We start from the raw sequence: 72,089 nt of genomic DNA, 5'->3' as shown, positions 1-72,089 counted from the left end.
AAATCCCTGAACTTCACTGGGACTCCATTTCACCATTTGTTAAATGAAGATTTCATTTAGATGATCTCTTCTGGTCTTAAGATTCTGGACGAAATGTTTAAGGTGAAAATAACTATGAAGCAGCTTAATGTATTTAATCTAAATCTAATCTTTTAAAGGTCAAGAATAAGTTTGAGGAAATTTTATTTACAAAGAGACTATTTGCAATGGTGCAGTGTTAATATCATAAAAAGAGTGAGGCAGTTACCGTCTCTAGGCCTGAAGTGGGGGGCGGGGAATACAGAGTCTTGTAGAGATCTCTTTGAGAAGAATATGACCTTGGGTCAAGGACACAGCACCTGAGACTTCCAGTTGCTATTCTAAATCCAAATGGAAGCTTTAGGACAGAAGATTTTAACAATGTAGCTCCTCCCAGTTAGGTCTTGGGGCAGGGAGCAGGCTGGTAGGGTAGAGAGTTGATATGGCGGGGAAATGGAAGCCATCTGGCACAGGTCCAGATTTGGATTGGCGTCTTAAGTGAGCCTTTGTTTGAAACAGCAGAAGAACCCCAAGACACTGCTGCTATAATGAGCCTGCTCATTGTACAATGTACAATGTACAGTGGATCCCGGCTTAGCACTGGCAAGATCCCTGAAATGTTCAGAGTATCAGAGAGGTCTGAAACACATAATCATGAGTTTGATCCATGAGCTGATAATATATAAAATACATCTAGCTGTTACATGAGGGATATGGAGCCTGCCATGGCACTGAGAGTTCCACTCAAATTGTGCTAGAAACTAAAGAGGGCAGATATTTTGCCTTCAGCAAAGTAAGTTTTATTCTGACGCTTTGTATCCTCAGGGCCATTTTGGTTACCTTCAGGGAAAATAAATAATTACCAACAATTGAGGGCTGTCTCTGTACCAAACATCGTTTATACTTCACATGTGAGGTGAGATTAAAAATGATGCCAGGTTCTTCTAAATCATGGGAGTGGGACTGGTAAAACTCCTGGGGCAGATTTTTCTTATTAAGTGACAGATTTGGAAATATAAGAAGACGTGTTTGCAGTCCCTTGCTCTGGGAAAGTGGGTGAAAGAAAAATTTACATCGAGAGCCCAGTGAGCTTTCTAAAAGGAAGGGGTATGAGAATTATTCTTTCAGATATTTGAAATTAAGGAAATGAGTCTTCAAGTTTTGTTATCAAGAAAAGGTGGGTTAAGTAGTGTCCCCCCAAATCCTTATTCTCTGGAACCTCAAAATGTAGATCTTTTGTGGAAACAGTCTTTGTGCAGGTGTAATTAGTTGAGATGAGGTCATGCTCATCTCAAGGGTAGGACCTAAGACCAATGACTAGTATGCTTTGTAAGATTTTATTTATTTATTTATTTAGAGAGCAGGGGGGAGGGGCAGAGGGAGAGAGACAATCTCAAGCAGACTCCCCGCTGAGCACAGAGCCTGACGCAGAGCTTGATCTCATGACCACGAGATCATGACCTGAGCCGAAATCATGAGTTGGACTCTTAACCGACTGAGCCCCCCAGGCCCCCCAAGTGACTGGTGTCCTTATAAGAAGAGAATTCTGCAGGGATACACAGAATGAAGGAAATATGTGAAGATACAGATAGAGATGGAGTTATGTAGCTACAAGCCAAGGAACGCTCAAGTTTGCTGGACCACCAAAAGATAGGAAGCACCAGAGTGTTTCACCCTCACAGATTTCAGAAGGAACCAACCCTGCTAACACATTGATTTTATACTTCTGGCCTCCTGAACTCTGAGAGAATAAATTTCTATTGTTTTAAGCTAGGTTGTTTTTAGTAATTTGTTATGGCAACCCTAGGAAACTAATATGTTTGAAGATCTTAAAAAGGAGCTTGGGGATGGATGTGTATGTGGTAGAAGGGTTAGTGCCCAGGACCCAACGTGAGAGTCTGAGGAAGGATTAGCTACAATTAGTAACCTGGGAGCCCAAGATTGAGACAGCGTTTGTCCTGCACAGAAAATGGAGTCAGCAAAGCCATTACTGAGACTGTGGCCAAGGATCCAACAGGGAGCCCAGGAATAGTCTTTGTTGACACACTGTTCAACCAAATCTGGGCCCCTGGATTGACTGGAAGCTCCAGCTCTCTCTGACTAACCTAGATTTGACCTTTTCGAACTGAGTAAGTCCTTAGAATTCTTGAACTATTTGGCGTTGGGGGTGGGTTAATGGTCAAGAGGGAGATATTGAACGTCTTGTTAATAAGAGCCCCTGGACACTGGAGTTATTGCCTTGAAATGAAAAAAACACCTCGTCATGTGTTTATTCTGAATTGGTGCACCTGGCTATGCTGCTTATACCTTTATTACTAGTGGGGTAGGTTCGATGTATTTATTATCTTTAAATAGGTTTAGAAACTGAAAGTTGGAGAAATTAAGTAACTTGCTTACTGTCACACAGTCTAGATTTAAATTCGAGTCTGAATTAAAAGCCTGTACTTTTAGTGGTTATTGATCTCTTTTCTTAGATCTGCTGGGAAGCTACTGGATCTCCATCATCTCACATGGGAAATGTATCCAGTAGACCAATGTTGGAACGGAGGGGCGGTCTGTACCCCATGCCCAGAAGCAGGGGTCTGAATATGGGCATGAGTAGCATGGAAACTAGGAAGGCTTGCATGGAGCTGGAAACCAGGTGTGGGGTGCACCAGACTGAAACGGGGCCTCAGCCATTGTGACAAGTTGAAACCATAGGTGGGGTTGCCCGGGTGAATCCAGATGTAGCAGCCAGCTAGCAAGCAAGGCTTACACAGGACCAGGTTGTCATGGAAACGGAGACAGATCCAAAGGCCAGAATCTGGAATCCAAACCAGGTCAGAAGCAGACAGTGACTGAAGCCACTGCTGGACCAACAGGGGTGCACAGGGCTGGGCTGCCTGGCTTGGGTTCCTGCTCACTGCCCTGCGGGAGCTCCCTGGTCTGGAGTGCCTTAAAGGCCCTCTTGTTCTTCTGACAAGTAAAAGCCCTTCTATCACCTCTCTGGAACTGGCTTATTAGCCCCTGTTTGAATACATTCAGTTACAAGTTTCCAGGGTAATGGTTCTATCTTTAAATAGTTTAACTATGACAAAGTGTTTTCTTATCTACTATTAAAACCAGGTCCTGAATCAACAGAGTGTTTTCTCTTTCTCCTGGGTCAGCTCCTAAATGTTTAGTCACAGGGACCGCAAAGTTCAAACGGCAGAAAATTCTGATTCACTGTCTTAGCCAGAGCCAGAGAATCTGCATTTGGTAAAACTTCCAAGGTGTCTCCGATGTGCAGCTAGAGTTGGAAACCATTCATTTAGCTTCCTTCATTAGTTCCTGTTGACCCATCCCTCCTTCCTTCCTTCCTTCCTTCCTTCCTTCCTTCCTTCTTCTTTCTTCTCTTCCTTCCTCCTGCCCTCTTTCCCTCTTTCCCTTCATTCTTCCATTCCTTTCTCCCTTCCTTCTATTGTTTCAGCCCTCTGAATATTTCTGCAAACAACTGGGAAGAGCTGCCCCTCCTCACCTTGCTTGCTGTCTTGGTGTAAGCTTTCAGCATTGTCTACCTGTATTAGCCTGAAGACTTCCCACTGGTCGTCTCATCTCCAGTCTTTCATCCTTTTAATCTATGCTCCTCAAGGTTACCAAAGTGATCTTTTAAAACCATACATATGAGCATGGCCCACATTGTGTCAAATCCTTGTTCATTCTCCATTGCAGTAATAAATGAGATGTGATTAAATAGACAACCAATGGTGTATCGTTGCCTTTGGCAGTTAGGTCTCTGTCTGCCTTCCTTCACTCCTATGCCTCAGCCATGCCACATCACTTAAGATTCTCTGATGCTTCCTACTTTCTCAGCATTGTGTCTTTGCATGTGCTTTTCCTTCCACCAAGAATGCTCCTTTCCTTGCCCGATGAATTTCCTATTTGTCCTTCTAACACTCAGCTCCTGCATGGCCCTCCAGATAAGCTATCCAAGACTCTCCTGCACCACACAGTTTGTTGTATGATATTTTAACTTGGCTATTTTGGCAATTTTACCCTGGGATCATTTGATTTCAGGAACATTTTTATACACCATCATTTATTTGACTTGAGTTCACTTTGATGGAGCCTAAAAAGAAATTTAAAAATTAAATTGTTGACTTTTAAAAGTCCCAAAGAATTTCTAGAGCATTTATTCTTACTGCATTGCTGACATTTATGGCATTCCTGACCCTCCCCTCTGGGGGTGAGGAAGAGATGTGGTTCAGGGATGCCGTGAAGATGAGGGTGAGGAGGAGTGGAGTCATAAATGGAGGACGGGTCTGTGGTGAAGTGAGGATTAGGGTCAGCATGGAGGATTGGAGCCTCCTGCTAATACAAGAGTATAACTTTTGTCACAACTGTTGCTTGGATATTTATAAAAAGAAAAGAAGATATTCTGACATACTTATTTCACGTTAGCCCTGTGTTATGGGTCAAACTGTCCTCACCCCCCAAAAGGCATTGCAGCCCCAACCAGAGTACCTGTGAGTACAACTGTATTTGGAAATACAATCTTGGCAGATGATCAAGTTGAGATGAAGCCATTAGGGCACGCTCTAATCCAAAAAGGGGAATTTGGCTATAGAGACAGACAGACACAGAGAAAAGGGAGAACACCATGTGAAGATGAAAGCAGAGATCTATGAGTCACAGAACACCACAGATTGTCAAAAAACCACCAGAAAGTAGGATGGAGTCACAGAAAGATTTTCCCTCTCAGCCCTCAGAGGAAACCTACATTCAGACACCTTGATCTTGAAATTCTATCCTCCAGAAACTGGGAGACTCTGTGTCGTTTGAGCTGCCCGGCTTGTGGTCCTTCATTATAGCAGCCCTGGTAAACTAATACATCATGCAAAACAAGTATCTCAAGAGGGCCTGGTCCAAATGTCTTGTTTCAAGGTGAGCTGCCTGTCCTCTGAACTCCCAGAACATCATTACTCTGTATGTTAATGGACTGAAACGCACTTGTTTTGGGCACAGGACTATTAGCTCTCTTAGGTCTTGCTTTTTATTCTATACTTTTAGTACCTACTGTATTGAGTCCCGATAATTTAGGAATAAGCCAACCACAGGGCCTGAGGATGCTGAGTTTGACAGGCGTTGGTTGAGTGGCTGCCATGATCGGCACCGTGCTCCCTCTGCTCTGGTCTACAGGCCATGTGCTTTCTGTTACACAGTGAAGAGGTCTAGCAAATTCATTTGTAGAGTTTCCTCTTCAGGCTCAATTTCCTCTGTTCCTCTAGCTGTTCCTTATGTGCCCAGGTCTTCAAAGCTCTCATTATACTGCTCACTCTCCTCTAGATAGACTTGATCTTGAATGGTGGTGTCTAAACTCTTTCATCACCATCACCTTCCTTGATACAGACTCTAGGCTCGTATTAATGTCGTTTAAGTCTGTTGGCACATCTGGGCTTATTAGGGACTGCAGCCTACCTCCTGTGCAATGCTTTTTCACATGGAAAGTTCATCCAAGTCTTCCTCACTCTGTTCGATTTCTGCAAGTTTTGCACCCACCTATACTACTACACATACTACGTACGTATACTCCACACACATGCTATTTTATAAACTACTCCTGTTACATTTTACTTGGTTTTCCTTAGTATTCTGGTTTATCAAGATAATTTTATTACTCAATGTATCATCTTAATTTTATTAGCTCTCTTACTCAGTTTTGGGGCATCTGAAAATATGTTAAGAGTTTTGTTTGTTTTCAAATCACTGCTAAAAATGTTGAACAGTTGGACATTTACCCGGCACACCATAGCTGGGTAATCATCAACTCTCTGTTTTATTTTTATTTTTTTTCTATGTAGCCTTGGCCCAAATGAGCACAGAGCTGGAAAGCAGAGCAAAGCCTTTCAATATGATGCCAGGCAAGCAGCTCTTTGCTCCTACTTGGGTACCTGAGAGGGAGATTTGTGTGAGTCACAGATTTCTTCTTGCCACAAATGATTGTCCAGTCTCTCAGCTGGGTGTGTCTGGCTCTCGCAGTCTGGTGCGAGCCGCCTCCTTTCCCAGCTGTTCGAATGGGACCTGGCAGAGTGATGGCTATCCAAAAATTGGCTTAACCTGCCCGCTTGTGTTTTCACCTTCATTTAAAATCCTGTGGATAAAGATTTTAAATGTCAAATTGGCCAACGCCAACTTTTCCCAAACTCTGCTATCATCTCAGGTGCCAACTAACTGGTAGGTCATTTAGTGAACCTGAGATGTTATACAGGAAAGAGTGGGACCCGTGGAATTTGTCTTGGATCCAATTTCAGCTCTGTTAGTCGAAGGTGTGGCCCTTGCTCAGTTATTTAACCTCTCTGCGTTTCCGTGTTTTCATCTGTGAAGAGAGGATATTAATACCTGTCATTATTCGTGAGTATTAAGTTGAATTAATTTATGGTAAGTGCCTATCACAGAGACTGGCACAAGTAGGCGTTTAATAGACATTATCATCATCATTATCATTTGAGCATAAAGCATTTACATCTTTTAAAAACACTAAGACAGAGGGGATTATGTGTGAAATACCTCAATGTACTTACAACGCTAACGTAAGAGCTTCATGCACGAACACAGGCTTTTATTGAATTATTTCACACATCTAAGGAGTGCCTCCAAATAAATGGAATGGTTCGCCTAATTACCCAGCTCCTTTCACGCTAAGCAGGATTGGTTTACTTCTCTAGTGTGCCTCGGAGATCTGTGAACTCCCCAAAAGGGGGCCGTCTCAACAGAAAGCAGCCTGAACCTCCTAAAACTGAGGCTTAAAAAATCCCCCTACAAAGTCCGCAAAAGAATAAAGACTAATGCTGATGAGGTCTATCATGCACTATTAACTAAGTAGGAATGTTTCCTTGACATCTGTACATTCGACCAACACACCCATTTGAGGATAGTGAAGAGATTGCTCTTCCACGGAATTGACTTTTATGGTCTGGTTTTTTATTGTTTCCCTCTGCCCACTCCTTTAACTCCTTTTATTTTGTTCTCTTGAAAAGTGGGTTTTTCCTTTTTGTTTGTTTTGTTTTTGTCAGGTTAAGAAAAAGTAGCAGTAGAGGTTGGTAAATACTTGTTTGTCCTGGGATGTGAGAGTCACTAGAATAATGACTGAAATCAGTAATCAAACTTTGGTTTAATTGAGGAAGCTTTTATTGTACTTCTTTTTATATGCAGCTACCCTGCGAGGGCCTCTAGGGGACTCAAGGATGATCCAGGGTGGGTTTCTGTCCTCAGAACAATTAAAAGTGAAGAGGGACAATTCCAGCAGAAATTGCAGGAGCAAAGGCAGGGGGTGGGCAGCAGGAATTTGCAAGATGCTCAGAGAATAGTGCTAGAGGAAATGATTTGTTTTGGGGGAAGAGGAAGTTGGAAGGGCCTGACTGTGAGGGCTTGATTGTAATTATTTTGCATGCTGTTTTCTATCTGATAATTGATCTAATATACCAAGTGTCAGTTTTCATTGAATGAAACACTGAAACAGTGGTGCTCAAATGTGATGAAATCAGTGTTAAATAGCTTTTGGTATGTGTGTCTGTTAGTTTTCTCAGTGTTAAATTTGCTTGTCTGACATATCACTGTGTATTAATTAGTGATGAAAGCCCTCGAAAACTTCTAATGAAAAGCTCCACAGATTGACAACGCAAAAGTCAGGCACTTCTTTGTCTCTAAATTTCAAGTGCTTTTCCTCTCTGTACCATCTGTTTCTCATCTTCGAATATTCAACAAACTCAAAGTAGTTGGATTATGTCACATTATTTCAGTTGGATGGGATTGTGACCACAGAGATTAAATAAGAACAACATTGAGCCCTAACTAATATTTAGCATTTGGTAGTTACTAAGAATTTCAGAGAGGGCTAGCCCATAGGCAAAATGAAATCTTTATTAAAAAAGCAACCTCAGTGTTAAACTTTTAGAGAGAACATGGTAGATGATTGATTCCAAGGTCCAGCCTGGGGCATCCTGTATTGTTCAAGTGTTTGTTTACTTCTCTATCTTTCTTCTAGGATGGCACTCCCTGGTTCTCTGGGTTCTCTGGCTCTATGGAGATAGCCCCTGGCAGCTTTTGGGGGGTAGACTGCCTTCATGCATCAATATTTACATTAAGCGTTTATCCTAAGATCAGAGCTCACACCATCATATATACAGGATCTCTCTGTTGACCTCTTTTTTTTTTTTTTTTTTTTCCCCTTTTATCTCAAGTCAGACAAAATTGTACGGTGAGAAATAGAATGAACTTTCTTTTGCTTAATAGTTTTCATAAATCTGGCCCAGGTCCATAAGCTTTCCTTTTGCTGATGAGCATAGATTTTTAACTATAAAGTCTCATGTATAAGAATTGACATAGTTTTTTTTCCCCGTAAGTCAACTGAAATCTGCCTTTGAGCTCCCATCTTGGTATGGCTGGCAGCAAATTTAATCTTTAGCATCATCTGTTTTTTACTCCACCAGATTGTACAGAATTCTGAGGTATTTTAAACTGCACCAAAATATCAAGGTAGCTTCTATCTTACTGATAAACTCTGTGATGCCTATTTTTCATGATCCTTCCAAGTTTAGCAACTGTGCTGCCTTTGTTCAGATGTGGGGACATGGAAATCATTACTTTTAACTAGGGCTCAGTGTTCCTGAGGGACTACATAGCAATGGCTTAAGCTATCCTCTCAAGTTACTGCTACAGGGCAGGGCTGTTCTTAAGACAGGTGCGCCTCTGTTATCCATGCACTTCTCTTAATTCCATCCTCAAGTCACGGGTCTTTTTCTCCCTGTCCTCCAAGACACTGACACGGTGTCTTCAATGAAATCAGTCTTTTGCTGACTTCAAAACATTTGAATCAGGAAATTCAAAGGGTCTGGCTACCTGCTGGGTAACATGGAAAGAACATGGAGGAAAGGCCTAAAATCATTAAATATCAGTAAGTTATCCTGCCTTATTCTCATTGAAGGAAGTAGGATTCTTAGTGAGACCTATGTCCTCTCCTAAAATATTTTCTGTACTGAGTTCTGTTACCTTCAATATTTTTCATATATTGCAGGTGTTTTTAACATTTTAAAGCTGCTTTTGGAACTCTAGTAAAAACACCCTTGCTGTCATTTTTCTTCCTATCTTTCACTTTTTTGAATAATCGTGTGCATTATAATCGTATAACTCCGCTGTTATGTGTGTGTGTGTGTGTGTGTGTGTGTGTGTATGTGTGTGTATGCAGTGTATTACTAGAAAGAAAACAACTTGGGATGCCTGGGTGTCTCAGTTGGTTTAAGCGTTTGCCTTCGGCTCATGTCACGATCCCAGGGTCCTGGGATTGAGTCCTGCATCAGGCTCCTTGCTCAGCGGGGAATCTGCTTCTCCCTCTGCCTGCTTCTCTCCCTGCTTGTGTTCTTTCTCTCCTTCTCTCTGACAAATAACTAAATAAAATCTTTAAATAAAAAGAAAGAAAGAAAACAATTTTACATTAGTTGATCATAAACACATGGAGTCCAGAGGATGGGGGTCGGCACTAATAAACATTTCTATACTTTCCTTTTCCTGTTGAGTTGCCACTTCAGAGTTAGTCTTACTTGGGTTTCTGCAAATTTTTTCCCTCCCTGGTCTTCTATATCCTGCACAAGTCCCAGCTCTGCTTGTGCACAGAGAAGTCAAGGTCACAATAACCTTTGCTCTGTACTGGAATGGCTGCCATAGATTCTTCTTTCTGTGGTCGTTTCGAGGGTTGTTTCATCTCAGTACCAGCACAGGGTAAGGTTACACTTCCTTAACAACTTTGTAGTTAGGCATGGTCATGTGACTTGCTTCAGCCAATAAAATATGAGTGGAAGTGATCTGTGTTACTTTAAGAGCTAGTGCGTGGTTCTTGCTGCCCCACCCCACACTGTGACTCATCAAGGAAGCCTATGTTAAGATAGACCTCCCTTTAGTCTCAATCCTTGAGTAACCACAGTGAGAATTCCTGTGTTGGTTCACATTGTGTGTAAAGAGGGGATGGGAAATATATGTTTAGCCACTGAGATTTTGGGGTTGATTTTTACTAAGCATGATCTAGCCTGTGCTGACTGACATAGTCCTTTTTAGGAGTAGATTAGCTATTTCAGATTTTTTCGGAATGGAACATCTAAAAGATAACAAAGTAACTATCTTTATCTTACTAACATTCGCCAACTCTGACTTTTTAATTTTTACAGTTTATGATGTCTCTGCCTTTTTCTTTGGTCTTCTAAAGATCCCTTTCTATCTGAGCAAGTATAGATAGAAGGAAAAGAACGGATGGAGTGGGGTAGACAATGCCTCTGTGACACAAGTGGTCTGGGCACTGGCAGTCGCAGGGTTTCACAGCTTCGTATTTCTTAAAAGACTCATACATAACAAACACCTATACATCACTTTTCTCTCTTTCTCTCTCTCGCTCTCTCTCTCTTTTTTTTTTTTTTTTGTTAAGCTATTTGATTGTCCCAAGAGCAAAAGGTGAGATAGCATTTTTTCCACACTGATGTGGTTGCTCCATTTGGGTTAAACAGAAACCCTTCAGGTATTGCTTGGGCATGCAGTCAGCAAGCTTTTCATTCAGCCTCATAAAATGGTTATCAATGACACACTGTGTACTAGGGATATTCCTAATTATAATCAGTGGAGGTTGTTCTGAGTAAAAATCACAAGGATATATAAAGGCATACATGAGGGAGAACTGATCTATATGGGGGCACCAGAAAGACATTCTTGAGGAAGCGACATTTGAGTTGAGAGCTGAAAGATGAGTTACAGTTGGCCAAGAGGATGATGGGAAGGTGGTGGGAGCCAAGAGCTTCTGCACAGTAAGTGGCATTTGCAAGGAGGCTGGAGGAAGCATGACACACTGGAAAAAGAAAAAGAAGACTTGTCTGATAAGCTGGAGCACAGAAGCTAGCAAACTGTGTATGATGAGACTGAATGGGTAGCCAGGGCCAGACTTTACAGGGCCTGGGAGGCCATGTTGAAGATTTGGTTATTTTAAAAGTCATGGAAATCCACAGAAAGATGGATATTTTAGGCTGGCCATGGATAACACAAGATTTGAGTTTGGGACTAGATTTAAGTTTGTTTAATCATTCATTCATTCATTCATTCATTTAGATTTCATATGGGGATTAAATAATAGGTTGTTGCATTAGCTAGGGTGACCTTTATAGAAACTAGAGAAAATGCAAGGAAATTGTTTAAAACAAACTTAATCATCTGTAGCTTGCTTTGATGCAGCAACCAAAGTGTAGGTCTTGGGGTAGAACGGGTTTATCTGAATTTATTGGACCAAGGCTAAGAAGGGCAACAGTAGGCTTTGTCTTTTTAGTGTATTCTCCCAGGGATGGGCTACATCCTAAATTACAGATTCCATGAGCCAAAGTAAGGCAGGGATCTTTATCTCTCTCTCTCTAACTCTATCATCTCTATCTCTCTCTCTCTATATATTTCTCTCTCTCTATAGTCCAAGTTTTTACTAGTCTAAGGCCAACTGCAAGCAAAAAATATGTTTAGATGTAGATAGTATAATTTGCAGAAGAAGCTTACCATTCATTTTTAAATTTATTTTTCCAGTTTTATGGAGGTATAATTGACATAGAACATTGTATAACTTTAGGGTATACAACACGAGGATTTGATAAATGTGTATTTTATGGAACGATAATGACAACAAGTTTAGTTAACATCCATTACGTCACATAGTAAGAAAAACTATTTTCTTACCTGTGATGAGAACTTTTAAGGTCTACTTTTTTAGGAACTTTCAAATATGCCATATGGTATTGTTAAGTATAGCCAGGTCACCAGTTTATATTGAAATATATTGCCCAGGACTCATACAAACTCTCCTTGATGTTTGATAGCGGCTGAATCATATTTTAAAATGGTCTGAACTCACCCTCTGAGCTTTTACGGTAGGAAGCAATTCCACATTGGCAGGAAGCTGAATTGAATGCCCTGTAGATCATTTCCACATACGACTTTCCATTGCAAAAAACAAATCCATATTCATTCCAATGGTTTCCCCTTCATTCTTTTCAAACTCCCAAGCAGAAAAGATTAGATTCAAGTTTCCTCTCATAAATTAGTTTTAACTCAGTACATTTGCATAAGCCCCTAACACCAAACTTCCTCCAGCTAGTTGAAAAAAAATATAGCATTGATGTATCACATTATCTATTCATAGATTTTCAGATTATAAATTATCTAGCTTTTTGTAGGGTATAACTAAGAGAAAGATCAGCTTCAATTCTCGCAGCAAGGATGGAGCCAGAGGTGTCGGGCTAATTAATGAGCCTGGGACCCATGACTCAGAGCCCAGAAAGGATCAGGAGAGGTGAGGAATAAACTAGAATCTCAGAGGAACCAAACTGAAAACAACACTTTGGAGGAGTGTCTTGACATGAGGACTGGTGTTAAGTGCAAGATCCGAGCCATTAGCCCATGTTCTTTCCATACTAAGCTGATATTTGATACTCTAAATTGGTGATAAACTCCTCTAAGGGACTCCAGGGAGCCTTTTCTGGAGATTGGATGGACTTAGGGCATCTAGCTGCGTGTGCTTGGCAGAGTGAAGACATGGTTTATTCTTCCCACTCTCCCCCACTTCCCTTTATTGCACTTCACCCCATTGCTTCTGTCCATCAGGTGTTCTCATTCCTCTCTTCCTTGTGCTTATCATTTCCCCCATTATATTTAAATTCATGCCTTCTCTTCTTTATTCAATCAGTTTTCATCTTCTGAAGTAACATTTCTTTTTGTCTTCTAAGCAGACTGTATCTACCCTTCTTGGATTTTTTTGAATTCTCTCTCCTTCAGAAAGACAATTACTCAGACCCCTTCTCCCCTAACCCACCCCCTTTCTCTGCCTCTCTACTGTTCTTATACTCAACATCACAAAATTTCATGCCTTACTCTTCTCATTTTTTTTTATTTTTATGAGTTTTGTTGCATCTATTCAGGGAGCTATAAGCTTCCTTAAGACAGGGCCATGTCCCATACTTTTTTCGCTTGAACAGGCTTCAGCTGGGCATAAAGCACGTACTAAAATCCTGTTGACTAATTATACTGCTCTTTCTTTTCTTCCTGTCAAGATTGTGCTGTATTATTTGAGGTTTTTAGTTCAGCTGCTATTGGAATAATTTCACTGTAACAGCATAGGTCTTGCCAAATACATTAAAGTAAAATACTGTGCAAATATAAATCACCTAGTAATATAGTAAATGAAGTCTAAAATTTATAGCTCACCAGTTTTCCAAGTGTTCATTGCACTTCTGTAAAATTCACACCATTTACTAAAATAATAATAATTCTTATATATATTTTTCAGGATAACAGGTGATTTTCATGTCTATTTTAACAGTGCAGTTAAGGGCACTTATCTAATTTATTATAAGTAGAGAAATAGCTTAGAATTACAAAAAAATGTTGCCTCCTTATTTTTGTAAGCTATTTAGGCTTTAATGTACTATGGTATATCCACAATGATTACTGTATTAATAAATAACTCTTATGATCTGTTTCAACATTTACTGTAATTCTTTCCAGCTTGTATTGATAATTTCAATTGAAATATTGGTCTGCTGACCATGGCCAGGAAAATTTTCCTAAAATTCCTGATGGTATGGATTTGGGGATGTGAAAAATATGAAATTAACTTAGTCCCTTTAAATAGAAAGATAGATATTTGGTTACTTGGAATGATTTAAAACATATTTTCAAAGTAATATCTGTTCAGGGCACCTGGGTGGCTCAGTCAGTTGCGTCTGCCTTCGGCTCAGGTCATGATCCTGGGGTCCTGGGCTTGAGCCCTGAGTAGGCTCCCTGCTCAGTGAAGAGCCTGCTTCTCCCTCTCCCTCTGCCTCTCCCCCACGCTGTGCTCTCTCTCTCGCTCACTCCCTCTCTCGTTTCAAATAAATATATAAAATCTAAAAAAAAAAATTAATGTGTGTTCATACAGAAAATTTAAAAAACACAAAAAGTATGAAGTGGAAAATAAAAGTCACCAATGACCCTAATCTCTGAGATAACTACTGTTAACATTTTAGTGTGTCTAGTTTTTTTAAACTCAGCATTTGACCATACACATAAAATATATTTTATATTTTTGTTCTTAGCAACATGGAAATAAAAATAAATGCAAATGTTTATAAAAAATTTTAAAGTTATGAAAATATGAGTGCATTTCATGGATTTTAAAGATAAACTTTTGCTCTGATGAGTTAGTAAAATGTCTAGCTTCTAGCTTGAGTTCCAGTGTTTTAACTTTTAACATTATATCTAGATGCAAAGTAACTGATTTCTGCCCTTGGAGACAGTTGTGTTTTTGAAAAACATTTTGCAGCCTTTTGGATAAATTGTTTCACGCAGGCTAGAACATATGCTCTAGTTAGGATTAGGGACACAGTAATTTTTCCTTTCAAATTTCCAGTGAATTTTAAGTGTTCAAAAAACATGCCAGATTGACAGATGCTAACTTGGAAGACATCAATAAACACTGATAAGGACAGAAAAAAACCGATCTGCTTTGAGCACACTCAGAAATAACAGGCAAGGCGTGCTTGGGTGGCTCAGTTGGTTAAGCATCTGCCTTCAGCTCAGGTCATGATCCCAGGGTCCTAGGATCAAGCTCCGCATCGGGAGCTCTTTCTCCCTCTGCTGCTTCCCCTGCTTATGCGCTCTCTCTCTGTCAAATAAATAAATAAAATCTTAAAAAAAAAAAGAAATAATAAGCAAGAACTATAAAGCTCAAAACATATGAGGGCAGCATATCAGGAAAAGGCATTCAGCAAACAACAGAGATTGAGGATAGTTATACAAAAATTGTGCTCTAGTGGACTATCAGCAACTGTATACACCCTGGTAATAGACAACAGAGGTTCTTCTCACTTTTGTTATTTTTGAATGATTACACGTGCAGCTTTGAGTAATTAACCCTTATTTTTGGAAATATATACATATGTTGGTGGTTTAGAAACAAATGACAAAATATTAACATCAGCAGGAAAATCAGACATCAGGATCCAATTACAAGTACATTTAGATTGATGTATAAATGTCTACAGCATTTTGCAATTTAAGTGAATTGCATGGAGTTCAACTTCAGACTGTAAGTTTAAGGTGACTCGAAATCCAAACCATGTAGATATAAATTGAGTCTCCAGAATCATATATGCCAAACACCTCCATCAACTATGTGGGACAGGCGTGTTATGGTAAGGCATTTTGTAAAAGTATGTTTCCACAATTTTTTTGTTTCCTTGATGTTGGTCCTTTCTGGTAGACCTAGTATTCATATCGGTTCCAGAACTAAGGGAAGAGATTCCCTTTCACTCACCACACATTTATGAAACAACTTACTTAACAAATATGATCGAATGAATGAATAAAGAAGGAAAGCAGACTTTTTGGTTACAGTAGTCATGCTGCATATCAAGGGAACTGCTGTCTACCACCAGAAATAATGCTTTGGTTGGGGAGAATATGAATTTCTTCCAGAATTTTTCAAAAGTAATTTTTGAGAAAAATTTAAAGGCAAACTAGTGAGAAACACAAAACAGCAATTGTGATAGGGAAATAGGTGGGGTAATTTGATAAGCTTTAATTATATCCCAGCCCAGAGAAAAAGGTCTTGTATAAAGGCATATTACAAGAAGAGCAGAGGCTGAGAGCAAGAGAGTTATTTTTGCAACCCTACTGAGATTCCCCCTTCATTTGGATCAAGATTGGCTTGGTTTCTACACATAGCCCAGCTGTGTCTCCACCCACTGAGGGAAGAGGGGAGTCAAGACAATTATCCTGCTAATTTATCTAAAAAAGACAAAATTATAGACACAGTTTTCTCATTTCCCCCTGAATTATCCATGTAGGGGGCCCAGCATGATTAAGTTTCTGAGGAAATCTTCCCTTCTCTTCATCTTGCATGTGCATATGCAGCAGACCCTTTCCCCCATCTCTGCAGCTGAAATTTGCCTCCTGCTAAATACTTTGTATTCTGTACCTGTACAATTTGTTCAGGAGGTCACAAGATATGGAGCTGAGAAGTTCCATCTTCAAACACACACACTCGCAAAGTGGAGATCCATTCCCACAACAATTCTGCTTTGATATATTCCATATTTTATAAGTGCCAGATGAAAAGCAGAGGCTTCTTTTAGATGGACCGCAGTCCAGTGGAGGCTTCATTTCATCTTCTTTTTCTAAGTAGATTCTATGCTCTTTGATGGGAAGGACTATGTCATATATTTCTCATTGAAACCTCCCTAACACTTAACATGGTGCTAGTCACACAGCTGTTTTTTTATAAAGTACTTTTGAAATTGAAATGTCCATTTAGTGTTTATTGAATGTGGAATAAGTCTTCAGCAGAGTTTTGTAGAGTGCCTAACATGTGTGAAGCTGATGTAGGGATGGTAGCATGTTGTCTGAGTCTGTTTGGGCTGCTATAACAACATACCACAGACTGAATGGCTTCTAAACAACAGAAATGTATTTCTCATGGTTCTCAAGGCTGGAACTCCAAGATAAGGGTGCCCGGATTGTCAGGTTCTGGTGAGAGCTCTCTTCTGCATTGCGGACTGCCGACTTCTTGCTGTGTCCTAACATGGGTGGGAGGAGCTGGGGAGCCCTGTGGGGTCTCTTTTCTAAGGGTACTAACCTCATTCATGAAGGATCCATGCTCCTGACCTAAGCACCTCTCCAAGGCCCACTTCTGATATCATCACCTTGGTGATTAGGATTTCAACATACCAATGTTTTGGTGGAAGAGGGGACACAAACATTCGGTGTATAGCCCATGTTTTAGAGGGAACTATGTAGCCTATCTTAATCTCTTCATTTTGTGTGAAGGACAGCAGAGGCAAAGCCAGGCTAGGACGTGGGGCTCTCTGGATGGCTACAATCATTTTAGTGATTTTTAAATTGTTACTCTTTGAATATTCCTTTAACATTTACTTTGAGAAGTTACTGCATAAGATGGGAGAGAAGGATAAAGAAAGACACCAATTGTAGCAGTTCTCAGCTTTTCTAGAATAATCATCAATGAGTCAGTTTTGAACTACAACTTGCATTCCCCTCTTAGCAAGAGGAAAAACAAACACACTGTGGTTAATAAGGTGTAGCCTCTGTAGAAGGATTGCGGAATCAGCAGGTTGTTACAATGTCTGACCTCTTCTGATCTCCCACCTTCTGAGTTTATTCCTTCCATCTATAACCAGTTTTCTCTGAGAAGAGTTCAAGGAAAAACAAATTTCTTCATCTCATTCCTGTCCAGTGACACATAGTGACTCTTTAGAAATGGTCACTATGTACAGTTGCCTAGCCACTCTTGTGATTTGGCTTAGGGTGGAATTTGTGATATGAAAAGTTTGGATAAACCATTTTGCTTCAGGACATGACTGACTCATGTGCCATGACATAACTGAAATAGCCTAGGCTCCATCTAAAGTCTCCTCTTACCTTTGGAGATTACTTTTTGGAGATGATCTATAAGAGATGAAAAATAGGAACTGCTTGGATTGTCATTATTTTTTTCCTTCTTCCTGAGCTCTGCTTGGGGGAAAGACTGACTTATTGAAGAGCTTGTATTCTAGACCACTCTCCACAACGAATGTGGAGCTGGGGAAGCTGTGGCAGGCGTATGGCGTCCCAGGACTTCTGGAAGTTACGTTTTCAGCAACATGTAATCAGAAGCCACGAACAGAAGGGCCACAGACAAAGTTGCACTTAGCTTTCTTTATAAAATTTTACACTGTTAATCCTTAATCCTAATTCTGGTATTAAAATGTATTGGTTTGAATCTACATTAGCATCCTCTGGGATTTAGAAGCAATTACATTTAAAAATGGAATCGCGGTCCATACATAAACAAGAATGATCTTTAAAGCAATTAAACAAAGGCTCTAATTACAAATCCATTTAATTTACAGACAGAGAGAATTAACCTTTGGTTCATTGGTAAATAAATATGCAGAGAAACAATAATCCACAATTTATTAACATGAACAAAGTATTTCTTATAAGCTTCAGGGCTGATGTTTGATCATAGTTGTCATGTTTCCATACCATTTCACCTTTTGAATTTTAAAAGGTTTGAGAAGAAATTAGTATATGGAGAGAAAAGAAGGAGTTCTAAGTTAGATTCTGGTTACTCTTGCTCATTTATTATGTCTGGAGATTATTATCTCACAGGAGGATTAAAAGTATAAAAACTGAATTTAAAAAAGTTTCTTTCACACTGTTCTTATTTTATTAAATGGCCTCATCATGTAGAGTGTTCTCTTCTGGAAGTAGGAATAGTTTAATCTGGAGCCTCCACCAATCTCTCCCACTCCATATAACTTGAAAAACTGCCCTGAGTTTGTAAATCTCAAAGGTAAATTCACATCAGCATTTTGTTACATTCAATAAGAGAGTTAAATAAAATTTCTCTCTTTTAGGAGCAATTTATAGAAAACCGAGATTCACCAAATGGGAGTGTTGAGACTTGGGTATAGAAATTCAATGTACTATAAAATTTGGCTTCTATATTTTACTAAAGTCATTCCCTTTACTTCTAAACTAAATATTATACTGTAGTTAGATTGAACTGAATAAGCTGAAGTTAACAAGCAAAATAACTCATTGAATAATGGGTATGCATGTTTGATCAAATAGAATTAAAGATTTATTATTTTTTTTTAGAGAGAGATAGATTATGAAGGGGAGAACAAAGGGAGATGGAGAGAGAAACTCAGGTGGATTTGGTGCTGAGCGCAGAGCCTGACAAGGGGCTTGGTCTCACCACCCTGAGATCATGACCTGAGCTGAAACCAAGAGTCCAATGCTTAACAGAGTGGGCCATCCAGGCGCCCCGTAGAATTAAAAGAAAAACTATTCCTTTTTCATAACATGAAATAAGAGTGGAAGCAAACGAAGTGGTACAGATATAAAGTCAAGCAACCTTCCTTTAAGGAGTATTTTCACCACATCAGTATGGAATGAGTACACAAATATAGTCTTGTGGATTGATAGATTTTGTGTAAAACTGTCCACAAAAATACCCCTTGGCTTTGTTACATCTGTTGGTGAGACAGAAATGCTATCAGTGATCTTTTCAATGAGTGCCAGAGTTTCTCTTAAATTCTGGAAATGATTTTTGGAGGAGTCCAATATTGTTTGTTTACTTATTGCTGTATAATGCAACAATAATCATTTCACTGTCTCTGTACATTTAGTGAACTCAGCTGGAGGGTTCTTCTGCTCTGTATGATCTTGGCTGGGGCTGTGGTTATCTGGAGACTTGACGGAGCTGGAACATCCAATATGGCTCACTGACATTATAGACATCATGGTGGTGACAGCTGGAAGGCTGATACCAGCTGGGATGCTGGGATGACTGGGCATCTCTCTCTCTCCAAGTAGTCTCAGAAACTCTCTTCTTCCATGTGTGTGGACTTCTCTGTGTATGGACTCTCTATGTGGCCACTCCAACAGGATAGCTGGTCTTAGCTGTTCAGGGTCCTAAAAGTACAAAAGTAACAACTGCCTAGTGCTCTTAAGGCTTAAGCCTAGAAGTGGTAAAATATTCTGCTGCATTTATTGGTTAAAATGAGTCATAGAGCCATCTCATTTTTAATGTGGGAGGGGACAACACAAAGGTAGAATACAAGGAGGTGTGACTCATTGGAGTCATTATTAGAGACTAGTTACCACAGTCATTCATATACACACATACACACACATATACATGTATGTGTATATATAGATGGATAGATAGATAGATACGAACGACTATGGTAACTAGTCTCTAATAATGTACATGTATATATACGTATGTTTGTGTGTGTGTGTGTGTGTATCTCTATGTGTGTGTGTGTGTGTGTGTGTGTGTGTGTGTGCATACGTATACCCCCTTTGGACCACAATGTGTTTATTGTAGGCCACCAGCCCTGACTCGCTGGATTCATTCTGCTTGGTTAAATTGTGAAGCTGTTCATATGAAATAGGTTATGGGTATGACCAAAGAATTTAACCATGCATCAATCAGGGTGTAGTCTGAAAATCAGATTGACTAAAAGTAGTGTGGTTTGAGTTGTGCCCCTCCAAATTCATATGTTGAAGCCCTTAAACCCCTGTACCCTGGAATGTGACTGTATTTGGAGATGGGGCTTTTATAGAGATGATTAAGTTCCACTATGGCTGGTGTTCTTACAAGAAGAGAAAATGGGGACACACAGGAGAGACAGCAGAAATGCACATACACAGAGAAAAGACCATGTAAAGAGGCAGCAAGAGGGCAGCCATCTGTAAGCCAAGGAGAGAGGCTTCGGAGGAAACCAGTCCTTTTGGCACCTTGATCTTGGTCTTCCAAACTCCAGAACAGTGAGCAAAGAACTTCTGTTGTTTAAGCCATCCAGTCTTTGATTTTTTTGTTATGGCAACCCTAGCAAACTAACAAAAGTAATAGAGGAACAAGAGGTTTTCCATAGAAATTAGAACTTATACAAATGTGAGAGAGGTAGAGAAGTGACAGGCTGGAGGAGGAGTGAAAGGGTGAGAAAAAGTCACTGATCACAATAGTCTGGAACAGGGGCTCTCAAAGTGGTATCTGGGGACACATCAGCATCCTTGAGACCGAAGACTCCTTCAAGAAGTCTACAGGGTCAAAAACATTTTAATGACAGTATTCAGATGTATTTTCCTTTTTCTTTCATCTTTCATGAGTAAATGGTGGGGAATTCAGAGGTTGCATGACTTGAGATCACACATTGAGATGGAATGTATGTGTGTACTTTGTGTTTTAACATTTCTTGGTTTTAATTTATAATATTGATAGATACCACTTACATATACTAAAGCTCTTTGGGGTCTTCAGTAGTTTTTAAGAGTATAAAGGGGTTTGAAGGCCAAACAGTTTGGAATCTTAGACCTGAAGCTTTGGTGAAAATATGCAAGTTGGAGTTTGTAGGTGAATTCCAAAAGCTGTGTGTCTGGTCAGTGGAATGGAATTGCAAAACATATGGAGCACATGGAGAAGACCGTGGAAACTGCTACCTCCATAGAGACTGCAGTCAGACTTTTGGTGATTGGCTTGAAGCCCCCAGCAATGAGCAGGCCAGGAATCAGGAAGACCAGCAGGAACTTGGAACTCCTAGACATTTCTTTTTTATTTTATTTTATTTTATTTTTATTTATTTATTTTGTAAAATTTTAATTTAAATTCTAGTTAGTTAACATGCAGTACAATATTGGTTTCAGGTGTAGAATTCAGTGATTCATCACTTACATGCAACACCCAGTGCTCATCATGACAAGTGCCCTCCTTAATACCTTCTCCCATCTAGCCCACCCCCCCTCACCTCCCTCCACGAACCCTAAGTTTGTTCTCTATCTTTAAGAGTCTCTTAAGGTTTGTTTTCCTCCCTTTCCCCTCCTCTCCCATATGTTCATTTGTTTTGTTTCTTAACTTCCACATTGAGTGAAATCATATGGTATTTGTCTTTCTCTGTCTGACATATTTTGCTTACCATAATACACTCTAGCTCCATCCATTGGATGGCATTGTGAATGGCAAGATTTCATTCTTTTTGATTACTAATATTCCATTACACACACACACACACACACACACACACATTCTACCTCTTTATCCATTCATCAGTCGATGAACACATTTGGGCTCTTGCCATAGTTTGGCTATTGTTGATAATCCTGCTAGAAATATTGGGGTGCATGTGCCCCTTTTTATATCGTGCAATTACTGGATCATAGGGTAGTTCATAGGGTAGTTCTATTTTTAACTTTTTGAGGAACCTCCATACAGCTCTCCAGAGTGGGTGCATCAGTTTGAATTCCTACCAACAGTGCAGAGGGTTTCCCTGTTGTATCTTGTCTTGTTAATTTTTGCCATTCTGGCAGGTATAAGATGGTATCTCATCGTGGTTTTGATTTGTATTTCCCTGATGTTGAGCATTTTTCATGTGTCTGTTAGCTATCTGGATGTCTTCTTTGGAAAAGTGTCTATTCATGTCTTCTGCCCATTTCTTAATTGGATTATTTGTTTTTTGGGTGTTGAGTTTGATAAATTCTTTATAGAATTTGGATACTAACCCTTTATCAGACATTTCACTTACAAATATCTTCTCCCATTCCATAGGTTGCCCTTTTAGTTTTGTTGATTTGCTGTGCAAAAGTTTTTATCTTGATAAAAATCATTTTTGCTTTTGTTTCCCTTGCTTCTGGCGACATGCTTAGTAAGAAATTGCTGTGGCCGAGGTCAAAGAGGTAGCTACCTATGTTCTCCCATAGCATTTTGATGGTTTCCTGTCTCACATTTAGATCTTTCATCCATTTTGAATTTATTTTTGTATATGAGGTAAGAAAGTGGTCCAGTTTCATTCTTTTGCATGATGCTGTCCAGTTTTCCCAATACCATTTGTTGAGGACACTATCCTTTTTCTATTGGATATTCTTTCTTCTCTTCAGCTTTATTATTTTCCATAATTTTACCTTCTATATCACTGATTCATTATCTGATTCAGCCATCCTCATTATTATGGCATCCATTCAGGATCATATCTCAGTTATAGCATTTTTAATTTCAGCCTGACTAGATTTTAGCTCTTTTATCTCTGCAGAAAGGTATTCTCTAGTGTCTTCTATGCTTTTTTCAAGCCCAGCTAGTGTCCTTATAATTGTTGTTTTAAATTCTAGTTGAGACATATTACTTATATCTGTACTGATGAAATCCCTGGCCTTTATTTCTTCCTGTTCTTTGTTTTGGGGTGAATTCATCTTGTTACTTGGAAGAAAAAAAAAGTAAAATAAAATAAAAATTAAAAATAAATTAAAAAAAATAATAAGCTAGATCCTGGGTGTGTTTTGGTCTGCTTGTTATGAGAAGGTTGATAAAAAAAGATAAAAAATAAAAATAAATACTACTAATAAACAAACATAAAAATAAAAAATTGCTCTTTATGTATCCCCCCAAAACAAAACAAAAAATAAAATTAAAAAACAAATAAAAAAACCCCAAAGGAAGCTAGACCCTGTTTCCCCTGGGGCTGAAGATTTGCAACACTCTATGATCAGCAGACTTAGTGCATGGGAGGGGTTTGTGCTGACCTTCTGGGGGGAGGGAACTGCTGCTCTGATTTTCAGGTGGTCTTGCCCTAGTGGAGATGCACCTGCAGGGTGCAGGGGGTCAGGGCTTGGTGTAGTGGCTCCATTCTCCACTTGGTTGTTCTGTTTAGCTTGCTGGGGCTGATCACTGCTGATGGGCGAGGGGTGAAGGGTGAAAATGGCTGCACCTTGTTCCCTTGTCTCTGGGCTGGAAATTCATATCCACCACTCTTCAGGATGACCTCACAGATGTGCAAACAAACCCCTCCTGTGTCCATGGTTTCCTTCACCCTGTCTGTGTCTGAGCTGTCTGCCTGCCAAATGGTGCAGCACTCCTGTGTTTTATCTCAGGTGCTGCTGTGTTTCAAAGCCCCACACTTCAGAGGCCCATGCTGCAGACCCACACTGATCCTCTGGGGGAGGGTCCCGCTCTGCTGTGGCTGGTTCTGGCTTGTCCTAGAAAACAGTTGTATGACTGTGGAGGGGTTCAGAATTTATGGCAAATGACAACACACAGCTGGAGCCAGGGTTTGATTCCCTCAGCCCGAGTCTTTGTTCCAATACAGGAGAACAGGGCAGCTCAATGGTGCCCACAGTGTCTTTTGCCCGCAGAATGGCTCTATACCCTCTACCAAGTGCACTCCAAGCAGGGGAACCACTTCTCCCCATCTGACCCAGGGGATTCTCAGACTTTGTTGCTGCTCTGGGGACTCCACCTTGCTTCCCACCTGAGAACTGCTCAACTCGCCGGTGTGACCCTGGTGATGTTGCAGACCTCTGAAACTTGAGACTCTGTACTCTGCTGGTGAAAAAACTGGTGGTATTGAAACTCTCTCCTTTTTTCCGGTCAATGGGTTTGGGGAAGAGTTTTCTTGTGCAGTCTCCTGTGTATGCTTTCTTTCTTTCTTTCTTTCTTTCTTTCTTTCTTTTTTTTTTTTACTCTCTTTCGTTCTGTCTTAGTACTGTCTCCCTGATCAGGGCTCCTCCCCACTCTGCCATGCCCTCTGCTCTTTTCTCCCACAAATCAACTCTCCACAATTCCTACCTTCTACAGGTCATTTTCTCTGCTTATAGATGTGCAACTTTGTTCTTGAATACTTCTGCTCGATTTCTTGGGTGTTCAGAATGATTTGATATTTATCTAGCTGTGTTCCAGGGAGGAGGGAAACTTAGGGTTGCCCTAATCCTTCGCTATCTTAGCCCTCTCCTCTCTAGACATTTCTTCCTTTTTTTAAAAAAACCGATTTATTTATTTATTAGAGATATAGAGAGAGCACATGAGCAAACACAGGGAGGGGCAGAAGGAGAGGGAAAGAGAAACTCTAGCAGACTCCTTGCTGATCTTGGAGGCCCACATGGGGCTTGATCTCAAGACCCTGAAATCATGATTGATCTGAAACCAAGGGTTTCAGTTGCTTGACTGACTGCACCACTCAGGGGCCACTCAGAGGCCCCTAGACATTTTTAAATCTGTCACTGTGTCTGACTGCTATGGCTTGTTGAAAGTAATGGCCTCTACTTCACTTCTGGTTACCAAAATTCTTACAAATTTCTATCTTAGTCAACTTTAATTGAGAACATACTTAGTTCCAAGTCATAGACAGGAGAGGAATATATAAATTAGAAAAAATGCAGTTTAACACAATCTAATCCTTTTTCAATTTATCATTCCATACACATTTTAAAAATCAAATTTAACTTCCAGGAAAGATGATAGAAAAATCATACTTCTGTATAGCATGATGAAACTATCCCTTGTACAAAGAAAAACATGCTAATCTTGTCCTCAAAACAAACAAACAAACAAAAAACCAAAGTCCCATGTTCCATTTTATCCATCTCTTTGGGGGGATGTTTATTCTTCTTCTAGTTGCATTCACATTTTCCATCTGATAAATTATAATTAAATCCTGATATATGGGGAAAATAATTATCAATACTTTAAGTTGAGCAGTAGGTAAATGGCAGAGGGGAAAGTTGATTTGTATCTATTTGAATATATTCATATCAAAGCAAGGAAGAAATATTGGTAAGTATTACAGTTCTAGAGTAGAAATAGAAATCCAGTTTCCCCTTTATAATCAGAATCAACCACAGTCAGTGCAGCAACCTCCTTTTTTGTCTGTTATTTCAGTGGAATAAGGGCCCAAAATGTCCAGGTAGCAGTCTCAGTTTTCAGTTCAAAGGAACTATTATTGTGTCCCTTGGTGGAAGCAGTCCCCCTTTGGGAACTAAGACTTTTAAACCAACAGAGCCCAAAACTGTGGAGATGAGAGAGTAAAAATCTTTCTAATGGATCATTAGGTATAATGGTGGAGAATTGCTTGCATTTGTACTTCTTGATTTCCAGTCCATGAATCCTGGCTATGGTAGAAAGATTATCATATTTTGGTCACTGAATCAGAGCATATATTGGCTCTTGAAAACAATATCCCGGCTCCAATATGTATTGTCTCATAACTAGCATGAAAACTGAGTCTTCAGGCTATTCCATTATACTATTAAGCCAACAGTTTCAGAGTGATAGAGAACATGGCGAGACCAGTGAATTCCTTGATTATGAGCCTAAAGCCACATTTTACTCACACATAAAATAAGTCCTTTGGTTAGAAGTAATGCTGTTTGGGATACCATGAGGGTGAATAAAACATTCTGTAAGTCCATAAATGGTGGTTTTGCCAGGAGTATTGAAGGCAAATCCACATGGAAGAAATGAAACAAATCGCTGTCTCTTCCATGATGGTTATTATCCAATTAACCAACCTACCTTAAGTTCCCCTTAGTTGCCATCTTGAAGGCTCAGTGTTTGTCCATGCTATTGCTAGATTATGGTCTCTGCTGTAACTATAAATAAATTGACCTTGCTGAATAGAAGCCCAAGTTGCTGAATCCTTGCTAATCTCCATCCCTGTTGCTATTGCCATTTTGAGCAAGAGACCATAAGATAATGACAGAGGTAAGTGGAGAAACAGTGACTGATGTCTACAACTGGGTTACGTTTCCCACTTGATTATTAAGAGCCTCTTCTGCTGAAATTACTTTTCAGCGAGCATTGACATGAGGCACAAATATCCTCATACTACCTGCCAATTCTGAGAGGTCTAACCAAATAGCTCTTCCCCTGACTTTGTTGTCATCCATGTCACAATTGTGTTCCTTCCAAGTCCTTGATCAACTAAAGAACTAGTTAGCCATTGCTTATGAATGAGTATAGATCCATACCTCTGGCAATCTTTCTTTCTAGGCAAAATGAATATTCAGTTTTCTGCTCTAAAGGTTTGTGCACTGGGAAGCTTTGCCCTCACTGTTACCCTTCACTGCCACCCCTAAGTGGGGCTGCAGAGCTCCAACAGCCATTTGTAGGCTGTACCAGTATGTGGTGTAAAACCACTTGTAAAACAGGCCTTAGATTTTCATTTATTAGTTAATTGGTCACTTATTTCCACAAGCTTAGTGGTTTAGACAATACCCCAGTTCATGCTGGATAACTCAGTTTGAATAGTAAATTGATGATCTATGTTTCTATTACGTTTTGTAAACATTTCTTCGTTTGAGAAACAGCTTCCTGCGTATTTACAAAATGTAGCCCCACTTAGGGGTGGCAGTGAAGGGGAGTTGGCATAACTGCTCCAGAATACTAAATCCTATACTGTGATTCACCTATAATGGCTCTATAGATTACTTGTAAATGGGTCAGAGCAGCCTGCCCAAATGATGTATTTATGTTGACTCCAAAACCTGAGGTGGCCCATTTGTTCTTGTTGCTCATTTTTAGTGGCAAGAGGTACAAGATCAACAACACTTTCTGTCTTGGAAGGGATATCTCAACATGCCCAAGACCATTGAACTTTTAGAAATTTCAGACATCTGAATTTTTGTACAATCCTACCCTTTGGCATGAATCTTACCAAAGGTTCTAGGGTTTTTGCTACTCTCAGATGCAATCATCATATTATCAACATAGTACATCAGTATAATATTCTATGTAAGGCAAAATGGTCAAGGTTCCTGTGGACTGGATTATGATTGAAAGTTGGAGAGTTGCTGTGCCTTGAGGTAGGACAAAAGGGTGTATTATTGATCTTTCAAGCTGAAGGGAAACTGTTTCTGGTAATTTTACCAGAAGGTGTGAAAAAAGAATGCTTTCCAGATCAATAGCTATAATACCTGGAATCCAGAACCGTGTTTATTTGCTTCAGTCTAAAACAAACAAACAAACAATCAAACAAACAACTGACAGGGGTGCCTGAGTGGCTCAGTTGGTTTAGCATCCAGCTCTTGATTCTGTCTTGGGTCATGATCTGAGGGTTGTGAGATCAAGCCCTGTGTCAGGTTCCATGCTGGTCATGGAGCCTGCTTAAAGTTTTCTCTCTCCCTCTCCCCCATTTGTTCATACTCCTACTTCCCCTCCCCCACTCTTTCACTCACTCAACCAACCAACCAAACAAAACACATCTGGAATAGCAGTTGCAATTGGAGCTAGTAACTGATTAAGTTGATAATAATCCATTGTTATTCCCCAAGAGCCAACTATTTTCTGCACAGTCCACATAGGTCAGTTAAATAGGGATTTGGAGGGAATAATCATCCCTTCATCTTTCAAATCCTTGATAGTGGCACTGATCTCCACAGTCCTTTCAGGAATGTGGTTTACTCTTTTTGTAGGTAGAGGTAGTTGTAGTTTTCACTTGCTCTTTCCTTTAATATCCCTCATGGAACCAATATGGTTATTGTATTAGTTTATTAGGGCTGCTATAATATAATCGCAAACTGGGTAGCTTAAACAACAGGAATTTACTTTTCCCACAGTTCTGGAGGCTGGATATCTGGTCAGTGTTGGTTTGGGTTGGTTTTTTTTTGAGGGCTCTCTCTTCTGGCTTGCAGATGGCCACCTTCTTGCTGTGCTCTCAAGTGGCCTTTCCTCTGTGTGCTCATCACCCCTGGTATCCTCTATGTGTCCTAATTTCCTCTTCTTATAAGGACACTAGTCATATCAGATTACCTTAACAGCCTTATTTTAACTTAATCACCTCCTTATAAGCTCTAGCTCCAAATACAGTCGCATTCCAAGGTACCGGCAGTTAGGGATTCAACATATGAATTTGGCAGGGTGGGAAAAAGGGGGACACAAATCCGTACATAACAGTTATTCTGTCAGTTACATTCTGGAACTAAGGAAATAGCCATGGGGAATCACTGAGTTCACTCTGGGAGGGCTCCAAATCAAAATTCAATTATCACTTGACTTCTGTAATTCTGTACTCTGGTAGATGAAATTAGAGTTTTAGGCCTCTAGGAATTTATATTGGTACAGAGCTGAGCTATTGAACAGAAATCTCTGAAAAATTTGGGTAATATCTTTACCCAATGCACAGTTACTCTCCTAAATGGGTAAATGAAAAATATAAGAGGAAGATTAACATTATATATTTTTAAAGGGTGGCAGGGATCCTTGTACAGAGGACCCAGCCCTTTCTTCATTCATGGGGATCTAGGTTTGGGTACAAGCTAAAGTCTAGAAATTGGCTGAGGAGCCACAACTCTTTGGAGGTGATTTAAGTCAGATACCTGTTTGCCAGAACACAACAAGTCAAATTAAACCTTTGTACTCTGCCCATCTATTTCAGTCCCAGTGACAGCATGATCAATTAGCCAACATCAAAGAACTCTGCAGATAAAAACTTTCTGATTCTCTAGCTTTGCTGTCATTACAGTAAAACCCATTCCCACATATATTTTTATTCATCAGGTTTCCATCACTTCCATCACTAACTTGGCAAAATCTGGTCATTATCTTGACATGTGTGGGACCTCTTACTGGGCCATGCTTTGTACCCAGCCCCCTGGTTCCTGGTGGGACTTGAGGCTGGTTATATGAGAGGGAGTGGGGATAGGTCTTGAGAAGGATCATCATTCCCCTGCAAGGTCACTACCTCAGACTTTACACTACCTCAGGTCATTATAGGCTTTTTAGATAAGAGAAGACTAATCTTAGGAGATAAAGAACTGCTTCTATTAGAAGGGTAAGTTCATCAGAATTTGGGGATTCAAGGTTCTCAGCTTCTTTCAATCTGCCTAATCTTTCAGGATCACATTATTTTGCCAATCAATATCTTACCTTTAAAATAACCTCATAAATCTATGAATTCAATTTGCATTGTAATTTAATCACCTACAGATTCAGATTCTGGGTTTGGTTTTCAGAAATATTGACCCTTGTGTGTACAGGAAGATGAGGATTTCTTTCAGGGAAATCATAAGTGCTTTTGGGTTCCTTACCTGTGTCATAAATGGGGAATTTTAAGCTTGGAGATAGTTAATTTTCTTTCTCTAAACTCTACTAGCAAAGAACTCCATTGTCTTAATTTTTGTTTTTTCCCCAATACTGTTTGATAGATGCAGCAACTTGGTCCCCTAAAGCCTTGACTTCTATAGGCACTCAATTGCAGTTGTCCTCCAGTGATTATGTAAGTGACTTTTGCCCCTGGGTGTCATGGACTATCTCATTTACTATTAGGAACAGGGTCATTGCAGCCTTTATATCTAATTGGAACAGAGAAGAAGTTCCTTCTGAACTTCCTTCCTGTTCTTCGAAACTACGTTCAGTACCAAAACTTGAACCATCAGGATTCTCCCAAGAAACAACCAGTCAAGTTCATGGGGTGTACTTTAGAAATTAGAGTTTATATACATGCGGGAGGAGCCAGGCAAGTGGAGATCTGGAAGAGAGATATCAGAGGATCAGAGAAAGTCACTAACACAATAGCATGAAACGTTAGTGTTGATGTGCAATTCAAAACTTGTGGGAAAATCCCCCAAGTGTTGGTTTTAAGCAGAGTTGCAAAAAAGAACTATACTGAAATGGAATGTGTAGGGGGAGCATGTGGAGAGGTCTGTGAAAGCTGCCACCTCTATGGTGAATGCAGTGTAGTATTTGGTGGTTGGCTTGGATGGTGCAGACAGAAGTTGGGAAAATGAGCTAAAAGCTGAGTCTCTTTAGGCACATTTACCCTGTCTGTCACTGTGTCTGATTGTCGTGATCTTTTCAGAGGCATGGCTTCTGTTTCACTCTGTTATCCAAATTTTACACAATTACCTCACTTGGCCAACTTTAACCCAGGAAATTACAGGTAGGGTGTTCTGGAAGATGTTATTCACAGCTTTAGACAGGAGTGATAATGCCATGTTGACAAAACACAATCCAGCATTCAGCCAGTGGAATGTGGGGACTTTGCATAGTTTTACAAATAAATAAGCAATTTAATAAGATAGATACAATGTGGTATTTCTTTATTTTGTTGCTATTCATCAAAGTTGTCAAGAAGGGCAATACCAATAATAATTTAGCCTCCTCACTCCCTTATTTGGTTCCAGAACCTAGAGAGTTACACAGGTCTAGAAAAAGAGATATGCATGTGATCACTCCTGTGGATGCTCTCAGCCCAGGTTCCAGCTTTTTTCAGAGACAGGCAACTCTCAGTGCAAAACTTGACTGTGGGGACTTTCATATTTCATAGTGGCCATCTTTAGGCATCCATACACTCTTTCCAAGTGAATTGCTGTTTCACTTTGGGGCAATGCTTTGCAGGAGTTCTGCTCCCTCTATTTCAGAGAACCTATGACTTTTCTTCCCCAAACTCATTCAGGTCAAGAAGCTCCATTTAAGCCTAGAAATCTGTAAACTCCAAACTGTCTTCTTTTGGGGAAATTCAGCCTCATTCTTTCCAGGGACTTGACTGTCCAAAACAAAGGTTGATGTAGAGTTGTCTTTAGAATTGCCCCATTCCTACTGACAACAGTTCCTTTGAATACCCCAAATTGGGAGGTTATCTTTCTTCTTATTTGTTTATTTATTTTTGAAATAAGACATAAATGAATTTCTCAATTACTCTGTCCATTAGTAAATAGTAATAAATACCTCATCTGCTGACCAAACTGAGAAAGGTACAGTTTCAACTAGATTTCTTAGAAATTTCACATTTGTTTATTGCATACTAACTTAAGAAAATTTTGATGGGCTTTAATAACATTTGGAACACTTCTACAGGCTATAGAAAAACCTGCAAAAAGTTTGATGCATGGTTTTGTCTTTGAAGATGAAGTCTTGTACAAGTTTATGTTTTGTACTTTGAAATGAATTCCAAAGATATTTGATATGCCAATAGATATTACAAAATTCAGTGACTGTATTATGAAGACTATTATATAGAGAACCACTCATTTGTGCCTTGAAATCTTATAGGCTCGATTTTGATATGGGAGATGCTATGTGTGTAAGCACGTGCATGTGTTTGCATATTTATCTTCATATTTACTCATATTAGTAAAAGGGAAATTACCTTTTACAGTAGAGCACTAAATCCACTCCTTACACTTTGGTTCATCAAAGAGCAGTCTTGTATTTTATCGTTAGTACCATAAAAGAGACTCCAGATTTGATTTCACTGTTGGGGAGTTTTGTAACCTCAGGCTCTGAATGGAATGATAAAAGAATGACAGATGGAGGACAAAACATTACCTTCAATACTGGCAGTGGTTGAGAGGATGTGGCTTTAGTTCTGTTAGCAAAGTGACCTTACTGGTACTAAACCCCAGAATTAGGCAGGCTTATGCAAACAGACACATGCAATGTTGGACCAAGGCAGACATACTGCCCCACCCCCGCTGCTGGGCAGAGCTGGTCCTAAAAGGAATCTCTGATGTTTCTGGGCATAGATTCCTAAAAAGGAAAAAGAGGCAGAGCTGGGCTAACCACGTTCAGTTTATTACTCCCAAATTCACCACTAAGGTGAATCTTTCCAACTCTCTTGAGGTGGAGTGATGAAAAAAGTGAAGATAGGCCAGGAGTTATACTAACTGAGAAATCCTTTTAGAAAGGACCTGAGGAAAGGAGAATCAATTATATCTCCTAATACTATCAGACTAAGAGGATTATAAAGGTAGCTATGGTTAAATAAACAAATTTCTTCAGTCTGTTCGTGAGTCTGATTCTTTTAGTCCCTAACATGCTATTGACTGCTAACTTGTGATAAAAATTCAGTAGAGGCTGGGGGTGGTAGGCACGTGTATTTTGAAGAGTTCTTAAAGCTAAAATGTCTCATCTCTGTACTATTATCCTCTGCTAGGAACCACTGGCTCAGATGCCAAACAAACCAACTTATACTCCTTTATGGCATTCACAAATCTTTGATTTCTGTTGCTCATCTGGTTCTGACTCAATACTTCATAGCCCCTGCAGGTTTGCATATGTTCTACTTTTCTGTCCTCGAGTTTCATCCAGGCCCCAAGCATGCTGCCGTCCATCTGACAACCAAGCCTGAAGAGAATGGAAATGAGGCAAGAACATGCTCACAGGAGAGGAACTGCCTTCACAGCCGGCACTGATTGGGAACAGAACAGTTGGCAGCTTTAACACTCAACTTGAGGTCAGCAGCTTGAAGCCCTGGGCTGCCACCAATCCAAAGAACTTATCTGGACAGGGCTGGCAAAAAGCAAGGAGGGAAAGGAGGAAATGTCATGGGGCACATGGCAAGGACATCTGTTTAGCAAATGTTTGAGGCATGTAGCAAAGAGGTTCTTCATTGTCAAGTTCAAAGCTCACAAACTGGCTGATGCATTTGAAAAAAAATTGAGTTTGATTGCCTTTATAACATACACTCTCCGGTTTGCTACTGTCCTTCTTCTCCATCTGCCCTTTCTTTTTACAACAGACTGCAGCCTACTGTTGTTACATGTTTGGATTGGAAAGCATTTGAGTTTGTTGCCCCAGGTCTAGTTTGAACTTGAGATACTTTTTTTTTTTTTAACAATCCAAACTCTTGATCTTCAGTCAGAAACCTTCTCTGGTTTCCTTGGGGGAATGATCCTTAATTTTGTCATTGTTCTGCTTAGTTCCTCCCTTTCCCTCAGTATAATCCTAAAATATCTGAGCAACAGGAAGTGAAATCAGTTCTTGATTAGGATGATACTATGGCTTTTAAATGAAAAGAATATAGTATGCTTTCGTGGTATAGGCTGAACTGTACCTCCCCCACCCCTATTTATATGTTGAAGTCCTAACCCCCAGGAACTCAGAATGTGACTATATTTGGAGATAGGGCCTTTCAAGAGGTGATTAAGTTAAAATGAGGTTGTTAGGTTGGGCCCTAATCCAGTCTGATTGGTGTCTTTGTAAGAAGGGGAAATTTGGACACACAGAGATTTGCGAAGGGTGTAAACACCCAGAGAAAAGACCGTGTGAGATCAGGATGAGAAGGTGGCTCTCTGCAAGTTAAGGAGAGAGGCCTTTAAGAAATCAACCCTACCAGCACCTTGATCTTGAACTTTCAGCATCTTGAACTGTGAAAAAATACTTTTCTGTTATTTAAGCCATCCAGCTGGAAGCATTTTGTTATAGCAGCCCTGGCAAACTAATACAAACCATTTACATAGTAACCTGCCACTGTGTCTGTATCCTGGGGGAAGGCAAAGGAGGAGATTCCACCACCTGTTACATTTTTGCCCGCAAAAACCTTGTGTAGCATTATCTCCATTTATGCCAAACTTCCTGTCTTCCTTTGTTAGCACATGTCACCGAGCAGACCATATTTCAAGTTCCACTTCCCAGAGCCTCTTTTTTTTTTTTAAATACTGATCTATTATGATATACAACCACTAATTAAAGATAATCTAGTCCTGTTCATTGGTCCGCTTGTCACTCAAAGCAGATGGCCTAGATCTGGTGCAGGCCTGAGGGACCGAAAAGATGATCTAGGTAAAAAGTAATCTAGGTCACTCTGCCTTTATGGTTTCATTCCTTTTTTCCCCTATGGGCTCCTGTGTCCAAAATGAAGCAGAGGGATAAATATAGTCACATGGACACTGTGGAAGCTGAGCTTGCACAGGGGACACGCAGGAGAAAGCTGAACAAAACAGCTAATAACTTTGATCCACATGGGCAGTCGTTTCAGCTTCTTGGGTAGAACACCCCGTCTGCTGTTTACTGTTCCACAGCAGATTTCTAGGTGAAAATAATATGACTGTTGGTTTAAAAAAAAAAAAAAACTGTCTATGTTTTCTATTTCAATGTAGCATTTCAGTTCCTATATCTTCAAACAGTCCTATTCTTGTGATTATGTAGTCATTCACATAGCAAACACTTTTAAAGCCTGCTATTGTTCTTGGCATTGAAAATAGAGAAATGTATGAGACACAAGACCAATCCTCAGGAAATTACAGTCTAGAAGGAGGGGACGGACATGTAAACACATAATTGCAGTAAGGTGTGTAAACAGTCCTCAGCTTACCCAGATAAATTCCATAAGCAACAGCCAAAGGAAAGCCACATGGTATTCTTTGTAGGGAATGTTGCTGACGTCTTCTAGTCTATATGAAGACCTAGAAGAACTTTTTCCTGAGGAACCATGGTGACCCCTCTTTTTGCCTTGATTGAAAAGAATTCCAGAATGAAGTTTATAACATAATTTTAGTAAATGGAGAGTGTGGTTTGCCTTCCAGCTGAGAACCCCTCCCCCTTATCCTACCCCCAACACACACACACACGCACACGCACGCACACACACACGCACGCACACACACACGCACGCACACACACATGCACGCACATGCATGCACACATGGGAATAGGAAGAAGTCACTTGGGCTAAGCTTTCTTTGTTGTCAGAATTGTGTGAGAAGGCACAGTGTGGGAATAGGGTGAGAGAGCATAAGTGGGGGACACTGGGTGGGGAAGGATTGGTGGGAAGGAGAGATAAGAAGTTGGGACCCTGGAATACCTGGTTTCTCATGTAGGATGAGAGAACAAAATTGGGCCAAGGGCATAACTTCTGACTCAGGGGCTCCTCTTCTCCCCCAGCCCCCACCCAAACACATTCTGTGAAGCTCTGGAACTTCTGCAGGAACCCCTTCAGGAAAGAGTCATTTAAACCCTCGAGGCCAGCGCGTATTTCCTTCAGGGAGAAACACGTGTGGTGGCGTTCATCACCAGAGGAGAAAGGATATCCTCCCTCTCTGTGATGAGCAGCAGGCTCCTCTTGTGGAAGGCCATGAAGAGGGTCTTCCCGGAGTCCATGCACAGCTGAGGAAAGAAGCTCTGTCCACCCATAAAAATAGTTCACAGAGAACTTCATGGAACCGGAAACCGTAAGAGCCTCTTCCACCAGCCAGAACTCAAAGGCTTGACTAGAAACATACAAATCTCCTCATGGTATTAGAGTCTTAATTATGTATTTCCCCAATCTGTCCCACGTGTACCAACTTCACATTTTTGCCATTTATATTTGACACTTCTTCTACGACTTACTTATTAGTTCTGTGAATAAATTCATTTGGAAATTCTAAATAAATTTAACCTTGTTCTAAGTAATTAGTCTTTGTGAAATCATAGGTTATGTGTGTTGTATTTTTAAAATGTATACATAAAAATACAAGTCACATTTCAAAGAGAGTTAATTTGTATACTACTTAGAATCTTCTCGTGTGCCAGTTTCGGTAAAACTATCATAACATATTTATTAACATTTTTAAAAATCAACTTAAGAAATATGTTTTCCTAAACTGCCTTAGTTCCTTTGTGGCATGTGGTGGCAGAAGCATATACAGGAAGGAAATATGGGTACCTGGTTGGTGCTAAGAGTAGAAACGGTGGTTTCAAGCTGAGTCTTGTTGGCTTTCCACCAAGGGAAGTGCTTCCTGAAGCTGGAGGTTTTTTCTCATGGGATAATGACTCTGCTCCTGGTTCTCCTGGCCTCCCCCTTGGCTTACTCCTGTACCTGGGGAAATCTGTCATCATCAAGGCAGAACTTGTCCAAGGAGATCATCCTTGATTTGTCTTTTTCTGACTTTAGGTGGAAAAACTGCAAATCTGTCCTGTGATCTCAAAGAACACACAAGTTGGCATTTGTAGGTACCAGCCCTGCCAGATAGCCAGTTTTACATTTTCTATATATACCTACATATTTTAAAAGATTTTATTTATTTATTTGAAAGAGAGAGACACAGCGAGAGAGGGAACACAAGCAGGCGGAGTGGGAGAGGGAGAAGCAGGCTTCCCGCCAAGCAGGGAGCCCAATGCGGGTCTCGGTCCCAGGACCCTGGGATCATGACCTGAGCCGAAAGCAGCCGCTTAACTGACTGAGCTATCCAGGCACCCCTACATTCTCTATATTTTTATGAAGTTATGGCCTACTTTCGACTACATTATTTCAGGCCTGCCTAGAAGAAATCATGCATAAATAGACACGCTTGTTTTTGCACGAATCACTATGGTGATCGCAAAACCTTTCCTCAACTTTGGCGGTAGAGCCGGAGAGGATGAGGGATGTTTTGAAGACAGTCCTGAGCAAATCTGGGAGCGCCTCTCCATCCCTCAGACTGCCTCTGGCATGAGCCTTGCAGTCAGTTGTCTTGACCTGCGCCAGCCAACTTGCTTACAAAGCAACAGAGTAGCTTCTTTCTAGGAGTGAAGTTTATTTATTTATCTTTAAGGCTTGTAGGAGCAAAAATAGCTTGTTTCTTTTCTCTGTGGACCCAGATTAATAGTTCGATCTCTTTTTTTTCCACTTGTGAAGTTCAGCTGCACCTTTTTCAACAAATGTGGTCTGAATGAGCACAGCTTGTGGTGGCCCAGAATTGTCACATTATGGAAAATAATCTGGAAAGGACGTTTGCTTAAGAAATGGAGAAGAAACTGTGGGCAGTTCATTTTAGGACCATAATTGGCCAGGGTTCCCTCCTGATGTGTGGCAGCAAGTTTGACTGTTGTGCAGCAAAACCCACTGATACATTTCCCAGGCGATTTCACAGAAATGTTCCACACTGCGAGTTGGCTGTTTAAGAAAGCCAAAAATTTTGTATAGTATGATTAAGTAAAGAACTGTGACATTTTCTGGGAGCCAAACAATGGGAGACTTTCCTTTCGGCGGAAGCACCGTTTAATGGCAGAAGAGGAAGAATAGCTTGTGGGTTTGTTTTTTCAACAGTAGCCCTGAAAAAGATTCAAGTCAGCTAAAACGTGTTTGCATTCCAGTTGTATTGAGCTTTGTCCGGGCAGCTCTGTGAATGGGCCATATGTACCCTCTACATCACTCCTAAACAGATTTTATAGCATGATGCCCTGGAATATCAGCTGCTTTCAGACAAGTAGAGAAATTGAGATTTTAATTCCGTGTACAATGGGAGCCTAGCTCTCACCCTGACCGGCTGATCACCTTTGAAATGGTGTTGATTGCTCTGTGGTCCTGTGTTAGAATTCAGGCCTTGGTCTTTGAGTGCCTGCCATGTACCCCCCACACTGCTCGTTCTGTGGGTTCTGTATCATTACATCACTTAATATCATCCTTAGAACAGTCTGGAACGGTGAGTGGTATTGTCCCTGTTTTAACAGGGAAACTGAAGCATAGAGATATTAACCAACTGCTCAGGCCATCACAGCTTGGAAATGCCTACCTCTGAAACTATTTTCCTTTCACCCTCCTGCAAATGTTGGTGGAAGTGGCTGACAACTTCATATTTGGAGTTTGATGTGCCACTGGCCCCCAAATATCTCTTATGACATGCTAATTGACCAGAAACCCTCTTCAAATCTAAAGAACGGTTTTGTCTTGTGCTGATTCCTGAAGGCTGTGGGAGACTCTTGTCCACGCCCATCATCAGAGGTTAGATTTATGATGGCTCTCTACCTTGTTCTGGATGCAGGTACCTGAGTCACAGTGCTTTTCTGCATCAAACAGTGAAACATGGGTATATTAACCTTCCACCTCTGAAATATAATTTTTGGGGAAATGATGATATAAATCAAATATAAATTACCAAGGTGGGAGGGAGGGACCAGTTAGGGATACTGGGATGAAAACAAGACTTCTCTGAACTTGTTTTATAGTTTTGTCTTTGGAAACATTTTTTCAGTATTGTTAAGAATTGTTTTAGTCTCTCTATCTCTATATATTTTAAAGATTTTATTTATTTATTTGACAGAGAGAGACAGTGAGAGAGGGAACACAAGCAGGGGGAGTTGGAGAGGGAGAAGTAGGCTTCCCCGTGGAGCAGGGAGCCTGACGTGAGGCTCGATCCCAGGACCCTGGGATCACGACCTGAGCCGAAGGCAGATGCTTAACGAATGAGTCACCCAGGCGCCCCTGTTTTAGTCTATATTTTAAAAAAATGACTATTCCAATATATTTTTTATTATTATAGGAAACTTACAAGCTTTCACTAAAATATATTCTTGATTTGTAGGTAGCTTTAGGTATGTTTCCACTATCAAATTGAGATACATATCAGTGTACCTTGGTCAGGCTGTTCTTTATGCATTAAACCATAAGTGTAAGTTCTGACACTCATTTTCCAAGGTCTCATGTCACATAATCTTTATTGTGAAGGAGGACCTTTGTCCCTTACAGTTTTTAAAAACAGCTTTATTGAGATATAATTCATGTACCTTACAATTTACCCATTTAAAGGGTACAATTCAGTGGTTTTTCATATAATTATAGAGCTGTGCAACCATCACTTCAATTATCTGTGTTATTTAACTATGTAAAACATTTATAGAATCATTTTTCTTGTTCATGAAATACATAATTTAGAAGTTCCTTTAGTGAAGGTCTGTTGGTGGCTGACTCCCTCAGTTTTTGTTAATCTGAAAATATCTTCATTTTACTCTCATTTTGAAAGGATAGTTTTGCTGGATTTATAATTCTAGATTGACAGTTACATTCTCTCAGGACTCTGAAGACAGTGATACTCAGTCTTTTGCCTTCTGTTGTTGTCCCTAAGAGGTTGGCTATCAGTGTAATTATCATTCCTGGTAAATGTCTTTTCCTGTCTTTTGTCTCCATCTGATTCAAAGTTTTTTTTTCTTGTCTTCGGCATTCTGTAGCCTTATAAAATAGTGCCCAAATGTGGACCTCATTTATTTACTTGCCTGGCGTATGTGGAACTTCCTATTTCTATGTCTTTTATCAGTTCTGTCTCTTCAAATCTATCCCTTCTGCATTTTTAAATGTTATCTCCTGGGACTCCACTGGATGTGTGTTAGAATCTCTCATTTTCTCTGTTCTTTTGTGCAGTCTTTGTTTTCTCTCAGTGCTGCACTCTGGGTAATGTCTTCTGATTTATCCTTCAGTTTACTAACTCTGTCTGTTCCGATGTCCCACTCATTCACCGAGACTCCATCTTCACCCAATTTATGTTTTACTCTAAATGTTGATTCCCCTTAATTCTTTTTTAGTTAATTTTATTTTTAAAAATTTTTGAATAAGTTTTAATTTTAATTCTGGTATAGTTAATTCTCCCTTAATTTTTCATGGCTATTTCTGACTGTTACTTCTTCCTTGATCGTTTTTTGGATCATGATCATATATGTTTGAAAAATGGTGACATCTTATACATGGTTTTTTTCCTCAGGGTATATCTAATAATTCTAAAAGCTGATTCTTTGGTGTCCTAAAACTGTTGTTCATCTCTTCTGCCCAGACTCATAGTGGTCTGCATCTTTTGTTTTGCCCGTCTTGGATTTTGAGGTCTCCTTATTTTGAATGTAAATTGTAGAAATCCCAGATTCTAAATTTGGGCTATGTTTCTGAAATTTATTTGTTGATATGTTTTACTGGCTGTATTTCTTAATGACAACATAAGATACTTGAGGTCAAGAACACTCTTTTTCACACTCTATTTCCAATGTCTTGGACAGGGCCTGACATATAGAAATTACTCAGTATATATATGTTTTCTTGCCTCTTCTCTCCCCCTAACCAACACACATGCACGTGCTCACATTTTTTTCATATAATTTCAGAGTTTCCATTGTCCTAATTTAATAACTGCTGCTTTAAATTAGTTTTTTTGGTCATATACATATAAGGCACTCAGCTTCCAAGCAGGGGAAAAAATATGTACCGGTATTTTAAGATTATATTTTCTTACATTGTTCTAATTTATGCTTGTAAGATACATACTTTTACAACGTAAGTCTCTATTGAGTTTGGATCAATAAGGGCTCAAACTGCAAGCTGAACACTTTTGGTTAAAAGGGTAAATATAGTTGAGGATTCCGTACTTGATCCTGAAGATAATTTCTTGTGTCTTCTGGAGAGACTTTTCTAAGTCACCGTAAGTTGTTAAAATTCCCGGTATAAACTTGGTATTATTCTCAGTGTGAACTTGGTATTATTTAGAAATGAATTTTTCAGTCTTGAAAAATAAAACATGCCTTATGATGAAGTAGAATACCTCAGGAACACAGAGAAAATATAACCAAATTAATAACATCTTTATAAAACTGATATTTACCCAGGAATTTTTGTATTTTACCTTGAAGACAAAAGATTTAGTATTTTACAATAGTCTTGTCAGGCTCATGCTTAACTTGGAATAAACAACTGTAAACTCTTTCTAATTCTCAACGACTGAGCTTTGCAGGTTAGATCTTCTTTAGGCATTTATTAAATACCCATGTTAGAGTAGTCACTAGAGCCTCACAAATTAAACATTTCTCTCAATTTAGGTGCTAGCATACATAGGGCATTTTACAATACCACCACACCATATGTATGTATTGATGTTCATTAAGGTCACAAAAGATAATGATAATGAGAGCTATGGAATCACTTAAGAGAAATCTTTATGCCACTAGGGAAATGGTTTTAGGAACTGAGTACAATGTACATTATTAATGAGTGTTATGGTTTTCCATCAAAGTATCAATCATGGACTTCTAATCTGCTATCAAAAGCAACATTTACTTGTAACTGAAGCTGTTTTATAAAAAAATTTGAAGACCCTACAAGGGTCACGGAAGATTTAGTGTGTCTACCTTTTTTTCCCTGAGAAATACAAAGCCATTAGAAATCCTATTTCTTCACCATCCGCTGTATGTTCCCTGCTGCTCATTGAGTGAGAATGATTTTATTGGATCACTTTGAAGACAAGAGTTTTCAAGCCTCTGGAGAGCTTCCAGATGCTGTGGGTACTTTACAGGGAAGGGAGTCTGTCTGAATCAGCTATGTCAGTGCTTCCATTCTCTCTCATCCTCATTTTGGAGTCCCAGCTTCTACAACCCTTCCTTTCATTCCTTCCCTTGTGCTTTATTCATTCAGACAGTCAGGGTATGGGTGATGGAGAGGGATTGAATGTTTCTTCAACTTGCACCAGGTGAACAATGTTTGAAGTAGCTGGCAAGAAGACATTATGCATTTCTGAAAATATTGAGACTCTCAGGAAAGACATTAGCCTTGGAATAGTAGGGTAGGGATCATGTTATGCTTAGTTTCATAGATAATGATATGCATAAGACGCTAGTAGACAATCAGGAAATGCTTGTTGGATGAAAGACTTATTGAATGAAGTTATTACACATCGAAAACAGGATGCCAATATATTTGGCTACTTCAAAGCCAGATAAAAGTAAAGCTTTTTTTTTTTTTTTCTGTCAAAGCATCTGAACGTCTTCCAGACTTTTACTCAGAGATCAAATCTTCAAACCAGAAGTTGGAAAAGCACGAAAAAAAACTTTGCAGAGTGAAACAAGGAGCTAGTGTAGGTTGGCTTAAAAAATAAAGGTACACTGAGTGAGTATCAAGTTTGTAGCTATACAAATGACTAATGAAACCACTACCACAATAACATAGAACTGAGCCTGGAAAATATCCAGGTAGACTTGATTACATTACATTTCCTTTATATACTTCTCCAAAGCCCAGCTTGGCCTCTTTTATATTCATATATTTCCCTCTGGAGGATATGGTTATGCTTTTTTTGACTTGTCCTCGGATTGCCTGTTAGATTCCCTTAAAGGACCAACGTCTCCTTCTTCAACACATTCAGGCAGATGAATCTTTTCTAAGGTATTAGACTGCCAATAGCCTGCTACCCCTCCTTTCTTTGAGTCGAATGTAGTGAGGTTCTCTCCTTGTAAGTCCCTTGCCTTCCCTCTAAGGCACATGGAAGGAAGTAAGTACTATACAGGCATATTAGCTTCCATCAAATGTACTGGAAGAAATTGTTCAAAGCAAAAGGTGCATGAAAAGAAGGATCATTATGAGCCCTGGCATCTATGGACTGTGCTTGATGGTGAACAAAGAAACTGAATTCATAAGCAAAAAGAGAAATTTTTTTGATGGGCATCTCAGTGGCGGCTTCATTTGTAATTATGGGACATTTAAGGGCTTAATAATTATTACCGTTATTAATAATAATGCCACCTAAATTCTAACACAGTCATCTTGAAAAATCATGGCAGCCTCTTATCTAATTAGTACCTTGAGACTTTATCCCCAATACAAATCAATCTTGAATTTATCAGCTTTTTAGGTTTTAGTGCATCCCAGATGGCAATCACAACACCAGAAATTCTGTCAAGGATTAAAGCTGCTGAACTTTTTTTTTTCATAACTAAAATAAATTATTTTGTAACCAATGTTATATCTCTCTCTTAATGAAAAATTTCTCAGAATCTGGGGTGAAGTAATAATAATAACAACAACAACAATAACAGCAACAATAACAACAGCCCCTCCTTAATGAATGCTTCCTAAATGTCAGGCACTAAGTTAAGTGATTTACATATTTTGTCTCATTTATTTTTCTACTTACCAGCTCTCAGAGTAGGTATTATCCCCATTTTACAAGTGAAAATTGAAGCTTAGTGAGTCTAAATTGCCCAAGGACATGTGGCTGATAAGCAGAAGAGCAGAAACTTCAATCTGGGTCTGATGGCAAAACTTTTTTTTTGGCCATGTTGTTATTCTGCTTGTGCATCGGGCCAGGGCGGGGGTGTGGGGCGAGGGGACTGTCCATATATACAGCTCAACTGATTGCTAAATACAATAAAAAGCTGATACTGTTAAGATACTTGCCATGGCTAGAGCAGGCTTAAATTTAAGAGACCCAGCTCTTGACACTGATTAGTTTCTCACAGGCAGGCACTATGTCTATGCCTGAGAAGGTGTCATCAAGCAGTTGATAATGCCAACTGGGATAACCAGCAGTCACTAATTAAGACTTTCCCCCTGGCATCCTCATCAAAGAATTTCAGAGACACACACATACAATTCAGCAATCGTGTTATGCAGTTATGTAGAAATTTAACTGTTCCATCCATTTATTTATGGTTTATTGAATGTTTTCCATGTGCAGGTATTGGTTTAATTTCTAAGAGTTATTATTTTATCAGTTTTACTGATGAAAAACCGATGCTCGAAGAGTTTAAGCAGACTGCCCTAACATGTACAGATTATAATTGACAGAGCTAGGATTGTAATTAGATCACCTGACCACAGAGCCCATGGCTTTCTCCGTGACAAAGATGCTGACATGGGGAAACAGAGCTGGACATTCCGTGGTGAAAAAGACTTTCTAACCCTCAAGAATGAAAATGAGAAAGATACAAGACAATCAGTTTTTGCTTCAGCCCATAAACACAGATGAATTTTCCAAATCAGAGCTTCTGTGTGTAGTAGAAATTCCCAATAGGTTATGAGGAAACTTTCTTCCTGTGATGAATTTGTTTATTAATGGAGCCTTGAACTAATAAAGGTAAGACTGACAATAAGTGCCTGCTTCATTCACGCCTTTAAACTTAACATTCCTTGAAATACTCTATCTGGATAATTCATGTCAAAACAAGTACTTTTTTTTTTTTAAGATTTTATTTATTTATTTGAGAGGGAGAGCATGAGCGGGAGGAGGGGCAAAGGGAGAGGGAGAAGCAGACTCCCCGCTGGGCTGGGAGCCCGACTTGGGTGGGGCTAGATCCCGGGATCCCGAGACCATGACCTGAGCTGGAGGCAGATGCTTAACCTACTGAGCCACCTAGACGTCCCAAAACAAATACTTTTAAGTCAGAATTTCCCAGATATTTAGCTTAGAATAGCGACCAATAAATATCTACTTTGTATTGGTATTTTTTCCAAATCTATTCTCACTTATCTTAGGTTAAGAAGGTTCGCATAACCCTGATAAAATGAAGCTTGTATGTTTTCTTTCTTTTTTTATTTTGAAAGAGAGAAAGTGATCTCATTTATTTTGAGAGAGAGAGAGAGAGCGAGAGCATGCATGTGTGTTCACATGGGTTGGGGGAGGGGCAGAGGGAGAGGGAGAGAGAGAATCTCAGGCAGACTCCCTATTGCGTGCAGAGCCTGACTCAGGGCTCAATCTCATGACTCTTGAGATCATGATCTGAGCTGAGCTCAAGAGTGGGACACTTAACTGATTGAGTCACCCAGGTGCTCCGAAGCTTGTATGTTTTCTAATGATATCTTTTAATCAAATACTCCATGAAGTATCTTAGTCTGTTTGGGCTGCTCTAAGAAAATACCATTGATTAGGTGGCTTATAAACAACAAATATTTATTTCTCACAGTTCTGGAGGCTGGGAAGTCCAAGATGAAGGCATTGGTAGATTTGGTGTCTGGTGAGAGCCTGCTTCCTGGTTCATGTGTTCTCATATGGTGGAAGTGGGGAGGAAGCTCTCTGGAGTTTCTTTTGTATGGACACTAATCCCATCATAAGGGCTCCATACTCATGAAAAAAATGAACTCCCAAAGGTCCCACCTCCAAATACCACTATGTGGGGGATTTAGTTTCAACATACGAATTTTGGTGGGGAGGACACCAATATTTAGTCTATTGCATGAGGTCAAACTGTAAATGAGGACGTAAAAATGAAAAAAAATCTATGAGCTGGAAATCAGAATACAGATCAAGACATGGTTTAAATAATTGGATAAAGAGAGAGTTTATTACTTCCTTTATTTTTGAACTCATTGTGTTCTACAAAAGATTTGAAGTGGCTTACACAAAACACATACACAAATGTGTTAAGAACAGTAAGATTATTTAAAATAAAAATATCAAGTAAATATAAGTTAGAAGACCAAGGCCAAATTATGGTTAGAATTAAGCAAAGAGTCTGAGGTAATTATGCATTTGAGTCCGTTCTTAAATTGCTGTATATGAAAAGATAAGAAATTACGGTTTTGAATTAACTACATTGGGTATCTCCACCAGATAATTTGTCTGGATAGATGCAAGCTTCAGTGGGCCTTCCAGTATAATTTTTAGCACATGTGTATGTTACAACATTGTTCCAAAAAGCACAAGCCTACTCATTTGTAGAACAAAAGCTGGCCAGACATAAAATCAAGAGATGATGTCACAGTCTTAGTTAAAACATTGTCAGTCTCACTTGTTGTTTTTTACTTCCATACAGTGAATAGGGGAATTTTCCATTGGAAACTGTGTTGTGATTGACTTGGAGTACCTTAGCAACACAGACTCAATGAGCTACAATGTATTTGCCTGCATTAGACATTTCATTGTCAGAAGGGTTGGCAGCAGAATGATTCAAGTCGGCTGCTAGCTGGGTACCACCCACACTGTCCCACCTGTCTCACTGTGGCCTAACAATTCAGCCACCAGGCTGGCGGGAGGTGGGAAGCCACCTGAGATTACTAACGGAAAGTATTCCATGTTTTTGCAGCGCCATCAGCAGGCCGCTGCTTATTAGTGTTGTTATCCATCATCGTCATTATTTTTGAACAGGATGGGGAAGAAGGAGGAGCTGAGGAGGATGGGGATAAGATGGAGACAGTAGATATCACAAGGAGAGCAAAGAGAAGGAAAATACCAGATAGAGGGAAGAAACATTTAACAAAGGAGAACTGAGAGGAGAAAAGAAAGAGAAAGAATAAGAAAAAATTGATAGGAAAGACACAGCTTTGACTGAGTAGTAGAACCCAAGACAGAATCAATGTGGCATCGTTATGTGTCCTGATATGACCCAACCAATTCTCTGTGGATGCCAACTTGTTCATTTCTGGGATGCCTGAGGAGGACAAGTGACAAGATATTAGAGGTCACTGTCTCGGTCACTGTTCAGTAACTTTCTAACCCCTAACAACTTAGAGGCAGCTGTGGCCACTGCAGGGAACAAAGCAGCAGGGGAGGAAGAAGAGAGTCTCAGTTTTTTGGTGACTCATTCTGGCACTGACTTGGCCTTCTGAAAGTTATTTAGCTCCACCGGGCTGAACCTAGTCATAATTAATAACAGGATACCTGTTTGTATGGTAGGTCCAGTATTACCAAAAAAGTGCTGCCTGAGGCAGAGAAGAAGCAACAGCAAAAGGAAAAGGGGGAAAAAAAAAAGCAAGAGGACAATGGTTTCCATAGTTTTTAGGTTGTAGGGACTTTGTGGCGGGTTTGTGGGTCCATATAACTAACACAGTTGAGGTTCCATGGAACTAATATTTCAGGGCCCATTATGGGCCAGACAGAGTGCTGGATGCTTTTGCTAAGTAACCCATGTAATCTGCTCAACAGTCCTGTGCAGTGGCTGTTATTATCCTCCTTGAACGGATGCTGGGAAAATAGCTTGCTTGATATAACAGGTTTAAACTCAGGTCTGTTGAATACTGGTAAATATTTTCAACTTCAAAATAACTATAAAACGTATGTTATGTTTAAAGAGACAGAGCATGCTTATATATTTAAAAGCAAGAAGATCTTCTACCAGAGTCACTCTCTCTCTTTTTCAGTGTCTAATTTTGTCTTAAAATCCAATGTGTCAATCTATCCTTTCATCTTTTCAAAACACTAGAAGATTTTGTGGTGGGAAGAAGACGGAAGGAAGAGGACTTTGAAGTCAGAGAAATCTGGCCTGAGATTCTATTTTCACGGTTCAATAGCTAGATGATCTGAGAAATTTGTAAAATAAGATTAATAAGATTGGGGGATTTTTTTGTTTTGTTTTGTTGTTTTTGTTTTTGTTTTTTGAGGATGAAATGAGTTGTGGTAACATACCTAGCATAGTGCTTTCCACTTAGGGGGCACTAAATTATTGGTTTCCTTCTCTTTTGACGTTTTAGGTAGAATTAACTGATCTCAGAATTTACCAAACTGTGATCTGTAGAACATTAGAGTCCTGAGAGGTGTAATTAATGTTAATTAATGTTCTTCATAAAAATGTTTTTAACGGTCAGATATGTTGGCTTGAAGTGAATCGCACTGCATAGGGCTCATAGATCAATTTCAAGTAGATTAAGGAAATAAATGAGAAAAGTAAGAATTACAACCACGTAGAAGAAAATAAAATTATAGTAAGAATTTCTTTAAAAACACAAAGACTCAAAACGTGAAGAAAAGAATTTTGACTACATTAAACTTCTGTATGACATAGACACCATTTATTTACTTTTTATTTTATTTATTATTATTTTTTAATTTTTTATTGTTATGTTAATCACCATATATTACATCATTTGTTTTGGTGTAGTGTTCCATGATTCATTGTTTGTTCATAACACCCAGTGCTCCATGCAGAATATGCCCTCTTTAATACCCATCACCAGCCTAACCCATCCCCCTCCCCTCCTCCCCTCTAGAACCCTCAGTTTGTTTCTCAGAGTCCATCATCTCTCCTGGTTCGTCTCCCCCTCTGACTTACTCCCCTTCATTCTTCCTCTCCTGCTATCTTCTTCTTTTTCTTTTTTCTTAAAATATGTTGCGTTATTTGTTTCAGAAGTACAGATTTGTGATTCAACAGTCTTACAAATTCACAGCGCTCACCGTAGCACATACCCTCCCCAATGTCTATCACCCAGCCACCCCATCCCTCCCACCCCGGACCACTCCAGCAACCCTCAGTTTGTTCCTGAGATTAAGAATTCCTCATATCAGTGAGGTCATATGATTTATTTATTATTTTTTAAAGATTTTATTTATTTACTTGAGTAAGAGAGAGCACAAGCAAGGGGAGCAGCAAAGGGAGAGGGAGAAGCAGGCTTCCTACTGAGCAGGGAGCAGGACTGGCGGCTCTATCTCAGGACCCTGGGATCATGACCTGAACTGAAGGCAGGAGCTTAACTGACTGAACCACCCAGGTGCCCCTGTAAGACATCATTTAAAAAAATCATATACAAACCATAACTGTAAGAAGATATTTTAATGCATTTAACTAACAAAGGATTAGTATCTGAATATATAAACACTCTTCCATATTTATAAGGAAAAGACAAACAGTTCAATAGAAAAATAAGCCAAAGCTATAAATTGATATGGCCAAGAATATCCAAGCAAACAGAAAAAGCTCGTCTTCACTAGTAATTGAGGAAATGCCAACTAATATAAAACTGAAATAATTCACATTAACTAAATTCACAAAAATTAAAAGGGATGACAATACACACCTTTTTATTGTGATTTATTATTTCTCTAACATTATATTAGAAGTTCTAGCCAGGGCAGCAACATACCTCAACACAAAAGTGAACAGAAACATATGAGATAAATAGTATAACCATTGGGAAAGAAAGCACAGAACTGTCATTTGTACATAGTGGAATATTTACCAAGAAAATCAGAGAGAAACTCCACACAAACTATTAAAACCAGTTTAACAATTGTTTAGCAAGTTGATAGAATTTAAGGTTATGATTTTTTAAAATTCAATTTTTATATAATGTGATCACACAAGTAATGATAACCATGATAGCCATGAATGCTAATATTTTCGGGTCTGTCTTAGTGCATAGTAGGATTTTACTTTCTCGTCTCTTGAAGTTAGGTTTGATTAGGTGACTTGTTACAACCAATGAAATGTAAGCACAGTGATGCCTGTCACTTCCACGTGAAAGCTTTAAGAGCCCGTACATGACTTGCTAAACTTTTCCACTGTTTCCCAGTGTGTGGCAATATTCCAGGTAATAGCTGCTCTAACAGTTTGGGCCCTAGGGTGAGAATAAAATAGAGAAATAGAGCAATTAACCACCGCCCCCCACCATGCATGTCACACATGTAGCATAAACAAGAAATAAACTTTGTTGCTTTCAGTCACTGAGATATTAGGGCTGCTTGTTAATACAGCTTGCCCTACTCCATCCTTAGCAAATTAACATTTGCTAAGCATTTACTATGTGTCAGACACTGTTCTAAGTCTCTCTCTCTTTCTCTCCTCTTTTATGTAATTGTTACAATAATCCTATGAGGCAGGTATTATTAGAATTCTTTATTTTATGGATGAGTGACCTATCTCCCAGAAGTTTAGTAACTTACTTTAGGTAATACACCTTATAAATGACAAAGCCAGGATTTGAACGCAAGCATTTTGGTTTCAACACCCAAACCTGTGTATTAATCATGTGGTAGGCTGTCTTCCTTAGACAATGTACTATAAAAGCTTTATATATCATTTGTAATGGACACTTTTTAAAAGATTATGAAGACCTTTTTCTTAAGATAAAATTATAAAACTTCAGTAAAAGAAGACTTAAATGACTGGAAAGATATAGCATGATTGTGATACCATGATTTGTGGATGGGAAGAATCAAAATCATAAAGATGGAAACTTATCCCAGATTAATCTCTAAATACAATGCACTTTTTTTTAAAGTTTTAAACAACAGCACGTTTATTTTAAATTACTGTATAATATATCCACACATGACCGTAGTAGTTGTTTTTTTTACTAGTGTCTCTCAACAGGTGAAAATACACTGGAAACAATTCCCTTAGTGTTTCTTGATTTAGGTGCTTTTTTGTTTTGTTTTAATTTTTTTATTTGATTGTTGTTGACATAACAATGTTACATTAGTTTCAGGTGTACAACACAGTGATTGAACTTCTGTATATGTTATGTTATGTTCACCACAAGTGTAGCTACCATCTGTCACCATATAACACTCTCACAATATCACTGACCATATTCCCTATGCTGTACATTTATTCCCATGACTTATTCATTTCATAAGTGGAAGCCTGCAAAATTCAATGCACTTTTAATAAAAAGTCATCAGTTTCTTCATAATGGGATTTGACCAGTTATTTCAAACATTTATGTGGAAATGCAAAGGACCAAGAACGGTCAACACAATCCTGAAAAAGAAAAATGGTAGATTTGCCTGAGCAGATATTAAAATTTCTGTAAATCCATAAGAATAAAATGTGTAAGGCTTAACACAGAATAGACAAACCAATGGAAAAGAAAAGGAAATTAAAACCAAATCCATTTATTTGGTGAGCATGACAATAAAATTTGGGAGAAACAGGATGGATTATTAAATGATACTTGATAATTATTGATATGGAAAAAATTTTTGTACCTGTACATATATACAAATTGAATTCCAGATGGAACAAAAGTCTAAGTTTAAAAGTAAAATAATAAAATAGAAGAAAACATGGAAAAATAATATTTTAATTATATCAGGTCACATATATGATTTGGAATCTTATATATGATGCAAAAGCACAAACTAATAAGGAAAATATTAACAAATTTGGCTACGTAATAACTTCTTTTTTTTTCCAGTTTCAATGGATACTTTTATTTAATAGATCACCAACTTTGCCTCCCTACCTATAATTGGAATTTCATCTTATTTCCATGCTGAGTGGTGAAACGATGACAAAGCTAATCAGAATAAGCTACATCAAAAAGAGAAGCTTTAACACAGCTCATTTTCTTTTAACAGGCAAAATATAAATATATGCACTCTAGAATGCACAATGGTTTAGTCACTAAGAAATTCAAATGGGATCTCGAAGAATGTAGGCAAATCCAGGGTGCAGTAAGGAGGAACAGAGATGCTGTGCAACTGTTTAATGGTTCCTGGTGCTGCATCTCTTGGCCACTAGCTGAATCTTGACATGGGGGAAGATTTTAGCTAATGCCAAGTAGAGATGCGGCAAGGGCTAAGTTGACTTAGGGGCTGTGCACAGGAACCAAAAGGCAGGAAAGTACTAAACACTGCTGAGAGCATCCACCTCAGGAAAGACTTTACCTTCCAGGAGCTCTAAACTGGCACCACCCCCAGTGCTCACATGGCTGACTTTATCCTCTGTGTTCCATTTGGCACAGCAAGTGGCAGTGTCTCCACCACCTATGATGGTGATGCAGCCCCTGGCAGTGGCTTTCACCACCTCATCCATGAGGGCTTTGGTTCCTTGGGCGAAAGCTTCCCATTCAAATACGCCCACAGGTCCATTCCACATGATCTGCTTAGCCTGAGCAACTGCCTCAGCATACTTCTTGCTGCTCTCAGGACCACAGTCCAAGCCCATCCAGCCAGCAGGGATGCCAGAGGCTACAGTGGCTTGGCCAGTCTTGGCATTCTCATCAAACTTTTCAGCAGTGACAAAGTCAACAGGCAAGGTAATTTTCACATCATTCTTCTCAGCTTTGGACATTAGGTCTTTGACAATCTTGGCTCCCTCTTCATCAAATAGAGAAGTGCCAATCTCCATGTTGTTGAGCACCTTCAGGAAGGTAAAAGCCATTCCACCACCAATAATCATCTCATTGACTTTGTCCAGCATATTATTGATCAGCTGGATCTTGTCTGCAGCTTTAGCTCTGCCCAGAATGGCCAGGAAGGGTTGCTCTGGGCATTCCAAGGCCTTGGCAAAGTAGTTCAGCTCCTTCTTCATCAAGAAACCTCTGGCCTTCTGTATAGACCATGGAGCTGTGGGCTTGGTGAGCAGTGCCAAAAGCATCATTGACATAGACATCTCCTAGTTTGGAAAGTGAAGCTCGGAAGGCTTCTATTTTGGCTGGCTCAGCTTAACCTTATTCCCAGAAGCATCTTTTCCCTTCCCTTCTTCCTCCACATGAAAGCGAAGGTTCTCCAGCAGGATGACAGACCCAGCAGGTGGGTTAGCACAAGCTTTCTCCACCTCTTGGCCCACACAGTCCTTTAAGAACAAAACATCCTTGCCCAGCAAAGACTTAAGTTCTATAGCAACTGGCTCCAAAGAGTACTTTTCAGGCATGGGGACACCATCAGGCCGGCCCAGGTGGCTCATAAGAACAACTGACTTAGCTCCATTGTCCAAGCAGAATTTGATGCTTGGAATGGCAGCCTTGATTCTCTGGTTGTTTGTTATCTGGTTGTTCTTCATAGGAACATTGAAGTCCACTCTCATGATGACCCACTTCCCCTTCACGTCCAGCTTGTCCAGAGTCAGCTTGTTAGAAAGCGACATCTTGGCAATACAAGGGCCACGAGGCAGAGCTGAAACAGCAGAGAAGAACGCAGCCGACCTGCGCTCCAGTCGCGTGCGGAATCACGTAATAACTTCTGAAAGATATTATGAGCAATGTGAAAAGAGGAGATAAAAACTACAAGAAATTTGTAATGTATATAATCATCAAAGTATTAGTATCCAGAATATATAAAGAGTTTCTACAAATTAATGATAAAAAGACCAACCCAATAGAAAAATAGACAAAGGCTCTGACAGGTAATTCACAGAAGAAACTGGCTGCCAACAAAAATTTGAAAAGATTCACAACACTGCTACTATTAAGGGAAATACAAATACTTAGTTTGTCATCACAGACCCTATCAAACCTACCTAAGTGAGTAAAACTTGATCATTCTGATGACACCTACTGGTGAGGTTATGTATTACTAGTGGAGCTATGAATGTGAAAATGGATGCTTGCTAAAATCCAGCAATTACGCTTTTAGGGAGAAATTTTTGTGCTTATGAGGAGACACATATAGTTGGTTTTTAACATCACATTATAGAACCATACAACTAGATCTGAAGGTACCAACATTTAAATACAGAAACATATTTTAAAGAGGAAAAAGTCTGAAAGGATGTTTAGTATGTATATAAAGTTTTAAAATACACAAATAGTGGTACATTTTCTTTATAAAGGTAAATGTCCCCAAAAGTTACATAGGAACGATATACAACCGATTTTGAGAAAGTGGTTGTTTGCAAGGAGGAAAAGAAGCAAAAATGGGAGGTAGGACTTTAATTTTAGTTGTAATATTTTATATCTCAAAAAAGGGGAAAGAGCAAAAACATAATGGAAAATGTTAACATCTGTTTAGTGTTAGTGGTGTGTTAATAGGTAACTGTTACAATATTTTCCCTACTTTTTATTTTTGAATTATTTCATGATTAAAAGTTAAACTTAAAATATCCTTGGATGGTATAGCTTCATATATATGCTATAGTACAATTATTCTTAGATCTTATACCTAAGCCCTATACTTACTTGTCTATAATAAATAAGACATTTTCTTTTTTTCTAGGCTTTTCTTTTAATTCATGCTTTTAAGCACGTGGGCTAATTATTTCTAGGATCTTCAGTAATAATTATGTGTGTTCTTAAAGATTTTAAACTCTACAGACTTATTTCCGAGATGTCAGCTTTATTGTCATACGTTCTCCAGGAAGTAAATGTTAAACAATCTTATATGGAGGAAATGAGACTGGGGCAGATTGCTTTCAGTCATCCATTCAAAAGTAGCAAAGCTGTTTCTTGTATGTAGGACTTCATCCTCCAAACCAAATGCTTGCTTTATTCTCTTCTGCCTTCAATTGTCCTGATTTTTTGTTTGTTTTGTTTTGTTTTGATGCATGATAGGTTCCACATGGGGGGCAAAGGTGATGTGGAAATGTGGCACTTTGGCCATGGCCTCAGTGATCTCCTTATGTAGCATACAAATCTGCCTCCAGTGGATGGGAATGCCAATGATTAATATAAATAGGCTTAATATAAAAAAGTAGTCTATAAAAACTTAAAAAATACTTTTAGCAAGCATTATAAATTCTGATGGGAAGTAGCTACCCTTTAAAAAAGATTTTATTTATTTATTTGAGAGAGAGAGCATAAGAGTGGGGTGAAGGGCAGAGGGAAAAGCAGATTCCCTGCTGAGCAGGGAGCCCGACTCAGGGCTCCATCTCAGAATTCCGGGATCATGACCTGAGCCAAAGGCAGACACCCAACCGACTGAGCCACCCAGGTGCCCTGGGAATTAGATGTCTTTAAGGTAATTATTTGCTGAGGTAGAAGTAAGAAAGGTAAGGGTGAAATGAACAAAGGAATAGGGTGGTGGAATAGGATGGCTTTTGGTTTGTGACTACGTATTTGGGAAAAAAGGTCAAGAGTGAAACTCACTTATTTCTTCTTCCTTAGTGAGGAGGAAAGAAGGTGTTAGAGGGGGAGAAAAGAGAGAAAAGAGGTACAAGAATCTGGAATGATAAAGTGCTGCTGACAGCTGCCTCATGGACTATTCAGTGACTCTAAGGCTCCTCTGCACTCGTCATAATCCATTCTTTCTGGTCATGCAGAGTTTTCAAGGTGGGAGCCTGACATTTAGGAATGAGGCATGTAACACAATCTGTTGCGGTCCATGCACTGATGGCGTGTAGAGCTAGCAATTGGCATTACTGAAAGTGGAACCAGGCAAGATATTAGAAGGGGGAGGAAGAAGAAAAGACTTGGACATGTGGGAGCTGCAGGAGAGTCACTGAAGTGTGTGACGTGAAGGTCTTCTGCCTGCCAAGAGGAGTTCATTAAAGTGGCAAGAGTCTATCACTTTCAGTTTGCAAACAGAAAGATGGTGATGACAGCTCAGTTGTCACTATCAGAAAAGACAACTCTTTCTCGACACTATTCCTCCAATTAAAAAAAGTATCAAATCAGACATTGGAATGAGTATAATGAAAATGTATGGTATGAAAACTTTCTACATAAATTGTATTTAAAAATATCAGAAGTCAAGGCATTTTATCTAGGTTCTAGCTGACATTTGTATATGAAAAGGAGGAAAAAAGCTTAGTGGAAGTATTTTTCATAAACATATATGTATGAATGAAAATTTTAAATACAAATAGATTTTAAAACATCATACTACAGAGAGATGCAGATCCCAAGAATAAAAATGTCGGGAGAAGAATAAAAATAAATATGCATGGAAAACTCTTTAATAGCATTTATTTAGCAAAATACCCATCTTGCTGTATGAGAGGGCAAGTGATTGCTCTAATTGAACTAATTTTTTCACTTATTTATTTATAAATCCATATATTAAATTCACATTTATTCAGGGCCCATTATGTGCCACACCTTTTCTAGGTGTTTGGGCTGTACAAATCAATCAAAGACACAAAAATCCCTGCTGTTGCATGTTACATTCTAGTGGGGGAAGAAATAAACATAATAAATAAGCAAATTATGTAATACATTACAAATAAGTGCTGTGTATGTGGGAGGAGGTGGGTACCGTTTTATATTAGGCAAGGTCTCATGAGGAGATAATATTTGAGCAAAGACTTGAGGGAGGGGGAAAGACAATTTCAGGCAGAGAGAAGAGCTAGTATAAAAACCTCAGTTTGGAGCATGCCAGGTGTGTTCAAGGAACAGCACGATGTCAACATGCATGGAGCAGAGTGGGTGGAGTGGGCAGGATGGAGGGTAGAGGATGATATCAGCAAGGTAACAGAGGCCATCATATAGAACCTGCAGATGATAGTAAGGCTTTTGGCTTCAGGGAGCCACCGGGTATTCTGAGCAGAGGAATGAGATAATCTAACTTAGATTTGAAAAGGGTCATGCCGTCGGGAATAGGCTGTGGAATGGCAAGTGTGGAAGCACAGAGACCTCTAAGGATGTTACTGCAGCAGTCCAGTCCAAGTTGATGTTTGGAGCAGGTGATAGCAATGGAGGTGGTGGGAAGTCGTTGGATTCTGGATATATTTTACAGGTAAGGCTAACAAATCCCTCTGATAGAATGGATAGAAAGGGTATGGAGTAAAAGAGAAAGACACAGAAATCTGGGATGACTCTAAATTTTTGATGAGAGCATCTGCAAGGATGGAATTGTGATCCACCGAGGTGGGGATCCTGCAGGTTTGGATGGAAAGATCAGAGTTTGATTTTGGACACGTTAAATTTGAAATGGCTATTAGATAAACAAGTAGAAATATTGTGAGGTCAGCTGAATAAAGAAGTCGAATTCAGAAGAGAAATCTGGGTTGGGGATGTAGAAATCAGCCTATGACCCAAAGTGAGGGGACCTGGTAAGATTACCTGGAAAATAAATGTAGATGGATAGGAGAGAGGTCCAAGAACTAAGCCTTGGGGTCCTCCAATATTAAGACATTGGGAGAAGAGAAACCAACAGGAGAGACTGAGAGAAGGAAACCCTTGTGAGGTAGGAGGAAAACCAAGAAAATATAGTATCCTCAAGACCAAGTGAGAAAGTATTAAAGAGTGAGTAATCAAATATGTCAAAAGCTGGTGATGGGTTTTAAAAATGAGGGAGAGGGAGCGGAGTCACTGGTGACATGACATCAAAAAGGCCCAGTGTGGACTGGTAAGGGCAAAAGACTTGTTAGAGTAGATGTTTAACAGCTCTTACAGTTTACAGAACATTTTACAAAGCTCTGTTAAGAAAATTACAAGTCTGTCATTCTAGGACTTTAAAACATAACTTACATTAATTTGTCCAAATTATTTTGTTTTGCTTTTATTTTTTTCACAATGCAACCAATAATACACAATACCCAGACCATGTCAAAATGATGTTTTTGTAATTGCACTGTATTATTGAGTTAATTACTTTCTCATTTGCATTTATTTTTCTCCACAACAATAACTATAGTAATTTGGGGACAATTGTGTTAATACTCAGGATTTCCCAAAATAAGATAACACTTTAATGAAAAATTTTTGGTTTAACTACACCAAGCACCTTGGCTGGAAGCTTACTCCCAACATGTTATTTTTATTTATTTTATTTTTTCCCCTCATTTTTAGATTTATTTCATTTCCTTTTGAAACATAGAACTTTGGTTTCCTTGAGCCATTCCCATCCCGATGTATTTTTTTAATTAAAGATTTTATTTATTTATTTGAGAGAGAGAGAGAGAGAAAGCATGAGCAGGGGTTGGGGAGAGGGAGAAGCAGACTTCTCACTGAGCAGGGAGCCTGACACAGGGCTCGATCCCAGGACCCTGGAATCATGACCTGAGCTGAAGGCAGACACTTAACAAGTTGAGCCACCCAGGCACCCCCTGTTTTATTTTTTTAACTAGGTCTGGGGTCACATTCAGAAAACAAGGTGCTGGACTCACATAGCCAGCACCCAGGGATTGGTGGCAAGTTCCCACTCTGGTCCTTTCCAACATGTTATTTTTAAAGATGCAAATGTCAAAATATTTCATCCTGAGGTGTGGGGTTACTATGACATCATCTCTATATTTACTTACTAGGCAAGAGTTCAGTGACAGTGATCAGTTCTTTGTTCCTTCCTGTATCCACATCTTTGCTGTGCCCTTCCAGCATGAGTGGGGTGACTGGTCCCACTCCTTGACAGTGGCTTCAATCCTGTGGCTTCCTTTGGCCAATGGGACATAACACAAAGCTTGAGATGGGCTTGTGTGTTGGGGTTTGCTCTCTTGTGCTTCTGCCATCACCGTGGGAACAGACTTGAGCTCTCCTGCTAGAGGATGAGAGACATGGGGCACAGAACCATGTCACCCCAGTTGTTCCAGTCAAGATCAGGCAACTGCCAGCTGACTCCCAAACGTATGAGCAATAAAAACTTACTCATGATAGCCACTGAAGTTTTGTGGCAATAGATAACTGATACTCTTATCTTTTTCTGGCTCTTAGAGTCGAATGTATTTCTCAGTACAGTCACGCCATTAGGAATAGGTAATTGACTTATAAGCAATATAGTTTTGAAACTTTTATATTTTTCTATCATCGACACATTTCCAATTTTCCACTGTTTTCTGCAAGCCCATAGTTAAAACCCCTGTCCCTAGTCTAAGCAGGTGGCTTCACCTTCTACTTTTCTGAATAGATTAAAGTAAATAAATGTGAACACTCTTGATTTTCTCCCTGACAACACTCTAATCTGACTTTAATCTATTACTTTTTTTCCGTCTTTCAAGCTCAGAAGAAGAAACATAACTCCTTTGCATGGCTAACCCTGTCACACTGTACCCGTGCTGCACCCCCTTTACCCTCCCCGGACTTTGCTCCATCAAATATGCTTTTTATTTTCTATCTTCACTCTTTTTTTTGATCTACCTGCTCTTTCCCTTCAGCATACAGATTAACTCCTGTTTCTTCTGAGAACAGAACCCCACCTTTTTCTCCATGCTTTTGTGCCCTCAATTACTATTGAAACTCTTTATAATTTTTATCATGTTTACTTTCTCATTTCTTACTTTCCCCCCGCCCCCCCCCCCCAACCTGGAGCTGTATTAATCCTGCCAGCCGAAAGTGCTGCTCTCTGAAAGACCACCAATGATTCTCTCCAGGTTCATAACAAGTAACCCCTTAAGGTCATTCAACACAACTGATGACTTCACTTCCTCTTCTTTGAAACTCTGTTCTAGATTCACAAGATATAGCATCCAGCCATTTCTTGCCTCACCTTGCTTCTTGATTTCATTTTCTCTTCTTATCCCCACATTTAGATTTTCCCCCAAAGCTTACCTTCTGGCTTTCTCCTCTTCCATCCTTTCCAACCTCCCTCCCTCCCTCTCTACTCATCTACTTTCCTTTTTTCCTCTTGGCAATTTCATAGGCTTCCATGGTGTCAACTACAATCTCATTGCACAGGACTCATAGAACTACCTCTTTAGATTCTATCTGACTTTAATCCTGTATTTCCAATTGCTTGCATGCTATCTCCAGTGCTTCATACTCACATATTCATAATCAAATAAGTTATTTTCTCTCTTTTCACGCATCTGTGCTGCAATGTTACAAATGGCATCATCACGCTCCTGAAATGCTAACTTCTGATCCATCTTTAATTCTTCCAGTATTTTATATTCCACCTCTAATCTTTTGTCATATCCTGTGGAGTTTACTTTTCAATATCTCTCTTTCCCATCCTCTCTTTTCTGATCTCCCAGCAGTTACCTTGTTTTTACTCTTACTAACTTTCAACTGCATTTTTGCAGTAATTCTCTAACTGGTTCTTTTCCTGATCCAATCTATCTCCTCCAAGTCCTAGAATAACCTTTCTAAGGCAAAGTTCTGATTAATTTATTTCCCTACTCCAAATCTTTATTGCTTCCTTACTATGTATGAACTAGAGTTTGCACCAGGTTTTCTCAAAGACAAACTAAAACAGATTAAGCTGGGATAATTGCTGCAGTGAAGATTTCCAGGCTCCTCCTCAAGCCTTTTGAATCAGAATCTCTGGGAATGGGGACCTGAAGTGGATAACCTCTTGTTCTCTGCAATTCACTAGGTTAAATTTGCCTGCCTGTTGAGTTTAATATATGGATTGTTTCCTTCAATTGAGTTTACTGTGTAATTCCACTAGGACATTTCATTAATCAGATCTACTTGGATTTTTTTCATATTATTTCGAAAATAATAAAAAAGGCTTACTCTATTTTTCAAAATTTCAAAATTTGAAAAATAGAGTAGGAACATTTTTTATTATTTTTCACAGATGCTTTTGCTTTGTGATCTAGCATTTTCATTTCAACTGTCTCAAAAAAATTCTTACATATTTCTACAATGAGTTATGTTCACGAATACTCATTACAAATAAATAATAGTGAACCAGTAGAAACAAACTAAATTTTCCTTATTAGGGGAATGGAAAATAGACTAGAGTTAATTTTTTCAGTGTTATACTATACAGCCATTAAAAGGAGTGAATGGCTTACATATATCTATAAGAATAAACCTTAAAATATGTTAAAGATATGTTACTATTTACGTAAAATTTTAAGTAGACACTTCCACTTTATTTATCCATATATCTATCATCTATTTATCCATCATCTATCTAATCTCCTCGGCCTAACTGTATTTTGCACCTGCTTTATAAAAAAATGAAAACAATTTTTCTGTCTGCCAAGTAAATCAAAACCCAAGGAGTCTAGAACTTTCTGATGAGCAGGAGAAACTATCCTTGTATATATAGTGCTAGGTTAATAATTATAAGGTGTGTGAAGACATTTATAACTTAACTGGCCAAATTTTAATTCTTATCACCAATACATTGTTTGCATGAGAAATAAAATTTCTAAACCAAGATTTGGAGTTATCACATGCCTGGGGTGAAAGATCACATTCTTTGTTGAGTAACCAAAACTGTAATTAAACATTGAATAACTTGGGGACCTTCTCTCTTCTCAGTAAACACTGAAAAGAAGGCACTTACTTTAATGAAAACAATAAGCAAAGCTTATATAGTTTTAGATTTAAGTAATATCATTGCCTCACTTAGTCAGTTTCATAGCTGTTCGCTCATTTTGCTCCAGCGGTTGGTGGAATCTTAATATTTTGTAATTGTTTCCTTCTCTTCTTGAGGCCAGTAATGGCCAGTACAATGCTTTACTCCTCAAAATACTTATTTCAACAGTCTTGGTTCAACCCAACGTATCTCTCAAATAACACCGTGACATGGATTTTTCTCTTAACTTTACCCACTGCATTAAAATCTTTAGATTTATTGTGAGTATTTGTGCTGTAGTAAAGGAATGAGAACCGGCTTGAGACTGGCATACTTTGATTTTGCAGAGTGGTGCCCTCGAGGGAATAGAGAGAAGAGCAAACATTTTTGGGGGGCAGTGGTGGGGTCTTTAGTTCTATATATACATCAATATATCTCTTAAAAAAAAAGCAACAATCCAAAGCAATTATAACAAATTACTAGCATCTGCTTCATCCCTGTGGAGGCTACATATGTATTGTATTTTCTGTTCAAATGTTTTATAATTAGACATTTTAAAAGGAGGGAATGGAGGAAGAGAAATTGCTTTCAGGATAATCTTGGAATGTTCTGACCAACTCAGATTAAACACATACTAATCTAAAATCTCTAGGTGATTTTTTTTTCCCCTACCAGGTTTTTTCTTCTTTTAATTGAGGTATGGTTGACATACAACATCATATCAGTTTCAGGTGTACAACCTAGTGATTCGACATTTATATGCATTACAAAATGATCACCACTGTAAGTCTAGTTACTCTCTGTTACCACATATAATTATTACAATATTATTGCCTGTATTCCCTATGCTATACATTATATCCCCCATGACTTGTTTATTTTATAACAGGAAGTTTGTACCTTTCAATCCCTCTAAATGATTCCTTTTATTAGTTTTTACAGATGAACTGACGGAGCGATCTAACTAAGCTTCCCCATCAGCGGACAGGTTACTGCTTGCTGACTGCCTCCACACTAGGCACCGGCATTTTGTAGTCACCTGGATCAATACATTTGTAACTCCCCATCTTGCTCTGGACCAAGCTCTTGCCTTACTTCTTGCTTCTGTCCAGTCCTGCAATCAGCTTTACAGCCCCCTCCTCATGACCCCCCAATTATCTTAACACTGACACTATCTTCAATCTTTTAGGATCTCTGGGCTGGATCAATCTACTTAATCAATAGCTTTGGGTTTCCTGGGCAAGTATCTCCTGGTTCTCAGTATGTCTCTTATATACCCAATCTTAAGAGAGCTCTGTCAGGTCACTGTCCCAGTCTTTCCCAGACTCTATGTGAGTAATTCCACTCATAACCTTTTCTGCTGCTCCTATCTCAAGTTTACTTAATCCCTGAAAGCAGTTGTTTGGTGAGCACCAGAAGTTAATGACACAGTTAAGAAATGAGGCCAGGATTGGAAATAAAGACTGGGGAATTATAGAAATACAATGAAAAAAGAAATGGGAATGAATGAAACTATCCCAAAAGAAATCTTAGAAGTAAAAAAGGAAAAAACAAGGACTGACCTCCAAAATGGAGAGTTCAAAGCAGTGGAAAAGGATTCAGCTAAGAAAACTGGAAGGGGATAAAGCAAAGAAAACAAGGTCAAGTGAATAGGAGGAAGAGAACCTGGAGGGATTGCTATCTTGAAAGCCAAGAGTGGAAAGTTGCAAGAAAGAGAGAGTGGCAAAAATGTTCATTGTTTTAGGAGAGTTAATGAGAATAATGCCATTGGAGCTGAAAATTAAGATGTCATTGGATATTTCAGCAAGAGGACGGAGTGGGGTATAAGCCAGACTGAAATGAATAATAAGCATGAAGTGAGGAAGTGGGTACCAACTGTACCAAAAAGATTCTCTAATGTGTATTAAAATTATTTAGATTGGAGTGGTGAAGCTGTTAAAATATAGAGATTTCTGTGTCTCAGTCTTAGTAATTCCAATTTAGTTTTAGCAAAGAACCAGAAATGTGCATTTTTAAAAGCATCCCAGTTTTAATAAAGTCTGGACTACATTAAAAATATTTGGCAATGAAAAAGAGGGAAGATATGGAGGAGAAACTTATTTGCTGGTGGGGGGGGCAAATACTTTGTAATTTTAAACTTGTTTCCCTGAGATGCTTCTTCCCTGGGGCAATAATGTGTCACCCAGCCAATAACAAAGACCAGTCTGCTTAACAGTTGTGCTTTTCATTGTAAGTTATTTAATTGCCTTGTGGTATAAATCAGTTTGGGCATCATGACCTAATATATCCTAGGGCCTGATGACCCTAGGACCCTTGGATAAACTGAATGTTGATGTTTTAGCCTTTAATAAATATTTATTGTTTGATTCTCCCTCTGCATAGCCTGGAAACCAAGTACTTGAGCATTAACGAAAATTCTGAATTCTTTCCCTACCATCATTTTATCAGCCTCCTTTCTTGTTTGCCAAGAACAAAGGTTATTAGGGATAAACTTTTAGGCAATCTTTGCAAAAAGGCTTTTATTATTTTCAAGTCCTCAAGAGCTCACCCTTTTAAAACCCTTGACATCTAAATTCTACCCTTCCTATTTTACTTAAATTATACTATTTAAGGTCACCCAATGATGCCAGAAATCGACATCTAATTGTGTTTTTGGTTTTTAATTTTTGACTACTTTGAAGTACTAAACATTGTTAATGCCACTTTCCTAAAATCATCTGTCCTTTGGATGTTTTCTATTCTCCATCCTGCTGCCTTTGTGGATGGCCACAAAGCATCCCTTTTTTCAACATTTATGTAGTACTCTAATCTGCTCTTACATATACAAATGTAAATTCTATGCATATTAGGTAGAAATTTCTGATTTCCAGTCCTCCCTCTCTTTTAGTTACTATCTTATATGTCTCACTGCCTATTAAACTTTTTAACTTGGTTGTCCTACCATGACAGAATCTCAAATGCAATGGCAAAAGTCAAAATAAACATTCATCTCTCTTTATTTTTCAGGTATTGTGTTCTTAGTGTATAGAAATGCAGCTGATTCCTGTATGTTGATTTTGTGTCTTGCAACTTTACTAAATTTTTTGATCAGTTCTAATAGTTTTGGTGGAGCCTTTAGAATGTTCTCTATATAAGATCACATTGTCCGCAAACAGAGACAATTTTACTTCTTTTTTTCGGAGCTGGATGCCTTTTATTTCTTTTTCTTGTGTATTTGCTCTGGCTAGGATTTTTAGTACTATGTTGAATAGGAGTGGTGAGAGTGTCCACCCTTGTCTTGTCCCTGATCTTAGAAGAAAAGCTTTCAGCCTTTCACTGTTGGGAATGATGTGAGCTGTGGGCTTGTTCATATGGTCTTCATGATGTTCCTTCTATATTCACTTTGTTGAGAGTTTTTATCATGAAAGGATGTTGTATTTTCTCAAATGCTTTTTTTCCCATCTATTGCAATGATCATATAATTTTTTTAAAGATTTTATTTATTTATTTGAGAGAGAGAATGAGAGATAGAGAGCACGAGAGGGAAGAGGGTCAGAGGGAGAAGCAGACTCCCCGCCGAGCAGGGAGCCCAATGTGGGACTTGATCCCGGGACTCCAGGATCATGACTTGAGCCAAAGGCAGTCGCTCAACCAACTGAGCCACCCAGGCGCCCGATCATATAATTTTTATCTTTCATTCTGTTAATGTGGTATATTACATTTACTGATTTATGTATATTGAACCATCCATATATTGCAGACATAAATTCTACTTGCTTATGGAGTTTGATCTTTTCAATATACTGTTGAATTTGGCTTACTATATTTTGTTGAGAATTTTTGCATCTATACTCATCAGGTTTTTTGGCTTATAGTTTTCTTTTCTTGTAGTATCCTTATCTATCTTTGATATCAAGGTAATGTTGGCTTTGTAAAATGAGTTTGGAAGCGTTCCTGCCTCTTCAATTTTTGGAAGAGTTTGAGATAGATTGGTATAAGTTCTTTAAATGTTTAGTAGATTTCACCAGTGAAGCCATCTGTTCCTGTGTTTTTCTTGGTTGGGAGGCATTTGATTATTGATTGACTCTCATTACTTGTTATTGGTCTGTTTACATGTTCTATTTCTTCATAATTCAGTCTTGGTAGGTTGTATATCTGTAGGAATTTATCCATTTCTTCTAGGTTGTCCAATTTATTAGCATATAACTGTTCATAGTAGTATCCTATGATCCTTTATATTTCTGTGATATCAGTTGTAATGTCTCCTCTCTCATTTCTGATTTTATTTGTTTGAGTCTTGTCTCTTCTTAGTCTAGCTAAAGGCTTGTCAATTTTGTTTATCTTTTAAAAAAACCAGCTGTTAATTTCACTGATCTTTTTTATTGTTTTCTGATTTCTATTTCATTTATTTCTGCTCTGATCTTTGTCATTTCCTTCCTTCTGCTAACTTTGGGCTTAGTGTGTTCTTCTTTCTCTAGTTCCTGAAAAAGAAATAAAGAAAAACATTCTCATTTAAAATAGTATTAAAAACAATAAAATACTTAGGAATGAGTTTAACCAAGGAGGTGAAAGATCTGTACACTGAAATCTATAAGGTTTTGATGAAAGTAGTTGAAGAAGACACAAATAAATGGAAAGATATCTTGTGTTCATGGATCAGAAGAATTAATATTGTTGAAATGTCCATGCTACCCAAAGCCATCTATAGACTCAGTGCAATCCTTATCAAAATTCCAAAGGCATTTTTCACAGAAAATAGAAAGAACAATTCTAAAATTCATATGGAACCACAAAAGGTCCCCAATAGCCAAAGTAATCTTGAGAAAGAAGAGCAAAGCTGCAGGCATCACACTTCCTGATTTCAAATTATATTACAAAGTTAAAGTGATCAAAACAGCATGGTCTTGGCATAAATACAGACAGACAGACTGATGGAACAGAATTAAGACCCCAGAGATAAACTGTTGCATATACGGCCAACTAATATTCAACAAGGGAACCAAGTATATTGAATGGAAAAAGGACAGTCTCTTTAATAAACAGTGTTGGGAAAACTAGATAATCACATGCAAAATAATATTGGACCTGTCTTACATCATTCACAAAAATTAACTCAAAGACCTAAATGTAAAACCTGAAACTATAAAATTTCTAGAAGAAAACAGGTTAAAATCTCCTTGACGTTAGTCTTGGAAACATTTTGTTTTGTTTTCAGATATGACACCAAAGGCCCAAACTACAAAAGCAAAAATTAGCAACTGGACTACATCAAACTAAAAACTTTTGTACAGCAAAAGAAACAATTAACAAAATAAAGGGCAATCTATGGAATGGGAGAAAATAATTGCAAACCAAAAAATAAAGAGAATTATACAACTGAATAGCAAAAAAACCCCACACAAATAATTTGATTAAAATTTAAGCAGACATTTGCAATGACGTGGATGGAACTGGAGGGTATTATGCTGAGCGAAATAACTCAATCAGAGAAAGACATGTATCATATGACCTCACTGATATGAGGAATTCTTAATCTCAGGAAACAAACTGAGGGTTGCTGGAGTGGTGGGGGTTGGGAGGGCTGGGGTGGCTGGGTGATAGACATTGGGGAGGGTATATGCTATGGTGAGCGCTGTGAATTGTGCAAGACTGTTGAATCACAGATCTGTACCTCTGAAGCAAATAATACATTATATGTTAAAAAAGAAGAAGAAGAAGAACAACAACAACAACAACAACAACAAGAAGGACAAGAAGAAGAAGATAGCAGGAGGGGAAGAATGAAGGGGGGGAAATCGGAGGGGGAGACGAACCATGAGAGACTATGGACTCTGAGACACAAACTGAGGGTTCTAGAGGGGAGGGGGTTGGGAGGATGGGTTAGCCTGGTGATGGGTATTAAAGAGGGTGTGTTCTGCATGGAGCACTGGGTGTTATACGCAAACAATGAATTATGGAACACTACATCAAAAACTAATGATGTAATGTATGATGATTAACATAGCATAATAAAAAAAATTAGGCAGAGAAAAATAGGTATTTTCCAAAAAAGACCTACAAATGGTTAGCAGGTACATGAAAAGATGCTCAGCATTACTAACCATCAGGGAGATGCAAATCAAAACCACAAGGAGAGATCACCTTACAGCTGTTAGAATGACTAGTATCAAAAAGACAAGAAATAACATATGTTGGCGAAGATGTGGAGAAAACGAAACTCTTGAGCACTATTGGTGGGAATGTAAATTGGTACAGCCACTATGGAAAGCAGCATGGGGATTCCTCAAAAAATTAAAAACAGAAATACCATACAATCCAGTAATTACACTTCCAAGTATTTACATGTAGAAAATGAAGATATTAACTTGAAAATATATATGCATCCACATGTTTATGTCCATCAATAGATAAATGGGTAAAGATGTGGCATACATATGCAATGGAATATTACTCGGCCATAAAAAAGAATGAAGTCTTGCCACTTGTGACACCATGACCGGACCCAGAAGGCATTATGCTAGGTGAAATAAATCAGAGAAAGAAAAATACCAGATGATTTCACCTATATGTGGAATCTGAAAAACAAAACAAAAAAAACAACCAACCAACCAAACAAACAAACCAGAATCAAACTCATAAATACCCAGAACTGGTGGTTGCCAGAAGGGAAGGAGGTTGAAACTAAGCAAAATAGAGGAAGAAGATTAATAGGTATAAGTCACAGGGATGAAACGTACAGCATAAGGAATATAGTTAATAATATAATAACTGTGTGGTACATTTTAATGAATTTTGGCAAATGTATACAGTTGTGCTATCATCATTATGATCAGGATATAGAACATTTGCATCACCTCAAAATATGTGAGTGAATGTGTGAGTCAATTCCCCCCATCCAGACCTCTAGCATCTGCCAACTGCTGATCTGTTTCTTGTCCTTATGATTTTACCTTATCTATAATGTCACACAGATGGAATCATTCAGTATATAAACTTTTGTTTGAGGTTACTTGCACTTAGCAGAATGCTTTTGATAGTCATTCATGTTGCATATATCAGGGTTGTTTAATCCTTTTTACTGCTGAATAGTATTCCATTATGTGGTTGTACTATAACTGGCTATAACTGGTTTGTCCATTGACCAGTTATCAACGGGCAAACCAGTTTACAGATATTTGGGTGTTTCTATTTTTTTTGGCTGTACTGAAAAAGCCCGCTGCAAACATTTGCATGCAAATCTTTGTTTGTATATATGTTTTCATTACAATAGCTCTTTAGTTATCTCCCTGCATATGGTTTCTCAAGGTCATGGTGCCAACAGAAAAAAATTAATAGCTGTGATAGTGTTTTTCACTCAAACGAAAACTTTTAGTGGTTTTCTATTACATTAGATTTATTGGACAAACATCAAAGATTTGATAATCTTATTTATTAGATGTTATTAGATAAACTTCAAGCAAGTTTTTGCTTCTAAGATTATCTTAATGTACCTTTTCATGTATATTACTTACTTGACCTTCAACAATACCCCTGGATTATTTACCATTCCCAACATCAATTTAAATAAAACTTAGCTAAGTAAACATTCATTGATTACCTACTATGTATAAGTTACATGCTTTGTAGATACAAGTATCCTTTGCTGATCAAGTCTTATTGGTTCCTGAATTTCTGAGAGCAGTGAGAGTTCAGCTAGTGAAGGATACTGGCCCTATCTTAAAAATTTATTTGAGTCCTTTTGAACTCAGTGACAGTAGTCTCTAGCTCCAGGCAAATCTCTTGTATATAACAGGTGCTTAATAAATGAATGATTAAATGAATTTAATTTATATCAATGGCATGAGCATTGGAATAGCTTTCAGATGAGTATGGTGAGTTTATTTTTAGAAGCACTGAAATAGAGGCATCCTGAAAATGTGGGATGAGAGCTAAAGAGAGATTACATTTAAAGACATAGCTTGAAGCAGCAATTACATAGATGTGGTGGTACTAAGGGCCTGAATAATGTCCCTGAGGGAGAAAGTAAAGAGGAAAGACAGAGCTAGGAAATCTTTGGGGAATGCAAGCATTTCATACCAGCTTGCCAGTGTAGGACTGAGATAATTAAAGAATTAGTGGAGCAAAAGCAGTAGCAGAGACAAGAATATGCAGTGTAATGGGCAAGGTGGTGGGGTGGGAGGGTATGGTGAAAGGCTTGCTCATTTATTGAATGACTATTATGTGTCTGAAAGAGATTGATTGGCAGTATACATAATTTGCCTCATTTAATCTCTATAATATTTTTCATGAAATAGGTAATATCATTCTCCTTTTATAGGTGAGAAAGCTTATGCTCAGACAATTTAATAAATTTTCTTATGGTAATATGGCTAGGAAGTAGTGTGGCTGGGTTAAATATTAAGCAGAGTGAGGGCATCTTGTTTGATGTCTGCCTTGTTTACTATTGATCCCCAGAGCCTAGTTTAGTCCTTGGCACATTTTGTGCATTCTGTAAATACTTATTGATTGTATTAAATCAAACATAGGTCTGTTTGACTTCAAAGCTCATGGTCTTTGCATAGTACCTCACTGAATGGTCACAGAACCAAGGAAGGTGAAAGTTTGAATACAAAAACATACACTAAGTTATTTAGAGATGTTGAGTCATCCAAGGATTTAGAAGAGTGCACTGGATTTTTCAGTGTGGAATGTAGTTATTGGCAACTTTTAAAAAAGCATTTTCCATAGAATATACTTAGAAGTCAATGTAATAGGTTGGAAAATGCCTCGCCTCAGCAAATCCTGGGATTGCACACTGGTCCCGCACAAGCAGCAACATTCCAATGCTCTGAGGTAACCACCTTATCAGTTCATTCCTATTGCTTGATCTTGGATGGGCTCTGATACCAGCCCATCGTGCTCCTCCCAGCTTAGGACTCACAGGCTGAGCTTCTAAAAGCAGACTCAATGAGGGTGCCTGGGTGGAAAAGTTGGTTAAGCAACTGCCTTCAGTTCAGTTTGTGATCCTGGAGTCCCAGGTTCGAGTCCAGCATTGGGCTCCCTGATTGGCGGGGAGTCTGCTTCTCCCTCTGGCTCTCCCCTTTCATGCTCTCTCATTCTCTTTCTTTCTCTCAAATAAATAAATAAAATCTTAAAAAAAAAACCCCAAAACCAGACTCAATGATGCTCCCTCCAGAGGCTTGAGGGCTTCCCCATGGAGGATACGACTCTAAGCACAGTCATAGAAAAAAAACACCTCAGAAAATCCTCCCCTATCTCCATTTTCATTAAAATTTTTTTTGATGTGGATGAGGGATTCAGGCATTGTTCCTAATAAACAATTTTAAAAATTCTCTAAGTGGCCTGGCACTTCCTTTGGAATATAACATATATTGTGTTGATGCCTCCATTAAAACTTATCATTTATTATCTTGTTACAACAGCAAATATTTGCAATATGGTATAATATGTGTTATATAAAAGGTATGAAAAGTCTTGGAGCAAAGGAAAAAGCGATCAAATCTCCTCTGGGGAGGGGATGTGGTCAGGCAGGACTTCACAGAAAATGTGATGTTTGACTTGAGTTTTTGTTTTTGTTTTTTTAATTTTTTATTGTTATGTTAATCACCATACATTACATCATTATGTTTTGATGTAGTGTTCCATGATTCATTGTTTGTGCGTAACACCCAGTGCTCTACGCAGAATGTGCCCTCATTAATACCCATCACCAGGCTAACCCATCCCCCCACCCCCCTCCCCTCTACAACGCTCAGTTTGTTTTTCAGAGTCCATCGTCTCTCATGGTTCATCTCCCCCTCTGACTTGCTCCCCTTCATTCTTCCCCTCCTGCTATCTTCTTCTTCTTCTTTTTTCTTAACATATGTTGCATTATTTGTTTCAGAAGTACAGATCTGTGATTCATCAGTCTTGTACAATTCACAGTGCTCACCATAGCACATACCCTCCTCAGTGTCTATCACCCAGCCACCCAATCCCTTCCACCCCCCACCACTCCAGCAACCCTCAGTTTGTTTCCTGAGATTAAGAATTCCTCCTATCAGTGAGGTCATATGATACATGTCTTTCTCTGATTGACTTATTTCACTCAGCATAACACCCTCCAGTTCCATCCACGTCGTTGCAAATGGCAAGAACTCATTCCTTTTGATGGCTGCATAAGATTCCATTGTGTATATATACCACCTCTTCTTTATCCATTCATCTGTCGATGGACATCTTGGCTCTTTCCACAGTTTGGCCATTGTGGACATTGCTGCTATAAACATCGGGGTGCACATACCCCTTCAGATCCCTACATTTGTATCTTTGGGGTAAATACCCAGTAGCGCAATTCTGGGTCATACGGTAGCTCTATTATCAACTGTTTGAGGAACCTCCATACTGTTTTCCAGAGTGCCTGCACGAGCTTGCATTCCCACTAACAGTGTAGGAGCGTTCCCCTTTCTCCGCATCCCCGCCAACATCTGTCATTTCCTGACTTGTTAATTGTAGCCATTCTGACTGGGGTGAGGTGGTATCTCATTGAGGTTTTGATTTGGATTTCCCTGATGCCGAGCGATGTTGAGTACTTTTTCATGTGTCTGTTGGCCATTTGGATGTCTTCTTTGGAAAAATGTCTGTTCATGTCTTCTGCCCATTTCTTGATTGGATCATTTGTTCTTTGGGTGTTGAGTTTGATAAGTTCTTTATACATTTTGGATACTAGCCCTTTATCTGATATGTCATTTGCAAATATTTTCTCCCATTCTGTCGGTTGTCTTTTGGTTTTATGGACTTTTTCTTTTGCTGTGCAAAAGCTTTTTATCTTGATGAAGTCCTAATAGTTCATTTTTGCCCTGGCTTCCCTTGCCTTTGGCGATGTTTCTAGGAAGAAGTTGCTGCAATTGAGGTCGAAGAGGTTGCTACCTGTGTTCTCCTTTAGGATTTTGATGGACTCCTGTCTCACGTTTAGGTCTTTCAACCATTTGGAGTCTATTTTTGTGTGTGGTGTAAGGAAATGGTCCAGTTTCATTCTTCTGCATGTGGCTGTCCAATTTTCCCAACACCGTTTGTTGAAGAGACTGTCTTTTTTCCATTGGACATTCTTTGCTGCTTTGTCAAAGATGAGTTGACCATAGATTTGAGGGTCCATTTCTGGGCTCTCTATTCTGTTCCATTGATCTATGTGTCTGTTTTTGTGCCAGTACCATACTGTCTTCATGATGACAGCTTTGTAATAGAGCTGGAAGTCCAGAATTGTGATGCTGCCAGCTTTGCTTTTCTTTTTCAACATTCCTCTGGCTATTCGGGGTCTCTTCTTGTTCCATACAAATTTTAGGATTATTTGTTCCATTTCTTTGAAAAAAGTGGATGGTATTTTGGTAGGGATTGCATTGAATGTGTAGATTGCTCTAGGTAGCATTGACATCTTCACAATGTTTGTTCTTCCAATCCATGAGCATGGAACGTTTTTTAATTTCTTTGTGTCTTCTTCAGTTTCTTTCATGAGTATTTTATAGTTCCCTGAGTACAGATCTTTTGCCTCTTTGGTTAAATTTATTCCTAGGTATCTTATGGTTTTGAGTGCACTTGTAAATGGGATCGACTCCTTGATTGGTCTCTCTTCTGTCTTGTTGTTGGTGTATAGGAATGCCACTGATTTCTGTGCATTGATTTTATATCCTGCCACTTTACTGAATTCCTGTGTGAGTTCTAGCCGTTTTGGGGTGGAGTCTTTTGGGTTTTCCATATACAGTATCATATCATCTGCAAAGAGTGAGAGTTTCACTTCCTCTTTGCCGATTTGGATGCCTTTGATTTCTTTTTGTTGTCGGATTGTTGTGGCTAGGACTTCTAATACTATGTTGAATAGCAGTGGTGATAGTGGACATCCCTGCTGCGTTCCTGACCTCAGGTGGATAGCTCTCAGCTTTTCCCCATTGAGAATGATATTTGCTGTGGGTTTTTCATAGATGGCTTTTATGATATTGAGGTATGTACCATCTATCCCTATACTCTGAAGAGTTTTGAGGAAGAAAGGATGCTGTACTTCGTCAAATGCTTTTTCTGCATCT

At 38.9% G+C, this 72,089-nt stretch overlaps 2 pseudogenes; one reads left to right on the top strand and one right to left on the bottom strand.

Annotated features, from left to right (window-relative positions):
• Positions 1 to 35,823: 35,823 nt before the first annotated feature.
• On the top strand, positions 35,824 to 45,607 carry LOC148163711 (uncharacterized; annotated as a pseudogene).
• A 4,941-nt stretch (positions 45,608 to 50,548) lies between these two features.
• Positions 50,549 to 52,136, bottom strand: LOC114221677 (phosphoglycerate kinase 1 pseudogene; annotated as a pseudogene).
• Between the last annotated feature and the right edge of the window lie 19,953 nt (positions 52,137 to 72,089).

This window comes from Eumetopias jubatus, unplaced genomic scaffold (assembly GCF_037043125.1).
Source record: "Eumetopias jubatus isolate StellerSeaLion01/CBP00866 unplaced genomic scaffold, mEumJub1_p1.0 scaffold_8, whole genome shotgun sequence".
NCBI lineage: Eukaryota > Metazoa > Chordata > Mammalia > Carnivora > Otariidae > Eumetopias > Eumetopias jubatus.
The sequence above is the reverse complement of the archived record's forward strand: the minus strand, read 5'-3'. Positions and strand labels throughout refer to the sequence as shown.